Raw genomic sequence first — 60,948 nt, 5'->3', positions numbered from 1 at the left:
CAGAGATTAGAATAATTAATGATTTAATGCAGAGTTGTGTATAAACACATGGGAATCCCCCAGAAACCTAGGCCTATTGCAGCATCACTAAAGGAGGATACAGGGTCACCCTAATTATTATTAAGTTTCATTAAAAAGGAAAGTTTTAAGCCTAATCTTAAAAGCAGAAAGGGTGTCTGTCTCCTGAATCCAAACTGGAAGCTGGTTTCACAGAAGAGCGGCCTGAAAGCTCTCCCTCTTTCTTCTTTGTAATACGTTAGGAACCACAAGTAAGGCACGACTCTGAGAGTGAAGTGCTTCGTTAGTCTGATTGAAAATAAAATTAAATACAATCATTTTGTGTTTTTGACTGCAAATACTGGACAGGTTTTTTTTCTTCATAGGTGCAGAGGCAGAAGTTTAAGTGATGCACTGTGTTAGACTTGTGCAGGACGTGTCAATTATGGTCATTGCTAAGTCAGGTCACACACAAATTTTAGCTGAGGATTCTTAAATCTAAAATATCCACCTTCATACTAGCTTTATACTTGATAGGTGTTGGGAAGCAGGTGTTACGTCTAGTTATATCTTGTTGAATTAAGTTGGTTAAATCTACAAAGAGCAGTAAACCTCAGAGCCAAATTTATTTAGAACATTAATACAGTTGCATATGGTTGTGCCCAAGTCCATCTGAGCCTATTAAGAGATTTATATGAGGCGGTTATGTCAGGTTTCTGTCAAAACACTCAGACAGGGCTCAAAGATCAGAGCCTGTTCTTATCACAGGTAAAGATTTCTGTGCATCTGAATCATAGATGATGACGATTAAATATTAAGATTATTTGCAGATCCTGAATCTAAACTATTTGACTGTGGGGCACGGAAAGTGCTTTTCTACCTTGAAACGTTCAGCCTCGGTTAGATTTTTTTTTTTTAATTAATGGCTTCTGGTTTTTATTACACTATATCCCAACTTTTGTTAGAAACAGGCTTACATTATCAATCACCCATTTAAGTGCACCATGTCCTCTCCAGATCCTTGACCATGACTGCTGACAGGAGGCAGCAGTGGTGGGAGGGACTGGGTGGGATACTCACTGACAGCTGCCACATCTGCTGCATTTCCTAAGTGCCTTTACAAAGTCTAATATCACTCAGTAACAAGATGGGTAGAGCGGCGGGGCGTCGTTTGCATACCGTATTGGCAGAGGAGGCCCAGCCCCATGCATCTCCTATCAGTGATTATGACTGCAGCGTGTTTAACAGCGGTTGTACAGCAATTTCACAGCCGAGGGGAGGGAGAATAATTGTATTTTCCGAATGACTGAGTGCAAACACTGTGCACCACTGTGGTTTTGAGCATTTCTCTTTTTAGTAGGGAAGAAGAAGGTATTCTGTTATTGAGAGTGAGCAGAGGGATTGGTAAAGTTTGCAAAACAGCCACCTTAATGCTTTGATATATATATATATATACATAGAGAAATAGATCTGCACACACATACCAGATAAAATCTGTAAAGCTAACTTGTAAGGCTAAATATAGCTCTGTAGCTATAGTCCAAAATCCCAAGTCTTATTTGTATTAGCACTAATAATATTTAGGTTTGACATGTTGGCATAATAAAAGCTGTGTATTTTGACCCTCAGTAAACATGGCAAGAAATAACAAAAGCAGGCTGAAAGCAGTGTGATGAGGGGGGAAGGATGGCAACAATCTATGTATACTGCCAGGCAAAATGACTGTATGCGACTTTCGCTAAACACATCTAGCTGGCCGGGAGTTGACATATTCAGTCATGAGCTCGCCCATGTAGACAGCAGACACTGAGTAAGCATACCGGTGGTGACAGGGAAAGAGGCAGGCTGGCTGTTTAACACCCTCTAGCTATATTAATGGCTGTCTAAGGTAAAGGAAGAGACAGCAGAAAACCTGAAGCAGACAGGTGAGATTTGGTCTAATGACAACCGTCTCTTATTGGTTTTGAATTCAATCTGCCGGCATGGTGCCTTAACTGCCCCGACTGGTCGATCGATATTGGTGGGGTACATGTGGCTGTGAGTTTACACCACTGAAACTGATTTTTCCTTAAGTTCTCAGCATCATCAACTTTGCCTTACATCCTCATTAGCAGTTCGCATACATAAAGCTACCAGCACTAAAACTCGCAGGCTCGAAAAAAGTTAATTGCTCCTGTAGTCCAAATGCCGCTCTGCGCCAGAACTCAGCATAGGGGCTGAGCTCATTGCTGCATAAGATGTTTCCACCAGAGTATCCACTCTCGCTCCCTACTGTGAAAATAGTTTTTCAGTGAGACCTGGCAAAATATTACTAGCACACATACAACTGTAAGTGTGCCCTAATGGCACCCCTGTAAAGTGACCATCAGGTATTACAACCAGAATGACAAGCAAAACATCAACAACAGTGTCCTCCTTAACGAGTTATGCTCTTGCTCAAGTTCTGTTCAATGTCCTACAAGCACCTATGATTGAGGGAAAAACGGGAAAAACTGAAAGAATGGTGGCAGTGGACAGGAAGAAAAAAAATACTACGAAAAATTGTTTCCTGCCTCCAAAACAAAGAATGCACAGCTTTCACAAGGTTATTGGAACAAAACACTGGACAAATTATGTTGAACGGGCAATATTTGATAGAGAGTGCAATGCTACTGCATACTGGCCTAAGACTGGAGGGGCAGCTGCCCCTTTAGCGGCTTGATTCAATATTTCAACTGTGCCTTGTGTGAAACAGACCCACCACTGGAAAATAACACAAATACATATCTTAAGCTAAGTATTCAAAGTTAAGAGCTAGACAGAAACATTAAACAAAATATAATAAAACATATAAGTTACATACGTGTATTCAAAGTAAAGTTTTAATTTCTTTTTTGCATAATTTTTAAAACATTTAAGACATAAAATCCAGTTAGCAGAGCTGATAAGAAAAAAAAACACCATCCGGAGTTTTATGTTATTTTGGTTAACAAGGTGGACAAAAACGATGCTCTTGGCTGGGCTGCCCTATATTGAGAAATCTGATCTCTATACTGCTCATGCGAACAGCAGTGAGGCTACATTTCAGCACCACGGACAGCTACACAGCACACAGGCAGCGTGCCCCTGACATCAGTCTCTCAGGCAAACAAACCACACTCCAGCGCCAAATCAGCGATGAAGCTCATTACTGTGGCTCTGCTAGTCTAAACAATGCAATGAATCAGTGAGCAGACTGTCAGCTACATCAAAAGAAACAATTATTTCCCACCACTCATATATAGAGCAGGAGTAATGCTGCGGTAGTTCACATTGGACGCAAGAGGTGAGCTATGAGACCCCCAAACAGCGCCAATGGATTTGGGTGCACAGGAAACATTGGCGTGGACAGGAAAAAAAGGCAGTTAGCCATATGTGGTTGTGATGCCCACTGTGGGCTCAGTTATTTCAGAGTTTAACATGTGTACAGTGATGAAACAAACCACTGGCTCTCACTACGTTTAAATATTAAATGTAGTGAGAGCAACACTTTGTTTGCCCAATCCTAATTTTTGATACCTCCCTTGCACGCTTGTCTAGTGAAAAAAACACGTCCGTGACGACATTAACTCATATTATGAAAACATTATAATACTAAAATACTAATTAGTTTGAATACTAGCTTAATAAGGGTTTTCAGCTTTTAGTGGCCTCGCGCCGCTTCATAAAAGCGAATTTCGTTAATGACAAATTCAGCGTCATTAAGTTTGCTGAATGCTTGTAATATCACTCCTCTCATAATTGATATTCCCCACTGCAAGCCGCGGCACTTTCTAATGGGGGAAAAGTCTTCCTCCGCCGCATGTAGGACCGAGTGAGCGGAAGCAGAGCCACATTCACTGTCAGTCAGTCAGCTGGCACAGGAGGAGGCTGCAGCGACTTCCTCGTTATTTCTCGCAGGTATCCCACTCCCTTCGTCGCCAGAACAATCCTTCCGGATTAAACAACAACAAAAGAAAGAGAAAAAAGAGAAAAAATTTGTTTTCGACGTGCACTCCACTCGATGTGAAAAAGAGCGCGAGACAAAACATAAGCGAAATGGGAGCGTTCAGGGTGCTGTTGGGGAGTTTACATTACATGGGACTCTACATGCAACTTAGTGTCTCCACGAGGCAAGCTGGACACGGCGAGATAGAGAACCACATCTCTGGGAACGGTAGGTGTGAGCTCCGCTTCGGACTTCTTTTCTTTCATGGAAAAGGAGGCTGTGGAGAGGGTGGCACAGGTGATGCCATCTGCTCATATGCAGAGGTGGAATTAAACAAAAGAGCAGCGCACGGGCTTGAGGCTGGTGCCGATGATGATGCCAACTAGTGCAAATGTGTGTTTTCTTTGTGTGTGTTTAGATTACTAAAAGTGCTTCTGTTTGTTGTTGTTGTTGTTGTTTTGCGTTCATGCATAAAATTGGAAATACAAAAAGTGTTCATCAACCAGTCAGACAGCAAGCTTTATCATTTAAATTTAGACCATTTCCAGTGAAATCTGATTCATGTGATCACCATTTTAATGAGTTGTGATCTTGTGATGCATGGCGAGCCAGCCAGCCCTCATGACTGGCATGATTTTGTTTTCTCTGAGTGCTGCGGCTTTCCACCAGTTCTGCTTATCCTCCTGCCTCCTGATCGGTGCGTGATTCATCCTGCCAGAGGAGAGGTGATGCCAGCTGACAGGTGGATGTTAATATTCTCTTGTCATATCCGAGTAAAATCTTTACTGAGGAACCTTTGATCTGGCTCAGATCAGCCCCCCTTCTTTCTCAGCAGGAGCTTTCCTAAATGGCCTCCAGGGTTTACGCTCGGTTACGTCATAAAGTCAAACACACAGTGAATGCCACAGCTCCCCAGTTTGTCCTGGCAACTTTGGCTGAGCCTGCCAATCTCCACAGGTGTCATGCTGCCAGCTTGGCAGATGTGCTTGGCAGGGTTGTGTTTGTCTGGGTCGAAAAAAGAAAAAGTACACTTTTCTTTCGGTGGTAAATGTGCACTCAGACTCTAAGGCACGCCATTCGTAATGTAAAAATGCACCTTAAAACATGATTACATCAAAAATGAGATGCAAGGTCTCTCAAACAAAGGCATAAATATAAAATAATGGAGAAGTGGCTGAAACCAGAGCTGTGAAAATGTTGATATTTTTGACAAAACAAAAAAACAAAAACAGAAAATAATCCTAAATATCTATAATACTCCTACAAATTTCACATTTGAAAGGTGTAATATGTAGGATTGTTAGTGTAAAACATTAAAAAGGAAGTGCCAGTTTCAACTAAATGTAAAAAAACCAAAACAATCAAAGACGTATTGTGAAAAGGATTTTATACTTCCTGTGTCTAGGGTCCAATTGGGTCCCTGTGGCATAAACATCATCACCGAACAGTAAGTGCGAGGAACTAGTCTGCAGAGAATTCACATTACGGTGCACCAAATACGCATGTGCTCAGGCAGTGGACTTCAAAGAAGTATAACAGGAATGACTATTCAGCCTTCAGGTCTCTAGCTGTCCGTGCCCGCAACCGATCCAGGCTTCAGTCTGTAAGCACGCTAACCAGCTAGTGCTGGTCCGTTGTATAATGCTGCTGTGAACCTAGCATAATCTAATTCTTCTGTCCAACATGAGAAGAAATAAGCAGCAGAGATCACATTCTTTTCCTTTACAGAGTCAATAATTCTGGCTACTTGTCAATCATATTGAAGGGCAGATCAATGATGAATGAAGTAGAAAAGCAGCAGATGCTGTATCTTCTGACGAGGAACCACTGGAGAGATTTTTTTAACCTAGCACTAATGGCTGCAGGTATGTCTCCTTACACTCTGCTTACAGCACTTGCCACCCCTCACTGCCACCCCGGCCATCAGCATCAGTCCGTGCAGAAGTCTGGAGGCTTACTTCCAGTAGCAAAAAAGATTGTGTAGCTCCACCAGCAGATCACCATGCAGGTTTACTGTTGGATGATTTGTTGCTAGACATGAACATTGGTTGCAGATGTCCACGTCCAGTAGAGATGAAACTAAGTTGGGCTAAGACATAAAAGTTGCACTTCTTAGGGTCTGGAATGGCCACTGCATACTTTTTTTTTTTTTTGAAGCAACAGCACCCCCTTCTAGATTAACGTGTTCAACATACTGCACCTTTAAAAGTCAGCAAATTCAAATTTTTTTAAATTGAATTTGATGAATGTGGTTCTGTAACAAGCTGAGCTGAACTCTTTAATGTGGTTTTATATATATCGTAGTCACATGTTAACAGGTGCTCATTTATGGAGGAAAAACCTTTGACCCCTTAACAGTTAACCATGTCACATGTTTTTGTTTAACGTTTACAGATGGATGAGGCTGTCCGTATCCACATATCATTAAGACTTTTGTCTGGGATCATTACTATCTCACTATATATTCGTTAAGGGGCTGCCTTGAGGTTGTACCTGCAGGGATCCAAATATATTGGATGCTTTGTGGTCACCACAGGGACTCCCTCTGGCAACATGATTTAGCAGCATCCAACCTGGTGTAAAGTCTGAGCTGGATTCTCATTATATACACCATTCATTAGATCCCTCACCCCCCTTTGTAGTCACATCCTAGCGAAACACTTTCTCTGTATTTCAGCTTAAAATATATATCATTTTGTTCCATATGGACCAACATGAAAAATATTTCATGACAGGTCGCGGTGCATCTGTAAAATAAGGACTCTGACTCCTTTCTTCAAGCTGAGTAACGTGCCTGTGGGAAGACATATTTTAGGACAGTGGGTGTGCAGGATTTTTATGGAAATGAGTGTGTGCAGATACACTTGTTTTTGTTTTGTCCTGGGGGTAAAAATGAGAGAAAAGAGGAGGGCAACAAGAGATTTAAAACTCCTGCAGAACCAAGTGCATTACCAGATTCATGTAGTCTAGTTCCTAATTGAAATACTAAATGGCCTTGCAATGTAATAATTAGTAAAGCACGGTGCATAATACTGTGGTATGGAGTTAAGTCTAATAGGATTTTCAAATGGATTGTTTTTCATAATGAGTGAGGAGGGTAGGAGCGATGAAGGTTCAGCGATTTTGATGGGGATAAACCCACCTGTAGTCAGTTAACACCTTTGTATTTGCAGAAGACAATTTTGCCATGACATCCATAGTTATGAGGTGAGTTCACAGCATGAGCTGCACCACCGTGAGTCATGTTCAACAAATGGCACGACAGGGTCAACTGAGGGAAATCGAGAGACCTTCATTTTCTTTCCCATTTGGCTCGTATTTGTGGTTTCTGAGCCTCTGGGGGTCATAATTCATCCTCGCTTTTCCTTTCCTGCATGAGCTGTATACAAAAGAGTGGGAACGAAGAGAAGCAAATAAAAGTGTCGAAAGAAAAACAGCTTGGAACTTTATGAAAATCGAGCAAGGATTTCCTGTCTGCATCTGCCCAGACGCTGTTTTAGTCTTTGATACTTTTCAATTAACTCCTAATTAGGAGGATGTGAAGCCATTATTCCAACCAATCAATTGGCTTCCAATCAGTGAGGGTAAATGAGCCATTGGGGGAAAATAACAATGTAAAACAAAAAAAAAGAAAGAAAGTAATAAGAAAACAGCGTTCAAGTTTGCATAACATTACCAGAGCTGTCTATGTATCATCTTTAACCCCTTTTATTCAGCATAAAACCATTTTCCGAGGTAAAACAGGTCATGTTAAAGAATAGATGTTTGTGAGCCTTCACTTAACACCATTCATTTATCTTCACAAAAGTTGACCTTTGCCACCAGAGAAACCAGCACCACTTTCCCATTAATTGATTGGATTAACTATTTTTCTCTGTTCAACAAGTGAATTATGCTCCATTCAGTGAAGGAAGAATGTTTTATGGCTGCTGCACTGTCTTAAAAGGCTTCAGGCATGGCTGCCCCTCCACAAAGTGACAGTTATTTGAGAAGAATATAGTAAATGGGCGCACGAGCATACCCCCCCGCCCCAAACAATCTGGCACACATGCAGCCACAGACTGTGATGGTTACACCTCCTTTACAACTGTTCTTACCGACTGAAACGCCCTTTTTGAGGATTTGTTGCATTATAAATATAGGAGGTGCAGATGGGACTTTCACTGAAGGCAAACTGGAGCACCAATTAATGACATCACAATACTGTTAGACTATTAAAAATTTAACAGCAGCCAACACAGTATCACTGGCAAACACTGCGCAGCAGCTTGCAGGGTTTACTCCTGTCTTCTATGGAATCGCACACCAAATGTCGATGTCTGCTCATCGCTGCACTCGCGGTTCACATGTGATGGCGGTGCATCAGTACATGATACTGGGGCTCCATACATCATCACTGCAGTGACTACAAAGAAGAATGGCTGTCGTAAAAAAAAATAAAAGCCAGTCAGGTGCACTGATTTACTGTTACTTATATAGAAGACTGAACTGGGTCAGCTAATATGGGCACCTATCCAAGTAGCACTGAGTAAACAATGCGTCGTATTTGCTTTTTCGGGAATAATTACCAAAACAGCTGCTTCATCTCAGAGAGATTTTGTAACAATATTCAGTTAAATAAAAGGTAATGAAGAAAATGAGAGCAGTGTTTCAGTTTTCACATCTGCTCCTCAGTCTGTTAGTGAGTCATACTTCAACTTTGGCCTCGTGACCGTGGGCCATGCATTTACTAGCCTTTCCAAGAGAACACAGAATAAATTCTTTAGACGCAAAATAAATGCACTGCACGTGTTACTGTTTAGTGCTAAATTTTACGGCTTATTAAGCCAGCCCCATGATTATAATAACGTACTTTAATGGGCAAGCATTGATAAAGCATTTGGAAACTTAATGTGATTCTTGACATCATCCCCTGAATTACTAGCCCTATCCTTCCTTTGAGTGGGTGGAGAATAGATCAGTAGCTGAGCACATTGAATCCTGTTTCCAGTCAATCAGCCAGAGCTTTGTAGCTGGGATTAGGAACGTCGGTAAGATGTAGCCACCATAACTAACTGCCATGAGGAAATGGCAACATTGGGGATGAGTTGTACACAGCTGCAAGTCATCTTACAGAAATAACCACTCTTAACAGAGCTAAGCAACAAACTTGAGGTGGTTGCATCAATGTTTATTTTTATGTCTCAGGCTGCTTTGTTAACATCGGGGAAAAGATGGTTTCCTGGGTTAATACGTAGAAGGTGAATATTGGATTCAAGAGCAAGGCATATCTTAATTTTTACAATATTCAACAAAAACTGTGATCTACAGTTTAAAGATCTGTTAAAGTTTTGTGTAACGAGTTAAAGAGGATAATAAATAGGATTCAGGACACAGGGTATAGTGCGCTGTACACCCCAACCCAACACTGCATATGGGGGTTTACAACATTGTTGATAAATGTGATTGATTTGGCAATTAACAGATGAATTGAGTGCAGGTTTGATAAACATTTGTTTGAATTATTTATTTAAAAAATGCTAAGAATTTGAGGTTGCTGGCTTTTTCTTTTTGGTGCCATAAATAAGATATGTTTTTTTTTTTTGTTAGTGTTGATGGGGAAAAAACAATAGCTTTTGAAAAACTGTGAAAATTTCAGTTTTTCACAGACACTTAACAATTAATCACTAAAAATCTAATTATTTGGAAATGAAACTATCAGCATTCCTTTGATGCACCACCATATACAAGCCTCTGTTTATTCTACCTCTCAAATGATTAGACTGTGTCAATAAGATGGCTAATTTGACAATATGTGTTGGGTTGTTGTTTTTCTTCCTGATAGGTTTTGTAGCCTGAATTTCCTTCAGGCGTATACTCTCTCTGTCTCTCTGCTACTGTCAGTGAATGCGCTGCACAGAAAGTGATTCAAAAATAGAAAAAGAAGGCCTGTGTCAGAACAAACAGGAAGGACGGTTGAGGGACAGGCTGACAGTTTTAAAGCTTGTTGGTGCTCAGCAGTAGGTAGAGCCAATGCATTTAGGTCCTGACCTCAGTATATACTCCTCACTGAGGAGACAAGTGCTGGAGGGCAGCCTAGGATAAACTACACAAAGGAGAGAACTTACCACTGTAGCTGCACCTTCCCTCTGCAAAATACACAGCTTAGTTTTCTCAGGAGTTAAAAATCAATCTTTTTCATGTCTTCCCGACTTTCCTGCACATCTTTTCGTGAACAAAGTGTACTCAGAATGGTAATTCATGATATTTCCACATTAAGAGGCGCTGGTTCTTCCTGCTCTTCGCCATTCGCTGATAGCTACGTCTTCATGATAGCTGTTTAATTTCAAGCACTGCCACATAGTAGTGGAAACTCTAGATTATTATTTATTATTTTGAAGTAATAAAATAAAATGTGAAATCTCTTAGTCATAGTCATAGACGTAATCAATTTGATGGGTCGTGCTTCTTCCTAGGGGTGGCATAATTAACCCAAAGGCTCCTTCAGTTACCAAAAGCAAATAAACACCTAGGCACTGCTGAGAGTGAAAATATTTGGCATTTCTGAAAACAAACTCTCAAAACCTTGAGAGCTGCTTTAATTAACACAATTAAAGACTAGCTGAAAGTGGTGTTTTGGAGGGTCAGGTTGGTAATGATCAGCAACTTGGTGGGTAGCTACTTTGGTATTGTTAGTCTCAGCACAGCACGACTGCTCAAGTTTTTGATTTGTTTCACGGTCAGATTTAAATTGCTTTCCTTAAAGTATCCTGAGCTTAAACTAAGCCAGCAAAGAGTCTTAGATGGGAACGTCCATAATAACGTTACTTCAATATAGTTTTGGACACTAATGCGATTTTTGTTACTTTAGCTGTTTATCTAAGCATAGTCAAGTTATAGCTACATGATGACTGTGCGGTGATTTAGATTTAGATTTAGATTTAGATTTTATTTATGCTCAATTCAGTTCAGAACTGAAGAAGCTTCTCGGATGAGAGGTGAAACGTCTTCAAGAGACGCTTTTCTTTTCAAGCTCCTTAGACTACGATGACCTGGATGACTGAGAACCTTCACAGACAACAGAACAGATCCATAAGCTTCTGCCTCTCAGATGTCTGCAGCTGGTAAAAGTAGTCCCTGTTCTTTGTAGCCTTGGTGTGCATAGTGACACATGAACCAGTTCTCCACCTACTACAGGTTGCTCGCTAAGAGAAACAGAGCCAAACAAAAGCTACAGCCACCAGCGGCAGTGCAAGACAATGGGGTAAAGACTGCTTTTATGCTCGCCACTTACCCCCTGTCGCACAGTGGCATGCGCCAAAAATGATGTCACATCCGTTGGCATTCACTGTCGTTTCACAGCGACACTGATAGCGACGCAGATATACAGAGGGATATGTTGCAGCAGTCTGAAAACTAGAACCTCTTTGGAAAAAACACTGCAATGTCTTTGCTTCCAGTTTTGACCCTTCCTTTATCAGAGCTGATGTGAGTGTATTGTCTTAGTGGTGACGCCTGTTCTTCAGGAGAATACTGCAGTGGCCTTAACAGCAAGCATAAATAGAAATGATTCTGTGAGGATATTGCGGTGGCGTGTGAAGCGACCAGGATGAATGGCCAGAGCACTCTCTTAACCTGAGTAGCCAGCCACAATTTATCTGGTTAGCCTTTTAAAATAAAGCCAAAGTATGGCAAACAGAGGTGGGCTGTGATAGTATTGTAATTATTTAACAGTGTCTTAGAAACTCATATGATTAGTCACAGACATTGTCACTTATTTCCTGACAGTAACAGCTGCATGAGCACCCCAGGCGGTCTTTGTGTGGTGAAAATTAAATGCTCATAGTGTTTTTGAATACATTTTTCAGTGAGTTGCTCTTTAAGGATTTTATCAGTTTAGTCGATTAACTCTAACAAAATTGCAGTTAATGAAATTATAACACAATGACTGACTTTAGGGAAAGTCTGGCTTATGCAGTCTTGCCGCTGTCATAGGCCATTACTGTACTTGGAGTGATGTGAATAAACATAAGGTTAACCTTGCAGGTTTTGAAGTGAAACTGCTCTTCTGTGGCTCCACCCAGTTTGTTTTATATTCATGTAGAAAGTGAATTAAATAAATAATGGATTTTAAGAAAAAATGGCCAGTTAAAAAAAAAAAAAAATAGAAAATGCCCAGAGCATTTAAATGTCACTCCTGCTATTTTATAGTTGTTCTGCGACCAGGAAAGATATTATGTGACAAAACAACACGGAGTCACTGAAGCCGATAAACGTGGCTAACCTGTATGGAAGCATGGCACCGGTTCAGGTGTTTTGCTCGTTGCTAGACAATGTGGTCTTAGACCTTCTGTGTCCTCCATCATTCTTACCTCTTCCTCCCTTTCCTCGGCTGTCACTGCTCGCCGTGTTGTGTGTACTACACTACGAGACCTCTCCTCTCCCTCGATCGGAACTGTCTTCAAAATCGGCACAAACAAGCTGCGGGGGTCACCCGGCAGTCAAGGACTCTCCCTCTGTCTTTCTGTGCAAGTACCTTCTGCCGCGCTCGTCCTTCGCTCTCTTGCAAAGACTTTATGGTTTTGTGTGTGCGTGGGTGGAGGTGGGGGTGGACACTTTGGGAGGGGAAATGATTGCAGACAGCTTCCAAAACTACACTTTCTCTGAGGTGTCTCTCTATGACAGAAACTCATCTCCGGGAACTCATCATCTGACCCGTGGATGTGTGCTGCGCGTGCACGCGTGCGAAGCCCTGTGGACGTTGTGTGAGAAATGATAAAAGCAGCTTTGACAGAGATGATCCAAACCCTCTGTGTTCTTTGTCTCAGTGTGTGCGCTTTGCATGGATGTACACTATTGAGTTGTGTGTGTGTGTGTGTGTGTGTGTGTGTGTGTGTGTGTGTATACGTGCCAAGTGATGGAGAGGGGGGATAGAGTATTCCCTCTACTCCCTCTCAGCATGATGATGTTGAGCGAAGTGCTAGGCTGTGAAGTCTTGTCTGAGAGAGTGTTGCTTATCTTCCATTAGACACATTACTGCCAACGTTGCCATCAAAGTAGAGACATACACAAAGACTCTCAGACTCAGAGAGAGTGACACACAAACACACACACACACTTCTCCTGGGGAGGCACTTGGCAGGATTCATCTGTTGGCAGTCTCACTGAAGGAGGAAGAGAAGGAGGAGGAAGGAGGCAGGCGAAGAGGGGAACGTTACGTATCCATGGTCCAGGATCAGTCATTTGCAGCCTGAAAGAGCTCCTCAGCCTTCAGCGGGGTGCCACATAATTTAGTGAAGTACCATTGTTCTCTGAAGAGTCCCTCTGATTTCTGCTGCTTTTTTTCCCAGAGTAGGCAGCTGTATTACAAGTTAGCTCAATGTTGATTCCTTATGACTCATTTTGGAAAACTGAACTGTTTTTAGTATTTTAGGCCAAGCTGTACATCATACACCGAAAAAGAAAGAATGAAATCCTGGTACTGTATGGCACTGTGGCATCACACAAAGCTTTATTTGCAAAGAAGAAAAGAATTGTGAAAGAATAAATAAAATGAAAAGCTGGGTTTTGATGTTTTTTTGGGCTTTGAACGAATCAACCACGCCACCTTTGGGTGTGGTTGCAAGGCTGTCGCATCACTCATTTGCATTTAGTGTTACGGTTTAGACTTATGAAAACGATCATCCAAGTCCATTGAGCTACCATGTAATATTCATTATATGAGCTGCTCTGCTAAAGGCCAGAAGAGGCTGCTCGTGATGTCCTCAGTTGCAGCAGGTATGTGCGGTAGATACACATGCTAACTCTGTAGCTTTGGCTGCTACAACAAGAAGCACAATGTCAGTCACAGTGACAACCTGTCTGACTTCTGCAATAACAAAATTACTTCATGTAAATAATTTTTGATGAATAATTCAACTAAGATGCATCAATATGCTGTATCATGGGATTTATTATCCAGTCCTGAGGAGCTCACATAAAGGTCCAGTCTTTGTGAATTTTACAGACCTTTCAGTCACATCCCACAGACCTTTGTAAGGGGAAGTATCACATCCATATCAAATTCCTATTTAAGATGGCTTTTTTGAGTCTCTTTTAGAAAACCAATCAGCTGGATATGTAAAAACACCTGGTGTAGCTGATAAAACCTGTCAGCAGCAGTCAGCTTTGGTCTCCTTGCTTATGCAGGCTGCAGTTATCCTTCTGCATGTGAGCTTCATTAGCTTCTACTTCTCAAATGCAAGTTTCTTTGATTGTTTCACACACCCATTCCTCACCATGGCAACTGCCTCTTAAGGACTTGAGGCTCTCAAGAAAGTACAGTGACTCCTGCTGTTCTATATGCTGTGATGTTATGGGGCCCCGTGTCAGTCCTTTGAAATCAACCCATCACATAATCAGCAGGCAGCTTCCCATGACTTCAATCATATGGGGGGGGGGGCTGACTTTGAAGATTGCTTTAATGTGTTTGCTTCTTTCATGTGGCTGATATCGAACCAAGCATTTACAGTACATTTTGATGATTTTCTGAAGCACTGTTTCAAGAGCAGCACGGAAAGGTTACATTATTCAGTCAGCATTAACTTTAATATTAAACCCTTTCAGGCCCAACAGTGAGCTTTGCCCTGCCCTGCTGAGGTGTCAGAGTTAATTTGGGAAATTGGAAAAGTGTACGATGAAGAAGTCACCAAATGCTTCTGCTTGATTTAAGCGTGCAGTCATTAAAAACATTGCTGGGTTTAAATACTGTATGTTGCTCTTGATATAAGCGTCCTGTAGCTTCTGTGAAAGTAACTACTACCCAAAAGTTGCTAGTGAAAGTTTGTCCATTGGCTAATAGTCAGAAATTAGTTGGTTTTCACAGGAACCTTTGCAGTTCTGTGGTTCCAAGTCTTGCTACTCAGCACCTTTCTAGTCATCACAGACTCTACAGACTTCAGTTAGCAAGTTCGAGTTCAATTAAAGAACTGAACTAAAGACTGAAACAGTGTGGCTGGTTTGGAAGTGTTGCCAGGAGAAACCCTCTTCTCTGTGAAAAGAACATGAAAGCATAGATTAGGTTTGCACAGTTGCATCTGAACAAACCGCAAGACTTCTGGAACAATGTCCTGACAGACGAGACCAAAGTGTAGATGTTTGGCTGTAATGCACAGAGCCACGTTTGGCAAAATCCAAAGTATTCGAGAATCAAATGCCAGACCATCTGTCCGACAGCTAAAGCTTGGCAAAAATTGGGTCATGCAACAGGACAAAAATCCCAGTCACACTGGAAAATTTACGACAGAATGGCTGGAAAAAAAATAATAATCAAGAATCAAGGTGCTGCAATGGCCCAATCAAAGTCCAGATCTCAACTTGAGTGAAATGTTGTAGCAGGAACTTAATAGAGATGTGCACTAACGAATGCCCAAAAATAATGAACTGAAGCAGCGCTGTAAATAAGAGTGTACCAAAATTCCTCAACAGTGATATAAGAAACTGATGGAGTCATAACTGTTAGTGTTTCTTCTAGTTATTGCTGGTAAAGGTGGTTCTGGAAGCTACCAAATGATGGGATGCAATTTTCATGGAGTCCCGTAAAAAACTTCCTTACAGACTGTAGCTGTGTAAACCAGACAGCTCAATGACATCAACTAAAGTTCCTCAAGTCTTGCTACTCAGCGCACATCCTGGTTACACCTCTGAACGGGTTTTTAGGTAGCCACAAATAAACAAATGAAAAGGAAGAGAGCATACCTTTAATTTCAGAGGTCAACTTCCGCATATCAAATCTAGTAACACTCGCCCCGACCCCCTACCCCCACTCAGTTGAGAGAAAAAACAATGAAAGCATCACTGGCTTCCCCCACCAGATCTCTTCTCAGATCCTTGAGTATCTGTGTGATCGCAAAGACACAGTGCTTTGAAATCCACATTCATTAGGTGCTACTGCACACATAATCAAGAAAGCTGAAACAAAACAAAGCAAGCAGCAAGAATTGCCCTTTTTGTAGCCCTCCCTTTGTGAATTACACACACACACACAAGCCAGCACATATACACACCATGCTCAATTACGTGTGCTGCCCCTGGCCATTCTCAAGCAGGGTTATCCATTAAAATGTTTCTGCAGTGACCAGGCCTAATTACACTGCTGTAGAGAGCCTCTCCCTTACACAGCAGGTGTGAATGTATACGGACACAGACGAAGTGTGGACATTTGTGTGTGACTGCTGCCTGTGAATGACTCTACTGCCAGTGGTTGGCTTTGCAATTACCAAAACTCAAGCTAAATTAACCGGCGCACGTGCGTAGTTGTTTAAAATATTGTTCTGGGTTTACACACATGCATGCACACACACACACACACACACTGACAGGGACTCTCTTGTTGAATCCAATCATGCTCTTTCCCTCCTTTAGCCGACTGCCAGTGATTCACAAATTCTGTCTTTCATGTCCAACTAATAAGCTCTTGGCCATCTCCGAGGCCCTGCATGGTATTTACAAAGGGCTGCTGAGTTGGACAGCTTGATACCTGTGGGCAGTGTAGAATGAGATATGAAAAAGCACACGTACACAAACACACTAATAGCATTTCACTCAGCTTGGTGTGGAAGAAGTGCATAAGAGAAAATGTATTTTCTCAGTGTGGTTTGTAATGGCTGGTTGCATGGCAGATAACAGCTCTAGACCAGCTTGCAGTTTGCTTTTCTTTTTTTTTTTTTAAATCTTTTTTTTTTTACTGTTAGAGTTACAGTTAAAATGTTTCTGTTTAATTAATTAACAAGTAATCAGTTCATGCTATTTAATATAATACCTATTATCCTAGCCTTCAATTAAGTCTTTTGTCTGACCGTTTCTCCAAATCCAAAGGAATTTAATTTATGAATTTAAGTGATATGAAAGAGTAATGCAATAAATTTAGTATTTGTCCTTGAACGTTAGTGCTTTGTAAAGAAATTAGCTGAACTGAATTGAACTGCTAATTATTTCAGCATTAAGCATTACTAGCCTTTGCTAAGAAGAATAAAGGAGAAGTTGTTATTTGGTCACTGAAGTGTGAATTGTTAACTTTCCTGGCAAACTCTAATGCATGTTCATGTTTTTATCTTTAATATGTGTGTACATACCAAAGCATTTTATGTATTGAAACTCTGTATAGAACTATTCAGCCTTCTTGATGAGAGTAAGATGAACAGAACTATAATTAGTGGAAGCAGATTATGGTTAGTCCAGGTCACCTACCAAGAGAAATGGGCTCTCTCCAACTAGCAAAAATCAAGAAAAAAAAATATTAGCTTATGAAGAGCTTGTTTAAACCTTTGTTTGTTTATTTAATAACCAAGCTGTTTTCTCCTGCTCCTAATGTTTTTGCTAAATTAAGCAAACTCCTATTCTCCTAAGAGTCTCAGCAAGAAAGCCAGCACTATATGAAAATAAAGTCAACAGGCATCTACTAGAACGAGGGGCAAAGCACCTCAATAGTGAAAAAATTTGGAGTGTTTTCCAGCCGAGACATGCTGAGAATATTCTGCCACAACACAAAGGCTGTGGATGAGGCCGCTCAGAGCTGTGCTTAACTGTCCCCTGGGTGGATTTCTGTCAGCATCTAGCTGTGCAGCTCAGAAATGAACAGTTTGGCTAGAGAGGATGCTGCTCAATACTGGAGCTACATTGCCCTAAACATGACACGCTAGCATGATGAGAGCATGCTGCATATCCAGCTGAATTGCTACTAGAGGGATGCTTTAGCCATGAAACTGCTCGCTGCTGAAGCTCAAACTGCAGACAAGGGATTAGTGATGAGAATATGTTGCATATCAAATCACCTTTTGACTGGAGGGATGCTTTGGCCAGAGATGATGGTTCTTAGCAGTACATTTGGAAATGTCCCTGTTTCCTCTGTTCGAATTCTTTCAGTGCAGTTCTGTGGCCATTTTATTCTTTGTTCCAGTACATTTCCAGGTAAATGTCCTCGGGATTTAAAAATGGTGTGGGTGTGCATGCTTTAAAGTAAATGGCACCAACATCACAGTGGCCAGAAAACCTGATTTGGCCTCTAGCAGACAGAAATGTTGCATATTATTTTACAAGGCTTTGGTTTATAATATCTAAATGTAATATCACTGTTTATAATATAAAATAAATGCAATAATATGTAAATATATAAATGAATTTATATTATATAAATGTATCCTTTATTTCCCAATGTGTAGACAATCTGTTTGTGCCAGAACATTTAGGAAATCACAAGTGCAACGTGTAATATATAATTGATTTAACAAGCTTTAATTAGCACAGTTTTCTATAAACAATGGACCTCTTTTCTGTGTTGCACTGATAGATCAGCTTATGTGACTCATAAAATAACCTAAATGTGTTCATGGAGGTGTGAACGTGCTAAACGCTGATTTCTCTGTTTGTGGCAATTGTTTGGATTGTTGGATCGTTTAGACTTTTGACCCAGGGTGGTAATTATCACAAACTAAACACTCAGAAACAGGGTTGTTCTTTAAATATGAGAGGGGAGACTATGCAGAGTGTACAAAATTACAACGGAAGTTACAATGTACCCAACTCTTGTTTTTTCTACTTTGTGAAAATACAACTTTGAGGTGTAAACAATAGTTTTTGTATTTTATAATGTGGGTCTTCGTACTTTTTGCCATTATCACAGCCTGTACAGTGGCAGAGATGCTGTGCTGTTATCAGTTGTAATTGTTGTCGTTTTTATTGATGATTTATTTGGCATTTTAAGGGACGTGTCTATTCAATGTTATTGCCTACGTAGACTAATGTTTTGCCTTCATATAAAAGTAGAAAAAAACCCAGTTTAGCCATGTGTTAAAATAGCTTTAGCATAGCATGTTTTAGCGGTTTTGTAATTGGTAATAAAGAAATGCACTGTAATCATTTCATACCTTGTAGGCCACATACATCCAACTGGCTGTTAAGAGGACTGTACCAATAAAACTACTGCCTAATGACCTGTTAATGTATCTATTATCTGATATTAAACACTCTGAGATATCATGGGGAAACTGAACCTTTATTATATAAAAATGCTCCTGTAGTAAATTGAGGAAACCTGTGAAGAAATAAAATTAAAGAAAAAGCACTGGCAGCTCATTACTGAGACTTTGTCCTGTGATAAAAGACCGAAATTTTGTGTTAGTCAATAGAAAATGTCCTGCATTTTTGTTTGTTTGTTTTTTAGTGGAGCTACTGTAAAACAAACAAAACACTGAAGCAAATGGTAAAAAGCCTCAGGTATCCAGTCAATTTACCATAGTTGACACCTGCTTTCTTACATAAATGGTGAGGTTGCATAATGGTAGATACTTAACACAAACAACGCTTTTGTTCATTCATTGTCCCTCCAAATAATCCAAATGTCAGTCCAAAGGTGATGTCAGAAATCAGGCTGAGTAAGAAACACATGTCAGGTTTAAAACAAACCACCAGAATAACCAAAATAATTGTTAACAAGTAAAAATATTACCTCAAGTCCTCTCCTAGGAGGTCTAACTGTCATCCTAGTCAGATGCCTAAGCCACCTAAATTGGCTCCTTTTGATGCAGACGCAGCAGCTGTACTCTTAGTCACCCTTAAATGACCGAAGCTCCTCACCCTCTATGAGGGTGATTTCATTTTTACACCATATACCCTTTCTGACATAACCCTCCCATTCATTCAGGCTTCAAGTGGCACAAGGAATACAGTAGCCTGTGATCACCTGAGACTGGATTCGTCCCCTTCCAGTCTCAAACTGGGGGTCTTTTGCATGCAAGCAACGACTTCTGTTATCATTGTCAGTTCCAAGTCCACTTTCAGTCTTTCTGCCATGTTGCCTTAAAAAGACATGTGCATCTAGAACATCTTGTTCACAAATATTGAATATTTAACAGTTTTCTTATGAGGATGGGGAAATAGAACTCAAAGAATCAAAACAAGTGACTAAAGTGGACACTGAGTTGAGTCTTTTGTTCAAGTTGAAACTGGATCCATTGCTTTTATAAGTTAGAGTGAAACTGCTTCCTAGTATAAATCAATTTGCTGATGTAGAATGAAGGGAAAGACTGAACCAGGAAGTGTGTGTGAGAATAGCTTTTGTTCATTATGAAAGCTGTGATATGATTTTAATAAGAGAATTAACAGTCAGCGGAGATATCATTTCTGCCTATTATGACTAATTCTTGAGTTCCAAAGATCCTAAATGGACAGAACCGAAACATATTTTTTATTGGAAGTTCTACGGCCAAATGCAGATGAGGTCTATATTACCCATATCAAATTACTATAACGTCTTCCGATATTTCAAACATGGATAAAGAGCTGATCAAATAACTAATTCACAACTTTTTGGATTAAACGTTATTGTGCCTGTAACAGTGAACCCCTGATAAGCTGTGATGTCTTGCTTTTGTCCTGAGATGTGTGATACATCAAACTCATTAGCTCAACCAAATTGTAGTTTCAGGAAGACAAACACTGCAAATGAAATCTGCTCCAAATGAAGCTCAGCGTCGCTGCTGCAAATAGATTACAACTGAGGAGTTGTATTCCCAACGTCGCCTCTGATTAGCACCGCAACGACGCCGCTCGTTCTGTTTTTAGAGAGAGTTGTTCCTGTGTGACAGCTCGGCGTCTCGGAGGAGGCCTGATGTGTCGTGTCCCTATTAGATGTGACACTTTTCACGCCTGTTATTCTTTTTTAATCTGCTGTGTCAAAGTCATGCTCTCTCTTTTGTTTTTTTTTGTCTTTCTTTCAATCTTTTTTGGCTGTGTCTCACACTCGTCTCACCCCCACTTTTTCTCTCTTCCTTTTCTCCCTTTTTGCACGTTAATGTGGCGGAGGTGTCACTGATGTGGCAGCTGCAGAGAAGATGAAAAGATCCGGTCCTGATGCAAGCAGGGCAGGCACTCGCCTATCACAGGCGGTGTGTTTTTTCACCTCTGATTAATCAAATGTGATTTTCTTTAAAATTCTAGGGAACTTTCGAAAAGTAGGCCAAGTACCTATTTCCTACCCTCAGCTTCTTGAGCTGCTGTCTTGAGTCCTGAGGCACTCTTTTATGTTTTTTTTTTTTAAATGTAATGAGCTACATTGAAGTGAGACTGCACATCCTTCCATCCTTCCGTCCATATGCTCAGACCTCCTTCTCCACAGCCACCTCCTCCAGCTCATCCAGGGGGACAGCAAGGTATTCCCCAAGTCATCTGACAGACAAGATCTCTTCATGTCCTGGGTCTTCCTGAGGCCAGGCGCAACAAAATACTGCACAGGTTCAGATCAGGCAGCAGATTCCTCCCGGTCACACCCCTCCAGGTCACACTGTCATTGCCCGCATGTGTATAGATGTCCCCCAGCAGGACAATGTGGTCCCTAACAGGGCCACCCTCAAGCACCCAGTCCCAGGAACTCTTGGGTACACTGACCTGTCGTTTTGCACATAAGAACAGTCAGGACACATTCCCCGACTTAAAGCTGCAGGAAAGCAAACCTCTCATCCACAGGGAAAACCCCATCATACACACACCCCTGAGGAACACAAGTATACCCACCCCTGTCCGTTTTCTCTTACTAGGGGCAATTCACATTGGTTCCAGAGCCCAAGCTGTGTCTTGAGGCAACCCCAGCTATATCTAGTCATTTCTTCTTGACCTCAGGGTCTTTTACCACCAGAGAGACTGCAAAGTTATTAGAAAAAAATTTCTGGTTTGTGCAACTTGTTTGTCTCAAAAATGTGGTTTTAACAAAAGATTGTTAAACAAAATGTATTGCTTGGTATTTATAGTGAATCAGAGACCCAACAGTTCAGCTGTTTCACATAGGAGTGAAGTGGAGTATTATTTATGTTCAGCTTTGCTATCAGGACACTGCAATAAATTGAAGGCCTGCCAGGCTCTAACAATCCTCATATTGCATTCACACAGCAGCTGTCTGTCCTCTGTCCAACCTCTTCAGTATATCACCTTGATTTTTTTGTGAGGCTGCCTAACATTGGGAGCTAGCAGCTTCCTTACCTTTTGCTAAAATGTCTTGCTGAAGAACAAATACACATACAGCGTAATCCCAAATGATGTGTAAATATGAATCCAGTCTTCTATTTTCCAAGTGTAATAAAGCAGGGTACAGACAGGCAAAAGCACTATGGTAAATAAAACTGCAGCTGATCCATCCATTTGAATAAGCCCACAATTTTTCTGCAAAGTAGAACAGTAAATAGGGTATTTCTCCTGTTTACCTGGCAGTTTTGGTAGCAGTCAAATAATTGTTGCAGTGACATTTTTCTAGATTTGTAAAGTGCCTCATAACGTTTCCTTTTAAGTTTTTACAATGTGAAATGTTTGGGCATTCAATAAGCCCATAAACTTAGAAATCTATGACTGAATGATAGATATCACATTATGGAAGTGGTGTGAAATGGTTTTGAGGGTCACCAGAAAACACTGAGAAACAACAGTGTTGATGTCATGTCACTTGCTGTTAGGTTTTAGCCTGGACTCTTTATAAAATATGAGCATAGTCACTGTGATGTCAGCCGCTGGTTTCATGTGTCCACATTTTTGAATGTTGTTGAATGCTATTCCATAGAATTTATTTATTTGTTTGTTTTTTGTTTTGGGGGTTTTTTTGGATACAAAAATGACCACATTTAGATGAGACTGTGGGGCGGTAAATTATCATCTCATGCTTGTGAGACTGGATCCATGAACTGTACAGGTGCAAAACACAGACACACACAGGCTGAAAAACCAAAATAAACCTTCACTTGCGTCGACTTATCTTTTGGGTTAGTTAAAAGCTATTAAATGTTCAATTTTTTAAGCTTAATTTTTCCTGGAATAATGAGGGAACAGGTCTCACCCGGACATGAAACTACTTGTTAGTGTTAACTTTTGAGCCTCTGAAAATGTCTATATAAAAATGGGTGTAATTCCCAAGCAGTTAATGCAATACTTTTGTTAAACACATTTGATTTAAACATCTTAACTGGCTGATATTGGGTTTTTAACATATTAACAACCATACTGACATGAAAAAAAAAAACCCATATAAAACATTTTCTTCAAATAAAAATAAAAAAATCTTTTCTTCTGCATCTCTTTAGAACACATATGGCATTTCTTGTTTACTGGATGCTATAGTGTGGAGAAAGAGAGCAAAGATGGGACAGAAGGATGAGGATGGCATTTAGCAAAATGCTGATTTGCAGCCAGCGTATAATGAGCACATGATGCAGGACTGTATAACTCAGTATGAGTCCAAATTAGTCTTAGCTTCTGTTTGGACAACCATAATGAGCTTAAGTTAAAGAACCACAGACTCTTTGCAGACTTGTGGTCTCATTATGTCTATGGTGTTTCCTCCACAGAACAAAAATGGTCAGTGTTATCGCATCATTCAAGAGTGTCTAAATATAGTTTAGTGGCGATACAGAGGAAAAGAAAAATCTGTTAGAGGGAAGATTCAGTTTAATGTGTACATAAGATTGTTGGGAGGTTTTATTTTAAGTGAAAAATAAGTTCCTATGACATTAAAATACCAAAAAAGGGTAAAAGCTGCAGTGCAAGTAAATTAATCTCAGCACTATCAGAATTTGTTTGAGCAAGATAAGTCTGAACTGCAGTATCTCTCTCCAGCCTTTTATCTTAAAGTTGACAGCTTCAGACTGCAGCCTGTTTTTTTTATATTGTTCCATTCTATCGAAACAATAAAACCTTATCCGCTGCTGTAATTTTATTTGTCAGATTCAACAATATAAGAAGTATTTTTACACAGCGTAGGTCAGTAATCTTAGTGAACTTTCTGACATTGCAGATTTTTTTTTAGCTGAGACATCCATTTAAATGAACTCCAAATACAGCAGTTTCATGTCATTGTGTTGATCCAGACAAATCCCACCCCCATTTGTTGTCTTCCCTTGATGTCATTTCGGAGTTGTTTGGAAATCACTCATTCTAATCTCTGTTTATTGGAATAGTCAACATGCTAATCCGCACATTATGTTTTACCTCAGTTGTTAAAGCCTCTTTTGTTTATAGACAAACAAACGTATCACTGCGTGGTTCCTCTGCTATTGTTGGATAGCGGTGTGCAGAGACAGAAGTGATGTTGTAATTATGAGCATTGAATATTCTTAATAATGCAGTTTGACACCATGAGGGGTGGAAAAAATCATATATATATATATACACACCATGGGTCAAAAGCTTTAGAATGCCCCAATTTCCAGTTATTTATTTAAATTCAGGTCGCTCAAGTCCAATGAATGAATAGCTTGAAATGGTACAAAGGTAAATGGTGAACTGCCAGAGGTTAAAAAAAAGGTAAGGTTACCCAAAACTGAAAAATAATGTACATTTCAGAATTATACAAAAAGGCCTTTTTGAGGGAACACAAAATGGGTTTACAATTTAGCCTTTAAAGCTGGTGCTACTAACTCCTACAGGTGTTCCAACTTTTCTGGATTACTTGCAATCCCCTCTGTCTGCATAAAAGCAGTGTTGGAACACACTGTGGTAACATACCCTCAAAAGCATCAGTTGAACAGTATTGTACTGCAGAAAGTAGTGTGTTGCTACAGAAATGGCAAGAAAAAGGCAATTACGATGGAAGAGAGACAGACCATCATAACAATTAAAAATGTAGGTCTTTCCACCAGAGAAATTGCAAAGAAAGTCAAGGTGTCAGTGAGTACAGTTTCCTTCACCATCAAAATTCACTCAGGCAAGGGAAGAGGTCTGGCAAAGCCACAATTGAATCAGAGGACAAGTTTCTGAGAATAAACAGCCTGCGTGATAGGCGGCTCACAGGACAACAGCTTCAAGCACAGCTTAATAGTGGTCGTAGTAAGCAAGTCTCCGTTTGAACTGTGAAGAGAAGACTTTGAGCTGCAGGTCTGACAGGATGTGTTGCAGCAAGAAAGCCATTGCTAAGACATCAGAATAAGAACAAAGAGTCTTGCCTGGGTCATGAAACACCGCCATTGGACTACTGAAAATTGGAAGAAGTTATTATGGACTGACGAATCAAAATTTGAAATCTTCCGTTCATCACGCAGGATCTTTGTAAGTTGTCGTGTAGGCAGAAGGATGGTTCACAGTGTGTGGCATTAACTGTCAAACATGGAGGAGCAAGTGTGATGATCTGGGGCTGTTTTTACTGGATCCAGGGTCGTGACATATACAGAGTGAGAGGCAACCTGAACCAAAACGACATCTATCTGTCTATCTATCCGTCCGTCTGTCTGTCGGTGGCTTGATTTTCATCGACTTCACACTGAGTGTGGGAGTAGCTAATCAGCACATTATTCAAGGCAGTGTAAGAGCAATCACATTTGATTAATTGTTATCAAAACTGCTGGTTGTGACAGAAAACTCTCTGTTGAAGAGAAGCAGTTGTCAAGCAACGCAAAGTCATGAAAGCTTCAGTTTCTCATTTAGGGATAGACTTGACCTTATTTTAGTCGTGAATTCCTAAATTACGTTGCCCTCCATCTCCGAGATACTCCTAGAAGTTGTAGGTAGGCACTGATGTAATAAAACACATAAAATCTGGAACAACTTTGTGCCACTCTTTAAACTTCCAGTTCAGCTAGGGTGATGAACATGCATCTTTGAATGAACATTGATTTTTAAAAATGTAACAAAGTAAACCCCTTCTTCCTCGAGCACATTCACAATTGTCTGTTTTGTTACCTCTCCCGCCTCCATCTTGCAGGGTGGAACGTTCCCCCGATACTCTCTGTGTTTGATTACATTCATTCTCTGATGAAGCTACGCAGCAGTCTGTCCTGTAATCTCTGTCATTCATCAATGTCAGCCTTAATAGAGGCAAAGAGGAAAAGGAAGGGAGCCCTGGCTGTTGGTAAACCTCCTGTGACTGGCTATACATCTGCTGATGTGTGTTTGTGTGTGTCTGAGAGAGAGAGAGAAACTGTGTGTGTTTGTTAAATCGAACCTCCTTTGACTATTTGCGTCCTCTCAAAAAGCTCATTTTATGTTATATGTCCGCAGGATTATCTGCTTTCACTTAATGAGTGTTGGAAAGCTAGTGTAAGAGTGTACCTCTCAGTGTGGAAAGGTGTGTGTGTGTGTGCACATCCAATAAGCCTGTTCACTTATTTATCCGTGCTGTCAGCTTGCCCCATGAGAGCCTTACTCGCACAACAGTAACCTGCAGAGAGGAGAGGGCGAGTGAGGAGGAAAAGCACAAGGAAGCAGGGAAGGAGGGGAAGAAGGAGGTGTGAATTGAGTGGAAGGGAATTTCACCACTCCCTGCCAGACACTGAGGCTCAGTTCCAGCTGTCCTGTCTACCAACACCCCACCTCCAACCTCCCCCCTTCTCCCTGTTGGTGCCTGTATGCCTCGAGCAGTGGACTCAAAGGCTTTCTCAGCTCTGGCTTTTAGCAGAGTGGAGATAATGGGAGGCACTTTTGGCTCTTTGCAGCAGCTCCATATAACCAATAGTGCGCTTTCAGTCCAATTAAAGAAAGCTTCTTCATGTGTGAGGAAGACATAGAGGTCCATTTGTGACACACCATCCACTTCATACTCCACAAATGTCCGCTATTGCAGTTTACTGAATATAGATTCAAACTGTAAGTCTATTTATGAAATGCTATTTTAACTGCAGCTAAACATTTCATACAGTTCCACCTGTGGCAAAACACAAAGGTATTATAGAGATATTATCACAGGGACTTCTTTATGTTACATTATGTTGAAACGCTCTCCTTGCCTTAGGCTTTGCTTATATGTGAAGGAGAGTCCTACTTTGACTAAATTGGTCTCCCAGTGAAGTAAAGTTGACTTTGATGACACGTGGAAAGAAGTTATTCTGGTGTACACTGGTTTTATTGCCACTGCATATTGGCTGTGGGAAAGGAGAAGTAAAGTGTGAGTGATTTAATCGTCTTAAGTTCTGAACTGGACTGTAGTCAGGCTACGAACACGTTTCTTTCCAGCAACTACAACACATTACAGAACTGTTCAGTAATGCCAGCCAGAATTTTGGCAACTAATGATGTCCATCCGGTGTCCAAGTAGCACACAGATTACAATTAGTCAATCAATTACTGGATCATTTTCGTCCATTTCACCATAGGTAACACCAAAGAGCTGTCAAAGGACAACAACAACAAGACTGTAGACATGCTTAAGGCTGGAATAGGGTATAAGACAGTCAGCAAGATGCTTGGTGAAAAGGTGATGGCTTATTTGGAAACTGAAGAAATATTAAATAACCATCAATCGCCCATGGTCTGGAGCTCCATGCAAGTTTGTTAATGATCTGAAGGCAGTTCGGGCCATGGTCACCAAGAACACCATTAGTGGCACACTACACCGTATTGGGTTAAAATCTTGCAGCACCTACGAAGTTCCTCTGCTCAATAAGGCACATGTACAGGCCCATCTTAAGTTTGTCAGGGAACATGTTGCACTCATCTCCAAGAAACTAAATGGGAAGACTTGGGTGCTGTGGTCAAATAAAGCCAAAATCTGGCTCTTTTGGCATCAACTCGACCCACCAACTGCAAGTGTACCATCCCCACAGTCAAGCATGGAGGTGGAAGTGTTATGGTTTGGGGCTGTTTTCTGCTAATTCACAGCGCCATGGGATGGGTTTTCCAGCTTGACAGTGGCCCAGAACATACTCCAGGGCTATAAAGAAGTGGCTAAAGAAGGTCATGAAGTGGCCTAGTCAGTCTCCAGACTTCAGTCCTATAGAAAATCTGTGAAGAAAGCTGAAGCTTCGGGCTGTAAAGCTCTAGCCAAGAAGCCTAAACAATTAAGAGGGTTTCTATAAAAACGAGTGGGCCAAAATGCCTCCTGAGATGTGAGCAAACCTGGTGACCAAATAAAAGAGGTGTCTTACTGCTGTGCTTGCTAACAAGAGTTTCTCCATGAAGTAGTAAGTCATGTTTTGCTTTTGGATCAAATACATATTTCAGTGAATGAATTGCAAATCAGTGCATAAAATTTATGTAAAATGTTTTTTTTTCCTGATTTTTATTAATATTCTGTGTAGACGTACATCCTCACAGAGCCACTACCATGGCTAATGAAACACTTATTTACTCTAAATGCCAAGAAAATGCATTTGTAATGCTTCTTTCATAGCTCTTCTTCCTATTAACTTTGTTTTTTTACTGTCTTGGACTCACTTAACATTGTTTTATTTTTGGAAACGTATTCTTTCTGTAAGGTAGTAACTGACCATACATTTAATAACATGTTTGCCTGTATGGAATTTCTGCAATTTTGCAGGTTCAGCATACATTTTCACTTTACTGTTAGATTACGGGTTTTTATACACAATCACAGTAAGTTTAAGAACATTTTCAAAGTACTGTGTTGGAATATTAAGTTTTATTATCATCATTGGCTTAACCTTTGGAGAAATGGGTCCAATCATATCAATCGAATATTTCATCAAGTGACAGAGAGCCAAATGTAGTAGCAGTTCTGCATTTCTTCCAGGTTTGGTTGCATGCTGTAATTTAGAAAATGTCTCATCTGCCACTGTCCCTCCTACACACTTGTCACTGTAGGTGTTTGCTTGTTTTCACAGAGGCAGTAGAGGCCAATAAAGGCTGTATCCACTGTGCACGATTGGTACTGCTGTAATTGTGGTTTTCAAAGTGATTTTTTCAAAAAGCATTTATTTTCAAATGTAGGAATCAACCTGTGGGAAATGGGCAAAATCTCACTTTTAACTTTGTGAAATAACTCTTCAGTGGGACTTGCAATGCAAATCAACATGGTTTAAAAAAAAAACGCTGCTGCAAGCAAAAACAAGCATTATCTGTTTACTAGTGACACGTTCCTTCAGAGATTTCTGAAAGATTTGCAAACTAAACTGTAAGCAAAAATGTCTTAATTTCATCCTGCTGGCAGAATTCCGCTGTCGTTTTGAAGAAATACGGTATGAAGTGTTTATTTGTGTAAATGTCTTGTTGATGCGGACTATTTTTGTTACAGAATTAGAAGCCCTTAGGATTGAAATGATTGATAAGCCTTTTTGGGGTCTTTTCGAGAATCCTTCCTCCACACACAGCCCCCCCACCCCCCATATCTGCTCCGAGTCAGGCCCAACACGGATAGCGTACGTTTTGCTGTAAAACTTGGGTGCCGCATTTTAGCTCGTGCAGCTGTCGACTTCTATCTTTTTGCCCATGTTGGTGCTGGAGAGGATACTCGAGGGTGCATTAGAGAGGGTAGGGAGATTAGATATAGAGTGCTGATATCTCTCCTGTTTCTCTCCCGCATAGAGAAACAGGAGAGAAGAGGAGACTCTTCGCTGCCACTGCCTGGCCCAGGAGAATAGACTGGTAGAAGCAGCTTTTGTAGAAGCAAAGAAAGAAGGATGCACCCCGTTGTGATTTCTGCAGGCCTGTTTCTTTCATTTCGCCTTTTCTCCTCCCTCTGACTTCATCAGTTGTTTTTCTGCCTTCTTCTTTGAAACTTAGTCTTTCCATACCTGCAATGCTGCAGAAAGCACTATGCATAACAAAATAAAAGACACAGTTATCCTTTACGTTATGGGAGAGAAAAAAAGGGTGTTTCTTGGCTGCTTGTTAGTCTGAGCACTGAGTGTTTTGTTGGATTGTTGAAATCGTGACTTTATCTCCACACCTCGTGCACACAGTTTTCTATTGGGAACTGTTATAGATTCACCTTGGAGATGACTTTATTTATTGTTCTGTCTTTCAGGCTGAGAAACGCATACATCAGATTCAATGACTGATTGATTGGGGAGGCACTTTTAATTGCTGTGTTTTTATACACTGTACTAATGGAAACAGGGGAACTGAGGCTTTCAGCAAAAGCATGCATGCTTTTGGACTGGGCGAGGAAACGGTACCCACTCGAGCACAGAGAGAACATGTAAACTCCACAACAAAAGGTCTTTGATTTGAACCCAAGTCCTTCTTCCTGTGAGGCAACCGTGCTAATCACCACGCCATACTGCTCGCTTTAGTTTATTTGTATTTATTTTTGATTTTTGATTTGTTGATCCAAATATTTCAATGCAGCTGCAGAATAGCATCGTATGAATAGTGTAGAGTCATTCACGCCCCCCAGGGCATAAATTGCAACTGAATATGATACATTCAAAGTTTTCATGTCAGTGATATCTTTGTGGATTTTCATGAATGCTATGAAATCTGGTGCAAATATTCCCGGTACAGCATGAATCATATCAGGGTGCATCTGACCCAGTGGTGGTTCCTGTGTTGTAGCTAATCTTGCGCGTCCATCTGTTATGTTTGGTGAATAAATAAAGCTGTGCAGTGAATGGCTGGATAGTGTTGTAGCTTGAAAATGTGTATTTTTAAAACATTTTTGGGGGGGATCTCTAATGCAAACAAGATACGTTAAACACTTGTGTTGCACACACAGCTTTTAATGTTTAACATGGTAATCTATGGTAATTTATTATCAAATGAATAAAAAAAAAAGTTGAATCTTAGATGACATCCTGCACTTGTTGCGAGATGACTGGTGTGAAATTCAAGACTGGGATGCCAAATCCATCCCGTTAGAAAGAAGCTGTTCAGAATTATACTTTATTCAAACTGCATTTCAAATGTCATTGTTCTAAATGATTACAGATCACACTATAACAAAGCAAAAGCTTGCAACATGTATAGATATAAAGTATGCACATACCCCAGTATACCCAAAATATATATACATTTCTATACCTCAAGTTTCTGTAGCATTAGACTCTGTATGGAGACCGTTGTAAACACCAAGCGACGGCTCATAAACACAGTGGCATTTACTCATCGCTGCTTAAACCTTCTTATCATCCATCACTGTTTTATGGCTAGTTAGCTCAGCTCCTGCTGCAACTGACCACACACAAGCCACGAGGCATTTTCATCGAGGCTTGTAAAAATCATTACACACCTGACTGTGATGTGTCCTTTGAAATAACTCACATAAGCCGAAATAGTGATGCTACTTGGTGTGAACACTTACATTTTATGTTTTTACAGCTGTATTCTCTTTTTTTTTTGTGTGTGTGAACAGGAAGTGATATGTGCTAATTGATGATAGCTGATTAGTATTGCCGGTTGCAGACTTGACAAATAGCATGATGGGTAGGACTGAGTGCCTTTCCATGAGTATTCAAAACGCTGGGAAAGTTTGCTTCTTTTCAAAAATAGTCTGTTTTTAATAATGTTTTGAAACTTCATCTCTCAATTCCCCTAGCCCCAAACTATTCCACATTCATTATGCTGAGGAAACACTTTATTTCATTCTGTTGTTTGGACTGCTGATGAAAGTTGTGAAGCATTGTAGACTTATGAATAGGCAATAGGCACAGCAAATTTAAAATGTGCCTTTCTGCAGTGAATTCATTTGTGGTTTCTCATTAGTGAATCTTCAAAAAAAAGAGACACAGAGAGAGGGAAAAAAAACCTCTAACATCTTCCAAAGAGACAAAACAATCTCGTGGATTCTGCTTGCTCAGGCTGGCTGGTTTGTCTTTGGCTATGCTCAGGCTTAAAGCTTCCGGCAGGTTCTCTGTGTAACTGATGGCAGCTGTTTACCACCGAACTGTTTAGAAGCTCATTATTAGAGCGTGAAGCTTGTTATGAGGCCATGTGAGAGACTCGTTACTCGCTAATTATTTCTGAGGAGCTGCCTGGCAAGCTGTGATGGAAGTAAAAAGAGAGAGAAGCAGAGAGACATAGTGTTGCAGAGGGGTCAAATGAGTGAGGCTTTCTTACGGTTTGTTTAATCCACTGGGAATTTCAGTTCACTGGAGTGTACATGAATTTAAGCTTAATCTGTATGTTTGCCATGTGCTTGTTTTACTTGGTAGATTTAATTTTAAAAGGGTGAATGGGATCATTTTGAGGGGTCAAAAGACGTAGAAAGGAATAAAAAAGAAAGATAATTTGGGCTCTTTTCATTTCTAGCTTCTCAGAATTTCACTTTTCGTCAAATTTTCAACACTTCTGCCTTTGCAGTACCCTAGTGTAAGTTGGGGTGAGTCAGTCTAACATATTCTCGATTGAACCATTTATAGCAGGGGTGTCCAACTCCAGGCCTTGAGAGCCAGTGTCCTACAGGTTTTAGATGTGTCCTTGATCCAACACAGCTGATTCAAATGGCTAAATGACCTTTTCAACATGTCTTGAAGTTCTCCAGAGGTCTGGTAAAGAACTAATCATTTGATTAGTTCTAAAACCTGCAGGACACCGGCTCTCGAGGCCTGGAGTTCCCTACCCCTGATTTATAGTAATGTGATGATGACATTGCCGTAGACAAAGTTTTAAAATTACATGTGCAATTTTGAGCATCATCTGGCCCATCAAAACAAATGTTTCCCTCCTCTTTTGTGCATTTTAAAGGGTTTTAGAAGTAAACTTCCTGTTTGCTCTCTCTGACTCTTTTTCTTGCATGTCCCCGTCTCTCAGACTATCTATCTACATCCCTGTTGTCAACCTCACATTCATTTGTGCATATTCCTACTGTATACACACCAGTGTTGGTCAAGTTACTTGAAAAAAGTAATTAGTAACTAATTACTGATTACTTTTTCAAAAAAGTAATCCCATTACTTTACTGATTACTTATTTTCAAAAATAATTAGTTACTTAGTTACTTTTTAAAAACATGATACACAACCTGAATAGGTAATAAAGCAGCAGACCTTTCAGCCCAGTTCTACTTTTTCATATAAAATGTAATCAAACGAAAAAAAAGTCTCTTTTTAAAACTTGTTTTATTAGTTTTAATGTTTTAACTTCATGCACATCGCATCAAGCAAATATTAAATTATATGCAACAGTCTTTGACTTGAAGAAATTTGTTTAGCATTTAAACCTATTTTCTGCATATTCCAGCATATAAAATAAAGTATTTTTTTTCTTTGTTTACACTCACTCTTTCAAATAGATGCAAGTAAAACACAGCAGAAAATAAATTAAATCAAAGACTCAGCAGCACTGAGTCCTGTCACTCTTAAATCTATTTTCACCTGTTTAGCAGAAGTGGAGCAGTCGGTGGTTTGCCCGGTGCTGCAGCGGTCATGTCAGTGGGGGGATACGGGAGTTTCTCTGTGAATTTCACATTCCCGTGGCAGTGTGCTAGGTACTTGCTCAGAAGTTTAGATGGGTTTTTTTGCTGTAAAAATACATTCTCTTCCCACTCAGTGTATAGCGGCTCAGGGGGTTGGGAAGCGCATCTGTAACCGGAAGGTCGCCAGTTCGATCCCCGGGCTCTCTGTCCTGGTCGTTGTCAGACACTTTACCCTACCGCCTACTGGTGATGGCCAGAGGGGCCGATGGCGCGATATGGCAGCCTCGCTTCTGTCAGTCTGCCCCAGGGCAGCTGTGGCTACAACTGTAGCTTGCCTCCACCAGTGTGTGAGAGTGAATGAATAGTGGCATTGTAAAGCGCTCTGGGTGCCTTGAATATAAATCCAATCCATTATTATTATTAATGTCTTTGTCATTTTTTACGGAATCAAACTCAAAGTAAGGTCAGTACTTCCACGTTTTAAACGCTGCATGGTAGTACTCTTTCCCGCACTCTGTATATTATCTATTGTTGATCTGCACACGTTTGTTACCACGAACGTCGCTCGCGCTTAAGTCATTGTCATGAGACACTCTCACAAAGAAAATCGCGGTTTAGTAACGCAGTAACACAGTGTGGTTAGTAACAGTAATCTTTTCTGCAATAGTAATCCCTTACATTACTTGTTACTTGAAAAAGTCTTAATGATTTTTGTATTTTTTTTTAAATAACAAACAAATAAAGATGTGACTGAAGTGTTGCATTACCTGGGATTAAAACAGATTAAAGCCATTTTTGCATTGTTCTGTGAATCCCAGTTTTGCAGGGGTGGTTGAATCAGAGTATAGACCTGTGCACTTCAGAATTCATCCTGCTACTTCTATGAGCACATTATCAATAAACACAAGTGATCTGATTCCACTGGCAGAACTGCTGAACTGACCACTCCTAAAAATGTTTGTTGTTTCTCTGATTGGTTTAACTTTTCAACCTATTGCTGCTGGCCTCTTTCATTTGCAGTCAAAATGTGCATTTGAAGTATTTTCTATTTCTTAAATGTGCTTAATTTGTTATGGAATAACAAGGGAACAGGCCTCACCTGCCCATAAAGCTGCATGAATAAAATGATTGTAATACTTAATAAGTTCATGATTTAAATTAAAGCTGAAAGTCTGCCATTCAAACACATATTGATTCATGTCAAATCCACTGTGATGGTATATGCAAGCAGAATTACGAAAATTGTGCTTAAGTACTTAGGGACCTAATTGTTAAGTAACACTTCTCTATTATACACTTTACTTGAATACTGTAAGAAATGTATTTGATGACGTCCTACAAATTGTTGTTTGTAGGATTTTCCTGTAGATTACAGTTGGTAAACTGTAAAATAACAGTTTCATGCTGGAAAATACTCTGCTTACAGTGTAAGCAGTGGATAGATTGTTTTGCAAGAATGGATATAAATAAACCCAGTGGGGATTTAAGTTGTCACAGCGGCAGAAAATATAGTGGAGATAAAAATACAACAAATAGACATCCAGATAAAGATACAGATAAAGAGGTAAATAGGGCAACTTTATCTTTATGGGATGTGTATGCAACCACGATCAATTATAATAGATATTTTTACCTCATTAGTCTCCATCTTCACTGGGTCCATGAGACAATCATTTATAACTGACTTGAAGCTGGTTGTGCCTCTCAGGGTTCCCAATGAAGAGAAGAGAAATCATACAGCACCTTACAGGCTGCATGTTTTTATGCATAGCAGAGAAGACAGAAATAGCTCCAGCTCAAGTCCTGAATTTCTTATTGTTCCAAACGGAGGCTCTGAGCAAGACGAGCGATGCAGTCCAGAGCAAAATAAGCCGTCTTCGGGATGAGGAATCTGATTCCTGTGGCTGTTTTATTGTCGTTATTATTAATGGAGATAAAACAAGGAAGCTGGAGAGTTGATTTTTCTATAAATTCTGCAGAAAGAAAGGTTGCTTCTAAATCTGGTGTATCTGGTACATGTTATGTGAAAAGAAGATTGAGGTGACATCAGAATGACTGGATTAAATCAAACCGTTCTAGATGGTAAATGCCATAGCTAGCTGATCCCGTTAGCAATGACAATACAGGGTATTTCAGTATATTGCTATTCATGTTTCTCGTACTCCATAGAAGTGAGCCTCTTCACTCGCCTGCTGTTGCTCTCAGACATGTGGTGAAACAAGAGATGCTTTAAGCGCATTCATCTCACACTGCTTTGTAATACAAGGGCTTAGTTGTTATTCTGAACTCTCTGCTCTCATTGTGTTTTTGTGAAGAAATAATCGCTCAGTGATGATGTGGTAATAATTTCTTGTGCCGAGGTGCCACCTTTTGTTGTGTTGAATTACAGGAAAAAGATGACTTGTCCTTGGTGTTCTGGCTGAACCCTCTGGCTCAGGAAGCCATGTTCTCCTTTTAACCTTTTTCATTTGATTAAGAGGGAAAACAGTGTTTGACCTGCGCTGTGGGGAGGCGGGCCGGCAGCTGGGATTTAGGCCAAAACAGCAGGAAACTGATCTCAAATGGAGGAGCTGGCAAAGCCAAGGGTGGTGAAGGTCCACACAGACACAGACAATACACATGTGTGCATTGTGTGCCACTGCGGTTGTGCAGTGTTGCTGTACATAGAATACAGAAACAATAGATTTTGGGCATAAGAGCATACAACACAAAATTCCATATGCACGCACAACCCAGGACTGGTGTGTAGTACAGATCATTTCATTTTAACCTCTTTTAGCTCATTGTTTTGGTTTATGTTGACACAGTTCTCAGTGTAAACAAATGACAGAAAGACAACATCAACAACAAAGTCAAATACTTTCTGCTAATATGGGCTGTTGGAAACCAAGCTAGAGCCAAAAGCAGAATGTATATAACTGTATATTTATCATTTCTTCCACCTTGTCTAGCCTCTGGTCATTTAATTTTTTACCTTGCTACAGTAATGTGTAAGGTGTGTACAGGTAAAGGGTAAACTTCCAAACAAAATAGGAAACACATAGATTGGAATCCATGGAACAGCTATTTAATCATTTTTAATCATTTTTGTTTAATGGAAATTTTGACTTACTGGAGGCACCTTGTAACAGGCATTACAAACCTTATCCTTCATATCAAAAGAAAAACATATGCAAAATATAAAGCCTGTTTTACTGTACTATTTGCTAAAGTCAGATAAGCATGTGGACACGTGATACTGAAGGTAAAGCTGTTTGTGTGTTTCCAATAACAGAAATCAAAATGAATGCATAACATAGTGTTACAGCAGCAGGTCTTAGGAAAAGACACATTTTAAGTTTATGGCAGCAGATCTGACATCATCTGTCTTTTCAAGAGTCCTTGAAAAAGATTAACTCTAACCAGCTCTTGCTGAACCCGTGATCCTCTTGAGAAGAGGAGAAGAAAAGGTCTCCTCTATAACATATTTTTCAAAACTTTTATGCTCTTCAGTTCTTGAAATTCTTCCCCATCATTCAATACCATCGCAGAGACATCTGATTTATTTAAGTTCACTTCCCAACATGACAGCAACACCAGGCATACAGCCCCACAGAGCAATAAAAATAACTATATTTAACCACCAGAAGGCCAAGTCACTGTCATCTGGCTGTAGGGGTATCTTTCAGTCTACAGCTAAGCATAAAGCATCCACTGCACAAAAATGAATAGCACTGTGATGTTTAATTTCATCCATTTAACCAGCAGATTAAAGCACCACTAAAACTAGCAACTACAAATAGATTCACATTTGGATGTGTATGCATCCATTGGGGATTATTAACTAAGTTACTGTTGTAATGAAAATGTAATTCTATTTTTGCAGAAATGTAGCTGGGCAACACGGCAATGTAACCCTTCTTTTTCTGTGTGTAATGGAAGATGCACATACATCAGTTTAATTACCATTCTAATAGGCTGTGAGCCACATTACATTGTAACCACTTGCTTAACTGTTATGAAGCCATTTCAAGATGCTGAAAAGCTCTTGAGAGCACTGTACGCGGCACGATGCACCACCAGCCATCTCGCACACTGAGCAGCATTGACATTCAGAGGCTGATGCCGCCAGCTGCCCGATCATGATGGATTCAGATCGTGAGCAGAAAAGGCACAGAGAGGCTCAGTGTTGCCAAAGCCCTTATGTATTAAAAAAAACTCGACTGTTGCACCAATGCGTTGTGGAAGCTATGAGGAGTGAGAGAGGGTTACACAAGGCTGCGGGCGAAATGCACAGAAGCAAATGCATGACGGGTCTCTCAATATCCTTGTTAGGCAGCTGTGAAATAACATATGAGCCCTTGGAAAGTGATTTTTTTTTTCTTTTTTCTTTTTGAGGTGTGGAGAAGAGGAGAAGTGAACAGCAAAAAGTTTTACCTGTGTACTCTGCTTGGATTTAAATATGACTGCTCTTGAATTCACAGTCACTCCAGGTGTAGTCCTCAGAGCTTGTCAGAGTTGTGGTTTGGCCTCTCTTTTGAGACAAAGATCATAAATAAATAAATTTAAGAATGATTACATTTTTGTTCTTCACTTCACTTGTATCTCTTTAAAGTGCGTTACTGTGCTGTAAATTGTGAATTTTTTTGCTGTGGTTATTAGATTTATGCCTGCTTTGGTCTGTTTACCCTCCAAATCTCCAACTATAATTGGAGCAAAGCATATGTGCAGCTGCACGGTTCCCCATTGGCAAGCCTTAGACACACAGCTTTTAGAAAGGTTAAGAATTTATGTATACAAACAGTAACAAATGATAAAAATAACCATTTTCTAGAGCTAATATCCACTGCTAGATTCAGGAGTCACTTTTTAAACTGTGCACTGTAGGTCAGGATCTGAGTCTGTGCAGTTGTGGAGCCTATACCTGCTGCTGGATGGTTGTTAAAGCCTCCCAAATTTATGCGCTGTCAGCTTATCTCGTTTTCTATTTCTGTAGGTTTACTAGAAAAGATGTGAATGCGTTAATGAGTTTTGTAGAGTACCAGTAACAGAGCTAAACTTAGTATCAAAAGTCAAGTAGCAAATTATACAACTGACTGGATCGGACTTTTTTGCCCACAAAAGTTCTTTAATTCTTCATGGTATAAATTTAACATTCCTTAGAGATTTTAATCCATATGATACAGCTGCTGCAAATTTGTCAGCTGCACATCTATGAAGCAAATCATCCCAAATGTGCTCTGTTGGATTGAAATCTGTGTACATTAAACTCATTGTCATCTTCAAAAAATTTTTAGGATGATTTGAGTTGTGTGACATAGGGCACATTATTCTGATGGAGGCATCAGTTGGTACTGAGAGACCCAAAGTATGCCAAGAAAGTATCTTCTGCGCCATTGCACCACCTCGCCAGCAAAGGCATAATAGATCCATGTTGTTGGTTACGTCAAGATCATGTTAGACCCTAACATGTCAATGTCGCAGCAGAAATCAAGACTAATCGGGCCCTCCAACATTCTTCCAGACTTTTGTTGATTAGTTTTGGTGAACTGGTGGGAATGGTATTCTTAGTTTTCTCTTCTTAGCTGACAGGAGTGGCACTTGGTTTGGTCTTCTGCTGCTGTAGCCCATCTGCTCCAACGTGCTGTGCGTTCAGAGCAGTCTGGCCATTCTCCCAGTGACATCTGGCACCAACAAGGCCATTTTCTTCCAGAGAACTGCCACATTGGACATTTAATCTAACATTATCTGCCTCCTGTTTGGTGCTGGGCAGGTAGTATTGGTGAACATATTGGAGCTGAAAACAGCTAGCTGGCACCAATCACTGAGAAAATCAGCATTTCCAAAGCAAAAACCATCATCTTCCAACGCAGTCCCAGTGTCTTAGCTCTTGACTTATTTTCTTCCTTCTTCATTTCCACAGTAAAAACATAAGGAGATACTGTGAACTCTTATAATGACTTTATTGACATGGCGCCTGCAGGGTATGATTATATCTCTTCTGAATGCTATACATAAGACAAGCCATAAACCAAATTTACTAAAAGAATTCTGTCCAGAGAGGAAGTAAATAATCAGAAAATGTAATTTGTTTTGCAATAACTCATCTTAGAACCTCCTGTATCTCTTCTCCTTGAATTTACATCCTTCTTGTGGAAAGCAATGGACAGAGCACAAGAGAGGTGAAGAAGTACGTGCAGGCAGGGTGGAGATGAGTGTGATCTATAACAGAAGGGTAGCAGCAAGTGTGAAAGGTAGTTTCTTGACTTAAGAAATTTTATATTTATGGTTCTTTCAACAAAACAGAAAACAATTTCCTTCCTTTCTCTCGAAAATTTCACTATTCTGAAAAGTGTCACCTAGGCAGATCTCATCCGTGTAAACAAGCTTATAAGGAGTGTAAGATAGACGTTAGGTTGGCCGGAGTAAGTACGCTACAAAGGAACATTTCCTGCTCCCCTCTTATCACCACTGTAATTACCACATTCCACTTCTCAAAGAAATAAACAATAGCAGGCGCCTCTGCAGCTTTCTCCACTCCAAGCTATCTGCTGCCTCACACGCTGTCCTCCACCTTCCTCCTCCTCCTCTCCTGTCCCTCTCCCTCTGTCTCACACACATCGAATCTCATATTAATTCTTCCCATATACAAACACACAGAGCCACATTCTCACAAACATCACTCGTTAATTTGATCTCTGGTGATGATTTATTTTCTCGATGACTGCGCAAACACACGCAGCCTTTTCTTCTCAGTCCCCGTTAATTTGTCTGTCCATCTCTCCGTCCTCCTGTGGTAACAGGGCTGACACGGAGTGTGACTTGGCAGCCGTAGCTTTTAAGCACCGACTTGCAGCAGTCGCCCGAGAGCCTTCCGTCGTTTATCTCGCGGATAATAATAATGCTTAGGGGTGAGCAGACCTAACTCATCACTGCCTTTTATGGCTTCAACAATGCAGTGATTATAAATGGCTATTAATAAGAGATACAGCATTAGAGAGCCACAAGTTTGAATCATCATTACAGGAGAATTGTTCAGATTTGCAGAGTAGCAGAAGATAATTAAATTCAGCATGATAATATGTGAGATTTTCTTCAGATTTGTTGCATTTTAAAAGCTGCTTTTAAAGTCTTAAACAGGTGCGGGAAATATTGCAATTAAGAAAAGAGACATTTTACTGGATGAGGCAGACTGAGAAACAGCACATCATGCTATCAAATTAGCATCTGCTGTGTGGGTTTTGTAAATTACTGGGTGAGAATTATCTCTCTTACATTATAATAAACTGCTGATGACTATCACATTTTCATGTGGTTTTATAATTTGGGAAGCATGAAAGCCTCCTTCCCACCCAAAAATGCCCAAGGATTTTGCATTGTGGGCTTCACAGCTAAGTGGGAAAAGATAGATTATCATTGCTGAAAACAAATTCAAAGGCTCTATCTTCCACCGTTCTTTATGTCCCAGCTTTGAATATTATCTACAAGAGAAGGGCCACGGGCATTGTTGCTGACTCCGGCTGTGTAATGTCAAATCGATACCTGGTGTGTTTCGGGTTTCACAAATGAAAAATACAAGCAGATTTGATCAATGTACAAGAGGGATATATGACTCAAGGCTTGTACCGCTCTCGTAATACAAGACGGATCCATAGCGCAGCCTCACTGGTTGAACGGGCGAGATTAATCTATGAACCGAGATGAAAATCGGCACTTAGTTGGCACTGATTTCACTCAGTCTTATTGAGTGATTAAGCTGGACAAATCTTGGTAGGGGCACTTTCAAAGGTGGAGATTTTTTAAAGTTTACTGAAGTTTACGGTTTGAAGGAAAACTCCTAATTCCTGCATGATAAATGAAAAGTGTTGTAGACAATGCTGAAATTCGGCAGTGATGTAGACGCAAGCAACGAATTCAGTGTTGCGTTTCTTTCACATTTTGAGCTCAGTAGTAGACATCTCTGGTGTGATTGATCGCTGCCTGTTGAGTTTTGTTTTGATTTTTTTGGTGGGAGTATGTGAAAGGAAAGGGATGAAGAATAAAAATGATGTAAGATTCTTGTTTTCTTGTGTTCATGTGTGAATGTTTTCCCTTGTTTTAATGTTTAAACAGTGTGAAATATATTTTTAATGACTCCCGAGCTTTCAGCCGGGCTTTGAATCGGCCATTTCCATAACCCTCTTTTTTTGAGCCATTCCTTGGCAAATTTACTATGCTTAGTATCATTTTCATGTTGATCAATTCAATTCCAGTTTAGCTTGAACATTTGGACAGACGGCCTCATATTGTCTTCAAAGACTCTTTCATATGATGCATGGTGTTACTCCCCTCGAGTCTTAATAAAGCTCAACTTGTTCTTTTTTTTTAAACTGACATTTATTTCGGACAGGAGGATTCTTCGACATGCCTTAACATGTAATGACGTCCAACCACAGCCGATACAATGCCGTCAGAACTAAAAAGAGATACAACTTAAATGAATATTCTTAATAAAGCCCTTAAGCATTATATAAAACAAAACATTCCAACAAAACGATCAATAAAATACACATTACACTTCACACTGCGGTAATTGCACTAGAATATCACGCAATACTAGCGTATTTACATACAGCGATAATAAACAAAAGAAAACATTTACCTCATTGGCCTCACTCAAAGGGAATAAAAACTTTAATCCTCACGTCGTGGGGTAGTCCAAAAAAGCACTCTTTTACAACTTTCTGTAGACGTGCAAACCTCGTGGCTCGTCTCTTAATTAGCTTGCTGAGTGTGCCAGCCAAGAAAAATGCCCTCCTAGCAACAACAGACGGAACTATAGAAAAGGTTCCTATCTAATTGCACAGTTAGCACAAATACACATTTAAACATATAAATCTAATGAACAGAACATGAATTACTATTTATTTATTACTTCTTAATATTTCAACTACTAATTGTTTCAACATTAAATCCAATAAAATGAACTTAAATGCGAGAGTTGCTTTTGACGGCAGCTACACTCCCACCAAATCACTTGTGATTTTCACCCATGAACTTATGAAATGTAAACTAATCTGCTTCTAATAGTGTCACAGTCTTGTGTATAGGTCTGTCAAGTAGAACTGGTTTACTCAGTCTCTTTCCATGGTCATCTAACAATGAGTCACTCATTAACAGTTGTACCTTGCGTATACATCCATCTTCACTCGGGTGTATGGCAACAACTTTGGCCAACTTCCAGTCGTTTCTTGATGCTTGGTCATCTTGTACGATCACTATGTCATTGACCTTTGCATTTCTGTTTGTTTTGTGCCACTTTTGTCTTTGTTGTAGGCTCAATAAGTACTCTTTCTTCCATCTGTGCCAAAACTCATTGGCCAAGTACTGGACTCTACGCCATCTTTTGCGAAGATACAAATCTTCCTTTACAAAGTCTCCTGGTGGTGGCAGTATTACTGACGACTTCATGGTCAACAGAAGATTAGGTGTAAGTGGCTGAGGTCCAGTAGGATCGTTGAGTAGATGTGGGGTGATAGGTCTGCTGTTAACTATCGCCATCACTTCATAAAGATAGGTTCTTAGAGATGAACTGTCCAATGATCTGGATGACTGATCCAGAATGGTTGTCAATACACTTCGGATCGTACGAATTTGCCTTTCCCAGGCTCCGCCCATATGACTGGCAGAGGGAGGATTCATCACAAACTCGCAGCCTAGCTGTTTCAGACTTTCCTGATCCATTTCCTTTACTGCTTCCAGAAACTCACGTCTGGCTCCAACAAAATTGGTGCCTTGATCTGATTGCAACTGACGTACATTCCCACGCAAAGCGATGAAAGAACGCAGTGAGTTTAGAAAAGCGTCGGTTGACATATCATCGAGTAGCTCTATGTGCACCGCACGAGAGCATAGACAGGTAAACAGAAGCCCGTAACGCTTCAGTTCTTTTCTTCCTTCTTTAATGTAGAACGGGCCGAAACAATCCATCCCGCAATATGTGAAGGGAGGAGTTGTCTCCATTCTCTCACTTGGTAGGTTTGCCATCTTTTGCTCTTCTGCTCGACGTCTGAATTTCCTGCACTTAACACAGTTGTGGATAAAGGATGATACTGCTTGACTGCATCCTAGTATCCATATTCCATTTGATCTCAGCTCATTCATCGTCATGCCCCGTCCTTGATGTTTCACTCGCTGATGATAGTGATCAATCAGTAACTTTGCGATATGGCAAGTCTTTGGTAAGATGACTGGGTGCTTGACGTGTGGCTGCAATGTAGAACGCTCTAATCTACCTCCCACTCTAAGAACACCCTTCTCATCCAGGAAGGGATCAAGTCGATAGAGTCTATTTGTTCTGTCCTTGGGTAGATCCTTTCGCGTTTGAAGTGCTTTGATCTCCTTGCAGAAGACTGATCTTTGTACAATGGATATGATTTTAAGCTCAGCTTCTCTCCTTTCTTCAAGGCTAGTGGCTTTATTGCTTCTCCTTTCCAAGCCCTTAAACTCTTTCACAAATCTGAGAAGTCTTGCCATCGCTTTGACCAACCTTGACCAACTGGAGAATTTCCGAAAACGTTCTGCCAAAGAATCTGTTTCCGTAGTTGTATGGAGTACACCAGCTTTGCGTACTTCTGGATCCTCTGCATCAAGTTTTCCCACCTCGACTTCTCCGTGGGGAAGTTTCTTTTGCCAAAGAAAACTTGGACCGCTAAACCAGTTGGAGGTAATAAGGTCTTTGGCCTTCAGTCCGCGCGACGCATGGTCAGCTGGATTGAGATCTGATGCCACAAACTTCCATTGCATCGGTTGAGTGCTTTCCTTAATACGCTGAATGCGATTTGCAACGAAAACATGGAAACGTCTTGCATCGTTGTTGATATATCCCAAGACAACTTGAGAATCTGTCCAGAAGAATTCTTGGGCGTCTTCTAGCTCCAACTCTGCTTTGAGCATGTCACTAATCCGCACTGCTACAACTGCTGCAGACAGCTCCAATCTTGGCACCGTAGTAACCTTCGTGGGTGCTACTCTGGACTTGGCAAAGACAAGAGAGCAGTGAACTTGTCCTGCTTCACTGACAGCTCTCAGGTACGTACAAACACCATACCCTGAAACACTTGCGTCTGAGAAATGGTGAAGCTCGTACTGCTGAACTGGTTGAAAATCTCTTGGCACGTAACATCTGTCAATTTTGACATCTGCTAGATTTTTTAGATCCAACAACCAGGACTCCCACCGTGACTTCAGATCGCTTGTGAGTGGTTCGTCCCAATCTGCTTTCTCACGACACATCTGCTGTAGTATCTGCTTCCCAAGTAGAACAAAAGGTGCCACAAAGCCAAGTGGATCGTAAATAGAGGCTACCGTGGACAACACTCCTCTTCTGGAAAGTGGCTGCTCGTTCACAACTACTCGAAACTGGAAATGATCTGAGTCGATGCACCATTTGACACCTAGGGCTCTTTCAATTTGTTGCTCGCCCAGTGACAAGTCTTTTCTTACTGTTTCTGCACAATCTTCTTCCGGCAGCAAATTAAGTACTTGCTTACTGTTTGAAACAAACTTGTGAAGTCGCAAGCCTCCTGTGCTGCAAAGTTCCTTTGCTTCCTTCACCAAACGAATTGCCTCTTCTTCTGAGTGGAAACTGATAAGACCATCGTCCACATAAAAATTTCGCTCAATGAATCTTATGGTAGCTTCACTGAACTGGCCTTGACCTTGTGCAGCAATATACTTGAGACCAAAGTTCGCACAGGCAGGGGAAGAAGCAGCTCCAAACAGGTGTACGCGCATGCGATAGACAGATGGAGCAGAGTTGAAGTCTCCATTGTCCCACCACAAGAAGCGAAAGTAATCTTGATCTTCTTCTGTGACTCTGAATTGATGAAACATGCGCTCAATGTCGCACATCACTGCAACTGGACCTTTGCGAAATCGACACAGGACCCCCACCAGAGAGTTGGTTAACTCTGGCCCTGTAAGCAGGTAGTCGTTCAAGGACGCTCCTTCGTACTTTGCTGAACAATCAAACACCACTCTTATTTTGCCAGGCTTTTGTGGATGATACACTCCATGGTGTGGAATGTACCAGGCAGGGCTTTTGTCCAGGTCTACAGAGGGAACTCTTTCTGCATCACCACGCTCTATAGTCTCTTTCATGAACTCTGTGTAGTCTTTGTGGTATTGGTTGTCCTTCTTAAATCTTCTCTTCAAATATTTGAGTCTGTGTTCTGCACAGCTCCGGTTGTTTGCCAGACTTGGTCTGTCTTCCTTAAATGGCAAAGGTAACTCACAGTGTCCATCTGCTTTCATCTTCACTCCTTCTTCCATTATGGAGATGAACCTTAAATCTTCTTGTGAGAAGTGTGAGTCTTCCACCTTTCTTTCATTGAAGTCGGACTCGAGCACTTTAATAACATCTGCGGATGTGACCACCTCTTTGACTTGTGTGCGACAGATGTATTGGACTTCTTCGACCAACTGCTCAGCTGACTGCCTGGGTGTCACTTCCTTGACAATGATTTTGTGGCTACATCCTATGACGTCCCCATAGTCAACACATGGATTAGTTCCTCCAACTATTGTCCAGCCAAGGTCTGTTCTTTGGGCAAAAGGTTCATTATCTTTCCCTGCCACAACTTCTCTGGGTACCAACACTTGTGAGCAATTGTAACCAATGAGCAGGCCTACTTCACATTCAATCAGTGGAGCAATTTCTTCAGCCAGGTGCTCTAAGTGTGGCCACGCTCTTGCTGTCCTTTGTGTGGGAATATGACTCAAATTCGCAGGAATAAACTCTCTTGTGTATGTCACAGGAAGAGGAATTCTCCTTGAAGAATAGAAACCTCTGACCTGTAATCCAGACAACCTTTGACTTGGTACTAAAGTATCTTTAGAAGACATTGTCGAGAGCTTTAACTGCACACATTTCTTCTCTGCATCCAGAGCATCTGCCTTGTCTTTCAAGACGAATGTCGTGTCACTTTGGCTATCAAGAAGAGCATAGAGAAGAATCTCATGTTCAGGATTGCTGGTTGTGGATAACCAAACTGGAATGATTGTAGATGTGAGATTACTTCTGTCACTTTGAATCACACGGTTTGATATTGCTTCACTTGGTGCTTCCTTGGGTTTGGTTTCTCTACTCTCTTTATTGTCTTCCATCTCTTTCATTTGTGGTTCCTTGTCACTTTCTTTCTTTTTCCTTGTCCTTGAGGATTTGTCTCGTTCTTCATGCAAACATGTCGGGTGTTTCCCTTTACATGTGTCACACATCTTTCTCTTTTCACATTTCTTTGATTGGTGTCCAAAGCCTAGACATCCAAAGCACAGTCCCTTGGTTTGCACAAACTTGACTCTTTCACTCAAGACCTTGTCCATAAACTTCCTACATGTGTGAATGCTATGATTTGAGTTTTCACAAAACACACATTTTTTTGTGTTGGACGTCTCTTCTGCAGCACTCGCTAGCACCTTTGCTCCAACACTTCTTGTCTTGGATGATTTCGTTTTCTCTGAGTCACCTGCTTTGAGTGCATGAAGCGATGTTACAGGATTGCACGCAATCTTGGCCTCTCTCGCAATGAAGTCAACAAAGTGGCTAAATGTTGGGAAAGAACCATCTTGCTCTTCAATTTCAATGACCTTTCGATTCCATCTCGCTGACAACCAATCAGGTAGCTTGCTTAGCATTCTCTGATTCTCATTGCAGTCATTCAAAACTTCAAGACCTTTAACCTGAAGCATGGCCGCTTCACATCCTCTGAGAAAATCTGAAAATTCGCGAAGTTCAACGCTATCCTTGTTACCAATCCTTGGCCATGATGTCAACTTATCTCTGAAAGCTTTGGCGATTACAAATGAACTTCCGTATCTTTCCTCCAAAGTCTTCCATGCTGAGTAATAAGCAAGCTCTGTTTCCAACAGAAAATAACTCTCAACAGCCTTTCTCGCCGGTCCTCCAACATACTTGCGAAGATAGTAAATCTTTTCATTCACTGGGATGTTCTTTCTGTCTATCAGCATTTGAAACGATAATTTCCAATCCTTGTACTTGAGAGGATCTCCGTTGAAGACTGTAGGTTCTGGTACTGGTAGGCGACTTATGTGAATGGATTCAGCTAGAGCTTGGGCCAATGTTGTGGTACTATCTTCCTGTTTGCTTTCTCTTGGTTGTGACCTTGAGGTGGCTCGTGGCATATCAAACGGCTCTGCATTTGCATTAAGTTGTGAATGTGCAAACTGAGTCATCGGTTTAGATGTGGCATTTCTCCGTTTACTCCTTTCGTGCAGAAGGTCTGATATTTCTTCATCTGAGTTTCCTTCTTCATTGTACACTTTCAGACGTGCTTTAGCAGCATTCATTCTCTTTACTGTTTCCAGCCTTTCTAGCTCTCTTCGCTTTTGCTCTAAGGCCTTCTGTTTCTCAGCATTCTCTGCTTCAAGGATTTCAAGTGCCTTTCTTTCACTTTCCATTTCCTCCATAATCTTCAGAGTTGCTTCAGTAGCCGCAAGCTCTGCAGCTGCTTCTTGCCTCTTTACAGACAACTTACTTGAGCATCTTGATTGCCTGCTATTTGAACTCTTGGATATTTGAGAGGTTGCAGAATTGAATGCTGATCCTATATCACTCCAGTGAACTAATCTCTCAGAAAGTTCTTCGTCTTCTTCTGCTGCTAATTTTTCTTGAGTTAGCCTTATCATCTTCTGAGAAACCGCATCACAGGTGTCCACTCTGCGGCGAGTGTCTGCATCAGGAGTCTCATGATTGCGCAGTTCATCATAAACTTGTTTCACTTCTGCCAAGGTATGTTCAACTCGGTCAATAAGCTCTTTAAGTTTTGCACTAACAGGTTCTTCAAGTGCTTTTTTGCCTTGTTTTGCAACAACTTTCCACTTTTCATAACTGACTTTAAAGTGAGCTTGAAGCTTGTTCACCTTTTCATCATGTAGTGCTTGGCCCCTTTCAGTGAACTTCTTAACTCTTTGACTTTTCCTCAAACTTCCTTCTTTAGTAGCTTTACTTGTGCATGGTTCTTGCAAACTTTCTTGCTCTTCAAAAGCTTCTTGCTGCTCCACAGCTTCAGTGTCACAGCCTTCTTGCTCCATGTCACAGACAGTCAGAGGTGTTATACTACACTCAAGTCACCTAGGTCCACTTAAATTGCTTTACTTTAAAGAGTCAGCTTAAATATATGTCACCATCACTTAAACCAAAATAATAAATTGCTTTTCACTTGTAGTTAAACAGAACATAACCTTCAATGTCAAACAAAATACTATAATGTGACCTTTAAATATCTAATGCAGTCTTAAAAATAAGCAAAACCCTTATAATCAACTTAAACGTGCCTTAATTGCAGTTACTTAGCATAAACAACTAATAACATGAACTTGAACTTTTACTCCAAAACCACCACACTTCCCCTTTCATTGCTTGACAGAGTCCCTTTAAGATGAGCTAAAGAAATCTACTCTCCACATTTAACTTGTATAAACGTGTTACTTATTTGTAGCTTAAACAAGCTGCACCACTGGACTCTGGTTGCCTTATGGGATGTCTGTGTGTGTGTTTGGGTGTCTTTGATGCTTGAGAGAGAGACGCGAGCTTAACCACGTGACCCAGCGCGCTGTCGGCTCGGCTCCGCTGCCACTCGGCTCAGCTCGCTCGGCTGTCGGCTCGGCTCCGCTGCGGCAGACCTCTTTCTCCTTCTCTATCCTCCAGCACGAAGCAGGATGAGTTCTGACTGTTACTCCCCTCGAGTCTTAATAAAGCTCAACTTGTTCTTTGTTTTTAAACTGACATTTATTTCGGACAGGAGGATTCTTCGACATGCCTTAACATGTAATGACGTCCAACCACAGCCGATACAATGCCGTCAGAACTAAAAAGAGATACAACTTAAATGAATATTCTTAATAAAGCCCTTAAGCATTATATAAAACAAAACATTCCAACAAAACGATCAATAAAATACACATTACACTTCACACTGCGGTAATTGCACTAGAATATCACGCAATACTAGCGTATTTACATACAGCGATAATAAACAAAAGAAAACATTTACCTCATTGGCCTCACTCAAAGGGAATAAAAACTTTAATCCTCACGTCGTGGGGTAGTCCAAAAAAGCACTCTTTTACAACTTTCTGTAGACGTGCAAACCTCGTGGCTCGTCTCTTAATTAGCTTGCTGAGTGTGCCAGCCAAGAAAAATGCCCTCCTAGCAACAACAGACGGAACTATAGAAAAGGTTCCTATCTAATTGCACAGTTAGCACAAATACACATTTAAACATATAAATCTAATGAACAGAACATGAATTACTATTTATTTATTACTTCTTAATATTTCAACTACTAATTGTTTCAACATTAAATCCAATAAAATGAACTTAAATGCGAGAGTTGCTTTTGACGGCAGCTACACATGGCACATTATTTAAAACAATGGGCTGTCTTTGCTTCTGTTTATTGGCAGAATGAATTTTTTTCTCCATGGTTACTCTTAGATAGCAAAGACTTTTTCCTGGCACATCTCTTGCATATTTAAAATTAGGGCCATGGCCTGATTGTAGATATATGCACTTTAACACCTGCAGAAGGTGAATTTGGGTGACAATTGAAAATTTATTTTTGTAGAAAATTCTCTAGCATTTGGTGCATTTCCCATTCATGGACAAACTAGCAGCAGTGACTTTAGTTATTGCTAAATTACCTTTCTTAAATAATTCAAAGATATTTAAAATCTATTGACAGACTCACAGGCATACACATATAACGCACTTTGATTTTTAGACCAAAGAAACTCACTTTTCCATCAGTCTAAGGAAGTTTAACTGTGAACTAACTATCCTTTATATTCTGTCATCTAATTGTTTATATATTACTTATTACTTTGGAGTAGTATGAATACCCATGGGGGAGGTCTTTATATATAGAAACAGTTGTAAAACCTTTGAAAATACAGGTAAAAGTCAAAAAGTTTACTCCCTCCTTCACATTTTCCAATGCCATCCAATCTTTGCCAGGCCAATACTGGCCCCTGGGCCTGGTGTTTGACACCCCTGCATTACAGTATGATATGATAACACCGCACAATTAAAAAGCAAAGAGGATGCTAGCCTAGTTTAATAACTCCTGCCTGATTTTCACTGTGGACAGTAGCTAGCACACTGCTTCACAGCAAATCCACTGGCCAGTTGGGTCTTTCTGATTGGAGTTGGCTGTCATGATTCGGCTGTGCGCAGGCAGGAAGAGGACCCAAAATGCAGAACTCAACACACGGGAATAACTCAAAATGCAGCTTTATTGCTGTCACACGGAAATAATACAGGACTAAACCAAACTGGAAAATATAAACTAAACTTCACCAAGAGGCAGACAAGGAAACACATAGCATGAGGGAGGACGCAACACTGACACAGAGAAACACAGGGCTTAAATACATTGGGGAATAACGAGGGGAATAAGACACAGGAGGAGAGCACAGCTGCGAGAAATCAGACATGACGAGACAAGGAAGCAAAGCAGAATACACTTACATGAGACACAGACCTTCAAAGTAAAACAGGAAGTACACAGAGACAGCCTGGAGGGAGAACATGGAGGAGCACATGACGGTATGAGGAAACACAGAACACAAGGAGTGGGAACAAAGCACAATACTCACATCACTATATCCACTTAGACACACAGAGGGAGACACAGGGGTCAGCTACACAGAGGGAAACCTATTAAATACACAGGAAACTAAACAGAGAATACAGGAAACCTAAGAACACTGGACACTATGGAATAAACTAAGATACAAAGAGAACCTTAAACATCAAACATAATACAAGAGACACAAGGAACTCAAAACGCCGGGTCGAGAGACCCAGGATCCTGACATTTGCATGTTCTCTCTGTGCCTGCATGGGTTCTCTCTGAGTACCCTGGCAAGTCCAGAGATATACACTTAGTGGGAATAGGTTAATTGGGGATTCATAATTGCCCCTAGATATGAATGGTTATCTTTCTCCTTTTGTCAGCCTTGTGATAGACTGTTGATCCGTCCAGGGTGTACCCCACCTCTTGCTCTATGACAGCTGGGATAGGGTGTAACTCATCTCTGATCCTATATGGGGAAAGCTGGTAGGGAAATGGATGGGCGGGCATACATTTTCTCCTGTTTATTCTTATAATGTGTTGGAAACTCTTACATATTCAGTTCAGGTCATTTGTGTTTATTGTTGGATTGAAAACCCCAATGATCAGATTATGAGCTTGACGATGGTGGGAAGTAAAAACTCCGTTTTAACAGGAAGAAACCTTCGGTTCAGTGAGGCGTAGCCATTTGCTGCAACCGGTTGGGGGTCCTGAGCCTCTCCCTGAGCCTGGTTCTGCTGGAGATTCTGGGACACCAGATCCAGCCCTAACGAGAAGTTTGAAGTTTCTGACTTGCCTCTAAACCTACCTCATCCTTCACATGTACCACGTCACACTCAGCAGATACTTTCTCCCAGTTAAACACCGTATTCGATCATATGATGATACTGCTGTAAAGTGGCCCACTGGATCACTATTACGGGTTGGACCACACCCAGACTCACCCTTTTGTGTAATCTCAGCTACAAAGCTATAAAGTTTCATGACTGCTTCATATACTGTTGTGATTTTAAAGGTTTAAGCAATCACAGCTACACTGTTTTGGCTGTTAATAAAAAAAAGTTTTAAAAAAGCCTTTTTTTCTCTCAATAGGTTTCATAAACACCAAAACATTTAACATTTTTTATGTGTAGTTTTCAAATATAACTTCCACTTCCTTCTCCTCACCCTTGGGGTCTTTCTTCAGTACACACCCACTCATTCTGCCTGTTCGCGTTCATCAGTCTCACCTTCACACACACACTTATCATTTAGCTGTAGCAGCTTGAAAATGGAACAAAGAAAGCACTCACCTCGTTTCCTCCATGATTTATGCTACGGCTGTTGTATTATTGGTTCAGTTAATATCCAGACTCATTACACTCATCCAGTCTCAGATTTATCAACTGTTTTGCTGAAGCAATTTAAGGGTTTTCCTGAAAATTGATTTAAGTGTTTCAGAATATATTTCTGAGTACTTATCACTAACAACTTCCTCCTTCGATTTCACTCTACCTCAACTTTAATTTGACAGAAAAGGGTCTCAAGCTCTAACTTTCTCTCTTCTCTGAAAGATTGTTGGATTTGTGATGTATAAATCAAACCTCACTGTATGTCTGAATGTTGGATCAGAACATTTTCTACCCTTACAAGAGTAAAACCGAGCAGAAAAAAATGAATATATAGTGATTAAGTGCCCTTTTACCAGGCTCAAGTCAAGAAAATTGTCATCCACTTGTAAAAAGCTCATTACGGTTTTGGTGCAAGCTCCAAAGGGCATCCACTTCAGGCTTGCTGTTCTGTCTGAACTGAAAGCTAGCTACTAGAACCATTTGTTAACCATGTCTGTGTCTCTCCAGCCATGTTCACAGAGGTGCCTCACGATATGACTGCCCAAAGAGGTCAGGATGTGGAGATGGCCTGCTCATTCAGAGGAGCGGGAACCCCTTCCTATGCACTGGAAATCCAGTGGTGGTACATCAGGAACCATCTTGACTGGACCCACAGGCAGCCCTGGACAACTAATGAAGTAAGTTCACAACAGAAATGCTGACTCCTTTTTTTGGTTTTATTTAAAGGATATGTTCACCCTTAGTGATGTTGTTTACAGGTGGTCATCCTTCCTGGGATAGTTAACACAGCCACCTGGAAAATCTAAATGCTCAGTTGAATCACTACTGCCTGACTGCTTGTTTCTACAATGTTACCAAAATGATCAAAAAGATGAAAAATTTAAATAAAAGATCAACTCCAGATGAATTATAGATTATCTTGCAATGGGATCCCACCAGCCCAGTGATGCTGATGCACACACTAGAGTTGGCACTGTAGTAAATGTGTTTGTAACATGTAAATGAACAGATTATAAATCAAAGAAGGAACTATAAGTATGCAAAGGAAAACAGACTAATGTGGGTGCAGGTTTGTAAGGTGGGAACAGGTTTTGAGCCCCTTGCCTCGATTTCTTCCAGTGTCCTTTACCCAGTACTGATCTTGGAACTCAGCCTTCATTTTGACCTCAGCTACACACTTGTCAAGTTTCACATCTGTGTGATCACATTGCTAAAATATGCCCACAGAGACACATTTCAACACCTGCCAAAGTGCTCAAAACAACCTTTATGGCAGTTGCCACAGCAGGTGTTTTTAAGTCCACGGACTCATAAGGTGAAAGAAGTATTTATGCTCTCTGTCTCTGAGTTGTCTTCAGAAATTGTCTTTTGAGTATATGGGAGAGTGAGGTAATATGAGCCCTTTTTCTTTTTTAACTTGACTTGAACTATAGTCAGAGAATTACAACCTCAAGTCCAAAGAAAGTGGCCTTATGGATCAGCTTGCCACATGCAGACAGTAAGCTTTGGTCCCATTTTGCCCCACAGTCACTTTTGCATGTTTTATTTTTATTATTTGTTATTATGTATTTATTGGCATTTCATCAATATGTGATCTATAACTATAATAATAGCTTTTGACCTGAAATCGATGATAACTGTTATGTCAAAAGCTTTCTTTCTTTAAAAATATGTGTTGTTTACTTCATCCATAAGATTCTTCGTTTACAGCGAGCTGAAAAAGTTACTTTCTAATTTAAATGAGAGTAAAATGACTTGCATGTGGTATGGTTGTTCATATTGAGGCGATGTATTAACTTACACACTTTCTCATCTTAACCAGCTCCCCCTCCTACAACACGTGTATATCCCTTATGATTTCACATTAGCTCGTATTAAAGTCTTTAAAACAACTTTAATTATTCTATTAGCCACATGGGGGCGAAAATTAATAAAATGATGCAGAAGAACATGAAGCCAATACAATAACATAATTAGGTGTTAACCAGCTGCTCGCACATCTACTAGACTTTGAGTAACATTAGCACTCATTTAAACTCAGATTCCATATCACATTTATATTCAATATTAAATATGTTTTGTTTTTTAGATGTCTGACTATGTTAAGCAGTTGGTTTGTTTTTCTTGATGCATGTAGGAATTGATAAGACAGAGTCAGACTGAGCTAAATACAGTAACTGTGAATAAAACAGACCAAGAAGGAGCCAAAAATCTGCACAAAACTGCATATTATGATGGTATTTGTCCCACGACAGCTGAAGTTTTCCTCCAAAAAAACTTGAAAAAACCCTTGCTAATTTTATGTTGATTTGTGTGTTTGTGAAATATTGACTGTAGTATGTGGGCTTCAGTATCTAACTGGCACACTAAGAACAACAAGAAACATAATCAGTTCTGTATTCTGGTACATGTGTTTCACTTTTAGTTTAGAAAGCCAATCAAACTGAGATCCTTCTGCTAATGTTTGTCACTTTTCCTAGGTGGCTCCTGAGGAGGAGATGGCAAAGGATGCTACAAAGATAAGTGTGAGTTGTGAACAATATCTGCAGTTATTTTCTCCAGAAAGCCGTTATGTTTGCCTTGGTGTTAGAAGACTCAAAATGCTTATGATTACATTTAAATTTCTTGTTCTGCATGATCCACAGATGTTGTGCTTATACTGTATTGCACACAGCGATGTGATTTTCATTCGTTGCAGCTCGCATGGCGGGTGAACGCTCCAGACGGTGCATTAACACGTTCACTAAAAACCTCGATGGCTCTGCAGAAGCACAGCGTCAGGCAAAGAGCAGGCAGCGCTGCTGCTCGTGGGTGGTTAAGTGTCCTCCCCATGGGGGAGTGGCCCCTGAGGGCATCATCTACAAATTTTAATAAACACTACTGAATCTTTGTGGCTGCAGCACCAGATCTCAGTAAAACACAGTGGAAAAGGAAGGGTGGGAAGTCAGCAGATCTTTTTATATCTCCTCTGGTACTCCCCCTGGCAAACGGAAAAATAGGTGAGCCTTTTATTGAAAGAAGCAGGACAGTATAGAGTAACTCAACATTTTGACTTTTTTCTAATTACCTGCAGAAGTGAGCAGACTGCAGGACCGACTGCATGTTATCTCTACATAAACTTATTCCCCTAGCCTTATCTCTTTCCACTGACTTTATAATTACAAAAATGAACCAAAAAATGTTCTACTTTCTTGGGTTTTAAAGCTGTGTGTGTGTGTGTGTGTGTGTGTGTGTGTGTGTGTGTGCGCGTGTGTGTGCGTGTGTGTGAGTGTGCAGAAGTAGAAGATGCATAAAGCTGCATTAAACATGCAGAAACATGTACACACAAAAGCACAAAGCCTTTCGGCTTTCTCCCAAAAGGCTAGCTGCTGCTGAATCACTGATGCTGTGTTTTTGTGACCGTGTGTGTATGTGTGTGTCTGTGTGCTTTTGTGTGTCTGTGTGCATGTTTGTGTGGGTGGAGCAAAACACTGCAGGCTACACAGCTGCAAAATCGTTATGAGCTCTCTCTATATAATGGATCCTGGCTCACATCCATACAGTCAAACAAAAAACACCATGAGATGCTCACATATGCAGACGCAAACTCGCAAACGGCACGCATTAAGCTCACGCTTACAGCCAAACGCGCAAATGTCACTGCCACACACGACGCACACATCCCAACATCTACTGGCATCACGAGGAGGAAGGTGGGTGATAAATGAAGTTGTATTTATATCTTGGTGCGTCACATTTCAAGATGTCCCCAGACTCTCATCATCTTAACTCCAGCTCTGCGAACTTGCAACACGTTTGACGTCCTGGATTGTTTGTCTGAGTGATTGGCTTGGAGGAGGCGTGGCCTTAGAGTGCATCCAGGCCACACCACACATTTATTCTGTTCTTCCTATGATCTTGCTTTTGTACCTCCAGCACTTCACGCATCTTAACTATCTTCAAAATACACTCAGCTCATTTTCTCAACACAGACGAGTGTATGATAGGCAGCCGCAAGCCTTAAGTGGCTTGACCTAATTTGCATGCAAGAAGGATGCTTATACAATCAAAGTAATAATTTGACATTTTGAAACGATGCACTGATTTGCATTCTCGCTGATTGTTAGATGAAAAGATAAATGCCACGTCTGTGATGTCCTTTTGTCTTGATTTTCTATGTGTTGTGTTCTTCTTCTGAGGAAAACCGGCTCAGGACTGCAAAGGGAAAAAAAAACCTTTTTGTGAAATCTGATACATTTGGATGAGCCATCCATCTACCATCATCTTAACCACTTAACCAATTCAGAGAGAAAAAAGAAAAGATTACAGGTGTTTCCGAAAATTGCACAGGTTTACAAGAAAATGATAAATTTCATAACATTTTAAAAGTTTGCAGTCAACAAATGAGATTAAAGTTACAAATTTATGAGAAATGTTTCAGAAACTGTCTTTTTGTAAATGAGCCGCATCACTTCATTTTGCAAGTGAGATCACCATCACGCGACAGAGGCTACGAGTAAACAAGGAGCACTGCCAATTTCATTCAGACCAGTGTGTTATTTTCTTCTAAACAGGCACAATTCAGGGTCATGTCCAGATGCTTATGATAATATGATGATTCACTAAAATGCTGAGTTTATCCTTACTGCCGAGTCAGATTTTGAAGTGTAATTTGCGTGGCCAGGCATAAAAATGGCAAGTGGGCCACATGTGTGATGTAATGAGGTTGTTCCCACTTTACAAAGGGTAGCTATGAGGTTCATTAAAAATGATGACTTTAATCTCACAGACCATGCAGTACTCTGCAAGTCTTGAGCTGCCTCTTATTTCTTCACTCATTTCTTTGTATGCTGCTACAAAGACAACGAGAAATAGGTGCAGCGATTTATTGAAATGTGCAAACATATTCAGAAATTAAGTTGCCTGGCGAAAAACACAAAAACCCCTTTGAACAGGGTCAGGTACAAGGACTGGACTGAAAATAACTAAAAAAAACAGCTAAAGAGAAACTCTAAAAGACCTGCAGAAAGCCTGTGAACTCAAAACTATCTTAAATATGACAACAAGTTTGACTCCTTTGAAGGTAAATGTATAAAAATGAAGGACTTTTGCACAGCCCTGTATATGTTGACCCCGCTCAAACTTCTTCTATTTTACCTACAATGGCATTAATACGCTGCTGTAGCTGCCCCGTGTGAATAGTAAAACTTCATAGCTGAAGCCAAGAAACAGCACACCATACTTAGTTGAAGTGAGAAGGTGAGTGCACATTTTGTAAAAACGTAACTCATCTCGGGGTCTGTGAGATAGCAAAAGTCCTTTTGGGGGGGTTTTGTGCACTTTTCCTGTGTTTTGTTTTTTTTTTATTTTATTTTGAAGGCTCATCTTCAGCTGTATATACAGAACAAGAACAAAGCCAAACAAAGCTGATCTGACAGCACAGATAGCTACAGTATTGGAGCTGCTTTTTGCTGAAATATTAGTTGAATCATTTTCAGGGTTTTCAAATTGCTCTTTTTCATTTTTTGAAAGAGTAAATGACATTTTCCTTCTATTCCAGTTAAAGGGACTCATGAAAATTGCAACATTAATTAATTCAGTACTCTCAATAGATGGCAGGTTTTTCTTGGTCTGATATGAACAGGAGCTACAGTGACTGTTAGTTCATTCATTCATTCATCAAACTAATAGCTTTTACTTCACTACATTTATTGTTGGGTTGCCATTATCTTGAAACGGCCACTCATTGGTAAAATCTCTTCTGATTGGAAGTTATATTGGATATATTTGTTACAGTCCAACCACATTATATATGTTTTTTTTATTTGTTTGTTTGTTTTTTTGTCTGTCTACCTTCATCAGGTTGTGAAGGTTGTAGGAAGCAACATCTCCCACAAACTCCGCCTCTCCCGAGTCAAGCCGTCTGACGAGGGCACGTACGAGTGCCGCGTCATTGACTTCAGCGACATCGAGGGCGCGCGTCACCACCGCGTCAGAGCCTACCTGCAGGTGGTGCCGGAGAGCGACGTAATCAGCGGCAACCCCAGCAACAACTTTGAGGCCATGGACGACACCAAGAGAGGAGTGGGATTCTCTGACGGGGACGACGGGGAGTCTCTTGGTGGCACCAAAGAGCACGCTCACAGCCATCACCAGAATCACGGGCACCACCAGGAGCACGCCAAGCGCTCTTCTTCACCTGCCCACCACAGCCACGGCAGCAGCAGCAGCAGCAGTCAGCAACACAAGGCGGGCAGAGAGCTGAGGAAGAGGGACGTGGACAGTAACCACAGTAGCCACAATGACTGCACCAACGAACCGAGCTGTGCGCTGTAGATGGCATTACACAAGGATTGCATAATATGATGTGTGTCACAGCATAAAAAAGCTATTCTTCCCACACAGTTCAGGCCTGTGCACAAATCCAGAATCTCTAGAAAATGTCCAGTATGGCTTATTCTAAGCACAGGGCTGCAAACTGTGCAGGGAATGTAGCTTTTTCTCGCTGTGCATGGGTCTGGGTTGGACTGCTCACCTGTCTGTAAAGCCTGGCTTCACAGCATTCAGCAAAAGGGTGGGAAGGGGGAGGGGGGTGCTGATGTGTAGATCTAGGCAGCTCCACAGGTTCTGGTCTCAGCACCAATTATTTAAAAAAAAAAGAAAAAAAGAGACTTCTGTCTTACTATTAACCCGTGCTCTGTTCCACTCTTGTACTTTAGATACTGTAAAAGACACACTCTGCTTTCATGCTCATACTTCTTTCACTGCCTTACTCTGTCATTTGATACACCCTCAGAAAAGAAAGGCTGATATTGTACATTTTATAACTGGGTTTCTCCCCAGTAGAAAAAAATCCTCCCTTTTATTCTGAGAGTATTCTGAATGAAACTCAGCCTACTTCTTTCCCTGAAAATCTTTTTCAGCTTCATTACATCTTTTTTTTCTCTTCTGTGTGTATTCAATAAGTATACAGCCACACATCGACAAGTGTTCTCCCTGTGTTCCCAGAGCAGCAGTGCTTATCCAGCACAGACACAAGTCTTAAATCACAAGTACATCGATAGTTTGAAAAGGGAGAGATTTTAAATCAAACCAACAACAACACGGGCTGTATCCTCCCCGCAGAGCTCTTTTGAGTTTATGACGCCTCTCTGAAAATTTGCCTTCCCTCGCTCGTGCTGCAGGTTTGATCCACTCATGGCTGTTCGCGCTGAGAGAAATCAATCAGTCAAATCGCTCCATGCGGACCTCACCCTATTGGAAAGCCATGAAACGGTCAAATCCCAATGCCTCTAAATTAAACAGATTTGGTGTGCCTCTGAATCCTGACTATAAATACATAGAAGGAACAGATCGTGATCTTCGTGGAACAAACTTCCCCCTTTTATGGAGGAGCTGGGCTGTATTCCTCTCCCAGCTTAGTTCTTTTATTCCAGTGCTCTGGCCCAGTTCTTATCAGTCATTTTAAAAGAAAAAAGCCTCAATCCACTCCACTACAAGCCTCTAAACCCACCCTGTGTATATGACTGTAAAATATGAATTAAAGCTAGTGCATGTTCAGTGATTTTCTTAAAAAAAAGACTTTTGCAGCCAACCAATAAAAACAGTGTTACCTGAGTTTACTTATATTGTAAAAAAAAAAAAAAACATCATTCTGTTCCGAATCCATATTTTACTTTTAAAGTCCTTTCAATGAGATCTTTTAGTTTTTAAGCAGTTTTCTGTTGCTTTCCTGCTTTCCAAAAGTGCTGTACAGACAGATGAATGACACATTCTCTCCATAGCTGCTCAGAAAGGGGGGCTCCCCTAATGTATCTTAGTACTTCAGCAGTGTTTCTTAAACTACTGTATTTGCAGGGCAGCAAACATGAGTGTAATCACATAATAATGAGCCTGAACATGTGTGTCTGAAAAGGTCTGAGGGGCCGTTTTACTTCTGCCATTTTCAAGAATAATCTCTTTGCTTAGATGCTTGTACGAAACCTCATCTGTAAAGGTGAAGGGGAGGCTTTCTGGGCTGTAGGTTACTCTGAAGGGATCGATTGGGACAATGTGGACGTGGGTAACACTTTGGATAAAGCCTTCGGCGGTGAGGGGGTAAAGTAAGAGGAAATGTTAGTGAAACACTGAAATCCTCTGCCTCAAAATATATTCTTGGGTTTCAAAGGCCATGAACGGTTCCACTTCTTTGGTGTATTACTCTCCAGAGGGACAACAGTGCTTCTGTTACTATGGGCAGACTTCAGGAGGCTGGTTTAATGGTTTAAAGCGGTGATCAGCAGAATTATTTTTCAACCAGTAATTTGATTTGATGTTTTGTAAAGAAGAGATCACTGTTGGGGTGAAAAAAAGAGGGAAATGTACATTTCTTCTAGAATGTTTGGTCTCTCACTAAGTGTATGCCTTTATCAAATGAAATAAATTGTATATGAAACAATGGAGTTTGAGTACTCACTACACATTTCTACCTAAGTGGGTGTTTTTTGCTGTTCTTCGCCAGTTGCAGTTTACCTTTACGGCCCCTTGCTCTGTGTGTGCCTGTCCATGTGCATCAAGGAGCAGCGATGTTCAGCAGTTGCCTGCGTGTAATAGGTGCTGCCAGATTCCCCTCATCCTATTGCTGCTGATGACTAATGGTGCTATTGTCAGTACTGGCAGCAGGATAAATAGCAACAGCACCGGATGAGATAAAGAGGCGCTGTGCCGTGCTCGCTAACATTAAGCCAGGCCAGCTAAATACAAAACATGTGGCAATCTTGTTTCCCCAAACTAGACGCGTCATACATCCATTATGGAGCGGTGAGGTGGGGAGATCCCAGGCTCTCCCATCAGTGAGGAGATAATGGAAGAGACATTCTGCTTCCTTCATTTACACATCTCTTGAACCCTGCAGGGCTCTGACTGATAACAATGATAGATCGGCCAGCATCCTTGTCACTATGTCAAACAACCTCTGCCTTAATAGGGCACAGCCTGTCCTCACCAGAGCTAGATTTCCCATAGAGTTTCCAAAGGATCTTGAAGCACTTCCTTTACTTCTAATTTTTCTAATTGTTGAAAATCTCATTTAAA

The 60,948-nt window shown here is 40.7% G+C and overlaps 1 protein-coding gene across 1 annotated transcript; it reads left to right on the top strand.

The window, feature by feature from the left end:
* The first annotated feature begins 3,875 nt into the window (after nt 1-3,875).
* LOC134618590 (V-set and transmembrane domain-containing protein 2-like protein) lies at nt 3,876-58,448 on the top strand. Its single transcript, XM_063464056.1, has 4 exons — nt 3,876-4,171; nt 52,405-52,574; nt 54,378-54,422; nt 57,739-58,448. Exons 1-4 carry the CDS (start codon nt 4,054-4,056, stop codon nt 58,210-58,212), a joined length of 807 nt encoding a protein of 268 aa, XP_063320126.1. The 5' UTR covers nt 3,876-4,053; the 3' UTR covers nt 58,213-58,448.
* The last annotated feature ends 2,500 nt before the right edge of the window (nt 58,449-60,948 follow it).

This window comes from Pelmatolapia mariae, linkage group LG20 (assembly GCF_036321145.2).
Source record: "Pelmatolapia mariae isolate MD_Pm_ZW linkage group LG20, Pm_UMD_F_2, whole genome shotgun sequence".
Taxonomy (NCBI): Eukaryota; Metazoa; Chordata; class Actinopteri; order Cichliformes; family Cichlidae; genus Pelmatolapia; species Pelmatolapia mariae.
The sequence above is the reverse complement of the archived record's forward strand: the minus strand, read 5'-3'. Positions and strand labels throughout refer to the sequence as shown.

Bases quoted from the DNA above. Each gene is read 5' to 3' on its own strand.
- LOC134618590 (XM_063464056.1), top strand. From the start codon at position 4,054: ATGGGAGCGTTCAGGGTGCTGTTGGGGAGTTTACATTACATGGGACTC. The intron at 52,575-54,377 runs GTAAGTTCACAA...CACTTTTCCTAG, and splicing joins AGCCCTGGACAACTAATGAA to GTGGCTCCTGAGGAGGAGAT. The intron at 54,423-57,738 runs GTGAGTTGTGAA...TACCTTCATCAG, and splicing joins AGGATGCTACAAAGATAAGT to GTTGTGAAGGTTGTAGGAAG.